Source organism: Cupressus sempervirens, chromosome 11, assembly GCF_028749045.1.
Source record: "Cupressus sempervirens isolate cs-2001-9-10 chromosome 11, ASM2874904v1, whole genome shotgun sequence".
In the NCBI taxonomy this organism is placed as follows: Eukaryota; Viridiplantae; Streptophyta; class Pinopsida; order Cupressales; family Cupressaceae; genus Cupressus; species Cupressus sempervirens.
In genome coordinates, this window is record NC_143128.1 from 476,836,276 (window position 1) to 476,908,364 (window position 72,089).

Genomic DNA, 72,089 nt, shown 5'->3' on the forward strand with positions numbered 1-72,089 from the left:
TGTATATATATATATATATATATATATATATATATATATATATATATATATATATAATGATGAGAGTAATTGTTCTCAAGGTGCCTATTTCATTTCTCAAAGTTATTTTACTTATAGTAAGGATTTATGAAAATAGGCACCTCCATAACAATTACTCTCGGCATTATATATAAATATATTTGATAAGATTAGTACCAAATTATTTATTTACTTTTAAATATAGTTGTATGAATTTACTATAAAATTGTAGTTGTGTAAACTTACTATAAAATAATTCTTCAACATTTTTTTTCCTGTATATGGTGTTTAATTTGCATCACTTTAATTCGTTTTTATTTTTTAAGGACATTGTTATGTAAAATGTTATATTTAGTAGTAGAGTTATGGTTAGGATTAGAGTTAAGGTTAGGGTTAGGGTTAGGGTTAGGGTTAGAGGTAGGGGTAGGGGTAGGGTTAGGGCTATTGTTAGGGTAAGGGTTACAACTAAAGCTAGAGTTAGGCTCAGGATTAGAGTTATAGTTAGAGTTAGGGTTAGGCTAAGGCTTAGAATTAGAGATAGGGTTAGGGTTAGGATTAGAATTAGGGTTACAAATATAGTTAGAGTTAGATATAGGGTTAGAGTTAGGATTAGGGTAAGGGTAAGAATTAGGGTTAGGGTTAGAATTAGAGTTAGGGTTAGAGTTAGAGTTAGAGTTATAATTAAAGTTAGAATAAGGGTTAGAGTTAGAGTTAAAGTTAGGGTTATAGTTAGGGTTAGAATTAGGGTTAGAGTTAGGCTTAGCATTAGGATTATGGTTAGAGTTAGGCTTACCATTAGAGTTAGGGTTACAGCTAGAGTTAGTGTTAGTGTCAGTGTTAGGATTAGAATTAGAGTTAGGATTAGAATTGGGGTTAGGGTTAGGGTTAGGATTAGAATTAGAGTTAGACTTAAGCTTCAATTTAGAATTAAAGTTAGAGATAGAGTTGGGGTTAGGGTTAGATTAAGGGTTAGGGTTAGGGTTAGAGTTAGAATTATATATAGTGTTAGCTTTAAGATTAGGGGTAGGGTTCGAGATAGGGTTAGTCTTAGGGTTAGGGTTATAATTAGAGTTAGTCAGGGTTAGAGTTAGATTTAGAGTTAGAGTTAGGGTTAGAATTAGGGGTAGGGTTAGAATTAGAGTTAGGGTTAAACCTAGAGTTAGAGTTAGATTTAGGGTTAGGGTTAGAATTAGCATTAGTGTTAGAGTTAGGGTTAGAATTAGTGTTTTGATTAAGTAAAAACATGGTTAGAATTAGTGTTAGCATTAGAGTTAGGGTAAGAATTAGAGTTAGAGTCAAGGTTAGAGTAAGAGTTAGGATTAGAGTTATAGTTAGGGTTAGAATTAGGTTGGGGTTAGGGATAGAATTAGGGTTAGTGTTCAAATTAGAATTAAAGTTAGGGTTATATAGGTTTAGGGTTAGGAGTAGAATTAGAGTTAGAGTTAGAGTTAGAATTGTTAGGGTTAGGGTTAGGGTTAGGGTTAGGGTTAGGGTTAGAATTTGAGTTAGGTTTTGAGTTAGTTAGAGTTAGAATTAGAGATAGAGTAAGGGTTAGAGTTAGAGTTAGAGTTATAGTTAGGGTAAGGGTTAGAATAAGGGTAAGAGTTATAATTAGGGTTAGAGTTAGGGTTAGCATTAGGGTTAGGGTTACAATTAGAGTTAGAGTTAGAGATAGATTTAGAGTTAGTGTTAGTGTTAGTGTTAGTGTTAGTGTTAGTGTTAGTGTTAGTGTTAGAGATAGAATTAGGGTTACGGTTACGGTTATGGTTACAGTTATGGCTATGGTTAGAGTTAGAATTAGAGTTTTAGAGTTAGAGTTAGAGTTAGGGTTCAAGTTAGAGTTGGAGATAGAGTTGGGGTCATGGTTAAATTTAGGGTTAGGGTTAGAATTAGGGTTAGAGTTAGAGTCAGGGTTAGAATTAGGGTTGGGGTTAGGATTAGAATTGGGGTTAGGGTTAGAGTGAGAGTTATATATAGTGTTAGGTTTAGGATTAAGGGTAGGGTTAGGGTTAGAATAAGGGTTAGTGTTAGGGTTAGGGTTATAATTAGAGTTAAGAGTTATAGTTATAGTTATAGTTAGGGTTAGAGTAAGAGTTAGAGTTAGAGTTAGAATAAGGGGTAGGATTAGGGTTAAGGTTAGAGAAAGTTAGAGTTAGAGTTAGGGTTAGAGTTAGGGTTAGAGTTAGCATTAGAATTAGGGTTAAAATCAGGGTTAGGGTTAGAACTAGTGTTAGTGTTAGAGTTCAAATTAGAGTTAGAGTTAGGGTTATAATTAGTGTTAGGGTTAGGGTTACAATTAGAGCTAGGGTTAGGGTTATAATTAGAGTTAGAGTTAGAGTAAGAGTTAGAGTTAGAGGTAAGGTTAGGGTAAGAATTAGAGATAGAGTTAGAGTTGGGGTTAGAGTTACAGTTATAGTTAGAATTAGGGTTAAATTTGGGGTTAGGGTTAGAATTATCATTAGAGTTAGAATTAGAAGTTAGAGTTAGGGTTAGAATTAGTATTAGGGTTAGGGTTAGGGTTAGGATGAGAATTAGAGTTAAAGATAGAGTAAGGATTAGAGTTAAGAGTTAGGGGTAGAATTGGGGTTAGGGTTAGAATTAGTATTAGAGTTAGGGTTATATAGGGTTAGGGTTAAGGTTAGGGGTAGAGTTAGAGTTAGAGTTAGAGTTAGAGATTAGGTTAGAGATAGGGTTAGTGTTAGGCTTAGGATTAGGGTTAGGGTTAGGGTTAGAGTTAGAGTTAGAGTTAGAGTTAGAGTTCAAGTTAGAATTAGGATTAGCATTAGAATTAGGGTTTGTGTTATTATTGTGAATAAGGTTTTTTTTGGGGTTACTACTCTTATTACAACTGATGTTAGTGTTATTATTACAATTTAGGTTAGTGTTAGGGTAGTTGTTAGGTTACTTTTTTTTTATGTGGGTCAGTCCTATTATAATGCCCATGATTAGTGCTATTGTGATACATGTTATTAATTTTTTTAATAATGTACTCCCTCCCCTCTCCCATCCCTTCCCACTCTCTCCAGAGATTTCCTTTAATCACTCCTCTCTCTCTCTCTCCCCCTCTCTCCCTCCATCCCTCTCCCTCCCTCTCCCTCTCCCTCTCCCTCTCTCTCTCTATCCCTTCCTATTCTCTAACTACACCCCATAATCTCTCTCCCTCCCCACTCTCTAAATACACCCTCTAATCTCTCTCTCTCTCTCTAGTCTCTAGATATGCCCCCTAATCTCTCTCTCTCTCTCTCTAGATACACCATCATATGACTATCTCTTTCCTTGTCTCTAATATCTCTCTCTCTACTGAAAATATCTCTCTATAAGAAACATAATGTGAGCCCTCTCTCTCTCTCTCTCTCTCTCTCTCTCTCTCTCTCTCTCTCTCTCTATATATATATATATATATATATATATATATATATATATATATATATATATATATATATCCCACTTATAAAAAAAATTATTATTTCTAGTTAGTAGTACATACAAGGTTAGGTTAAGGTATATAATTTACTAAATGCTTAGTACAATCACATATAGAGTTCGAGTTAGAGTTAGGATCCAAGGTTTACAATTTTATTTATATGACACTTAGTGTTATGGTTAGTGTTAATAAGTGGTTAAATGTCGCACTAAAATAAGGGACATGAAGTATGAGATTTTGGTGTAGTTTGGAGTATTTGCAGTAAAACTATGGTCAAAATTGGGATGTAGGTTTTAGAAATGACTTGAATAGTGGAAAAAAGTTAATTGTGTCTTGTTCATGAAAGGGAAATTATAAGTCCCAACACAACTATTTAGATGATGTAAAAAGTGTGAAAGAATATATAAGAATAAATTTTATGGAAAATATTTCTCCATGATGATGTGAGAACATTATATATTATTGAGTTTTTGATAATGCTAATGCAAGTTTTATTGCAATTATCAAGAATTGTAATAAATAAATGTGCCTATCATGAAGGACATATATTTAGACTTGTGATTTTCTATCTTAATTAACATATTTAGTAGCCACATCCATTAAAGAAATATTTTGTATAAAAAGAAATTTATTTTATCTCTTTCTCTTCTTCATGAAAGTTACATAGAACAATGGGGAAAAAAACTCCTAAAACAACTAATTAGAAGAAGTACAATTCTAAAACTATAGACAAGAATGAACTATATATAAATAAATTCTCTGTAATGGTGTAAATACATGTCACATTCTTCAATGATTAGGATCCTTTTGTGACCTTTAGAGTTAGAGTTAGATTTAGGGTTAGGGTTAGAATCAGTGTTAGCATTAGGGCTAGGGTGAGAATTAGAGTTAGAGTCAGGGTTAGAGTAAGAGTTATGATTAGAGTTATAGCTAGGGTTAGAATTAGGTTAGGGTTAGGGATAGAATTGGGGTTAGGGTTTGAATTAGAATTAGAGTCAGGGTTATATAGGTTTAGGGTTAGGGGTAGAATTAGAGTCAATTGGACAGTGAATTCAGTGGTCTTGCCCTAGAAGTTGTTTGAGTAGTGTGTCCTTCTGTCTTCTACAACTCCTAATAGAGTTGGAATCTTCTAACAAGGATTCAAAGTCTCCTAATAGGGACTCATACTTATAAATGTTGTAATAGACTCCTAACAAGGTCCATCCTCTAACAAGGAATATATATATTGGTACATCATCTTGTGGGCATCATTCCCACTAGGGTTTTCCCTCTGATCAAGAGTTTCCAGAGTTAACATATCTGGTGTAATTGTGTATGTGCATCTTATTATGGTTGTTGTTTACTTAAATGGTTGAATGCTTAAGACTATTTGGGTGGACAAATTTTTTAATTATTGGATAACTATTAGGATTAGGGCTAGAATCAAGGTTAGGGTTAGGGTTACAAATACATTTAGGATTAGAGTTAGAGTTAGGGTTAGGGTAAGGGTAAGAATTAGGGTTAGGGATAAAATTAGGGTTACAAATAAAGTTAGGGTTAGAATTAGTGTAGGGTTAGGGTTGGGGTTAGAATTTGAGTTAGGGTTTGAGTTAGTTAGAGTTAGAATTAGAGTTAGAGTAAGGGTTAGAGTTAGAGTTAGGGTTAGGGTTAGGGTTTGAATAAGGGTTAGGGTTTGAATTAGGGTTAGCATTAGGGTTAGGGTTAAAATTAGAGTTAGAGTTAGAGTTAGAGTTAGAGTTAGAGTTAGCGTTAGCATTAGCGTTAGTGTTAGTGTTAGTGTTAGTGTTAGAGTTAGAGTTAGAGTTAGAGATAGAATTATGGTTAGAATTAGGGTTACAGTTACGGTTATGGTTATGTTTATGGTTATGGTTAGAGTTAGAATTAGAGTTAGAGTTAGAGTTAGAGTTAGAGTTAGAGATATAGTTGGGGTCATGGTTAAATTTAGGGTTAGGGTTAGAGTTAGAGTTAGGGTTAGAATTAGGGTTGGGGTTAGGATTAGAATTAGGGTTAGGGTTAGAGTGAGAGTTATATATAGTGTTAGGGTTAGGATTAGGGGTAGGGTTAGGGTTAGAATTAGGGTTAGGGTTAGTGTTAGGGTTAGGGTTACAATTAGAGTTAAGAGTTATAGTTATAGTTATAGCTATAGTTAGGGTTAGAGTTAGAGTTAGAGTTAGGGTTAGAATTAGGGGTAGGGTTCGGGTTAGGGTTAGAGAAGGTTAGAGTTAGAGTTAGGGTTAAAGTTAGCATTAGAATCAGGGTTTAAATTAGGGTTAGGGTCAGAATTAGTGTTAGTGTTAGAGTTAGAATTAGAGTTAGAGTTAGAGTTAGGGTCATAATTAGTGTTAGGGTTAGGGTTACAATTAGAGTTAGGGTTAGGGTTATAATTAGAGTTAGAGTTAGAGGTAAGGTTAGTGTAAGAATTAGAGATGGAGTTAGGGTTAGGGTTAGAGTTACAGTTATAGTTAGAATAAGGGTTAAAATTAGAGTTAGGGTTAGAATTATCATTAGAGTTAGAATTAAAAGTTAGAGTTAGGGTTAGAATTAGTATTGGGGTTAGGGTTAGAGTTAGGGTTTGGGTGGGAATTAGAGTTAAAGTTAGAGTAAGGATTAGAGTTGAGAGTTAGGGGTAGAATTAGGGTTAGGGTTAGAATTAGTATTAGAGTTAGGGTTATATAGGGTTAAGGTTAGGGTTAAGGGTAGAATAAGAGTTAGAGTTAGAGTTAGAGTTAGAGTTAGAGTTAGAGATAGGGTTAGCATTAGGGCTAGGGTTAGGGTTAGTGTTAGGGTTAGGGTAAGGATTAGGGTTAGAGTTAGAGTTAGAATTAGAGTTCAAGTTAGACTTAGGATTAGCATTATAGTTAAGGTTTGTGTTATTATTGTGAATAAGGTTATTTTTTGGGGTTACTACTCTTATTACAATTGATGTTAGTGTTATTATTACAATTTAGGTTAGTGTTAGGGTAGTTGTCAGGTTACTTTTTTTATGTGGGTTAGTCTTATTATAATGCCCATGATTAGTGCTATTGTCATACATGTTATTAATTTTTTTAATAATGTACTCCCTGCCCTCTCCCATCCCTTCCCATTCTCTTCAGAAATTTCCTTTAATCTCTCTCTCTCTCTCTCTCTCTCTCTCTCTCTCTCTCTCTCTCTCTCTCTCTCTCTCTCTCTCTCTCTCGCTCTCCGTCCCTCTCCCTCTCCCTCTCTCTCTATCCCTTCCTATTCTCTAACTACACCCCATAATCTCTCTCCCTCCCCACTCTCTAATTAGAGTTAGAATTAGGGTTAGAATTAGTATTAGAGTTAGGGTTATATAGGGTTAAGGTTAGGGTTAGGGGTAGAATAAGAGTTAGAGTTAGAGTTAGAGTTAGAGTTAGAGATAGGTTTAGCATTAGGGCTAGGGTTAGGGTTAGTGTTAGGGTTAGGGTAAGGATTAGGGTTAGAGTTAGAGTTAGAATTAGAGTTCAAGTTAGACTTAGGATTAGCATTATAATTAAGGTTTGTGTTATTATTGTGAATAAGGTTATTTTTTGGGGTTACTACTCTTATTACAATTGATGTTAGTTTTATTATTACAATTTAGGTTAGTGTTAGGGTAGTTGTCAGGTTACTTTTTTTATGTGGGTTAGTCTTATTATAATGCCCATGATTAGTGCTATTGTCATACATGTTATTAATTTTTTTAATAATGTACTCCCTACCCTCTCCCATCCCTTCCCATTCTCTTCAGAAATTTCCTTTAATCACTCCTCTCTCTCTCTCTCTCTCTCTCTCTCTCTCTCTCTCTCTCTCTCTCTCTCCTCGCTCTTCGTCCCTCTCCCTCTCCCTCTCTCTCTATCCCTTCCTATTCTCTAACTACACCCCATAATCTCTCTCTCTCTCTCTCTCTCTCTCTCTCTATATATATATATATATATATATATATATATATATCCCACTTATAAAAAATATTATTATTATTTCTAGTTAATAGTACATACAGGGTTAGGTTAAGGTATATAATTTACTAAATGCTTAGTACAATCACATATAGAGTTGGAGTTAGAGTTAGGATCCAAGGTTTACAATTTTATTTATATGACACTTAATGTTATGGTTAGGGTTAATAAGTGGTTAAATACCACACTAAAATAAGGGACATGGTTAAGGAAGTATGAGATTTTAGTGTAGTTTGGAGTAGAACTATGGTCAAAATTGGGATATAGGGTTTTAAAATGACTTGAATAGTGGAAAAAAGTTAATTGTGTCTTGTTCATGAAAGGGAAATTATAAGTCCCAACACAACTATTTAGATGATGTAAAAAGCATGAAAGAATAGATAAGAATAAATTTTATGGAAAATATTTCTCCATGATGATGTGAGAACATTATATATTATTGAGTTTTTGATAATGCTAATGCAAGTTTTATTGCAATGATTAAGAATTGTAATAAATAAATGTGCCTATCATGAAGGACATCTATTTAGACTTGTGATTTTCTTTCTTAATTAACATATTTAGTAGCCACATCCATTGAAGAAATATTTTCTATAAAAAGAAATTTATTCTATCTTGTTCTCTTCTTCATGAAAGTTACATAGAACAATGGGGAAAAAAACTCCTAATACAACTAATTAGAAGAAGTAAAATTCCAAAACCAGAGACAAGAATGAACTATATATAAATAAATTCTTTGTAATGGTGTAAATACATGCTACATTCTTCAATGATTAGGATCCTTTTGCGACCGTAATTTGAATAAAGATTGTGAAAGACTTCTTTCATCATTGAGGGAAACTCATCCACTTTTGCAGACGTGTCAAACAGGAATTTTTTTGCATCTTTCATCTGCATTACTTCCATTTCCTCAACATAGTCAATTGGCAATATTGCATTCTCCACAATGTTACTTATAGTTGTACAAGACTCTTTAATTATTTGTAGGCATTTGTCAAACTCAGTCACAAAGAAATCATTTGAGGCCATTGATGTAGTCAAGCTAGTATCAATAATGTGTGATTCTTTGTTTAAGGAATCTGTAACTCAACTAGTAACCTACAAACTTATAAACAAACATCAACATATAGAAATAATTAGAATTAAAAAGTATTAATTATTAACATAAATTATTTCAAATGAATAATGTTCAAAATAAGATAAATAAAAATCAAAACTATTTCAAATGAAACATTTATATTGTAATGTTTGAAATATGGTGGCATTGCCTTCCACTTTTCAAACATTACAAATATAAACATTAACTTATATATATATATATATATATATATATATATATATATATATAATCTAATTAAATAATGACAAAATATAAACTAAATATATGATTTTTCTATTTTAAATCAATCATTAACTTTAATAAAATACAAATTTTATTGATATGGCAACCTTGTCATCCACATTAATGATAAAATTTAATTATGAAACATGAAAGCATAAATATTTTGAAATATGCAAATATAAAACTATTATGAAACTTACAAATCTAAAACATAACATGCAAACCAAAAGCATTTTGAAATATGCAAATCTAATACTAAATTGAAACATGCACATTAAAAATATGCAAATGAAAAGCATTATCAAATAAATAAATCAAATAGATTTTGAATGCAATTCTAATTCTAAATTTAAATCAAACATGCAAAACTAAACTATTACATGCAAATCTAAACAATTTTGAATGCAACTCTAAATTTGAAATGAAACTAATTGAAATTGAAATCTAAATCAAAGTAGAATATTATAACTAATTTTGAAACTAAATCTATATCTAAATCTAAATACACAACTAAATCTAAATTTAAATCTAAATACATAACTAAATCTAAATCTAAATGCAAAACTAAATTAGAAATTAAAATAGAAATTTCACTTGCAAAAAAATCACTCCAAAACTTTAATCTACTCCTCTTCAAAAACTCCAATCTACTCCAATAATCTCCACCTCTTCCCTAAAAAAATACAAAATGAAAATGAAATGGGGAGCATCTATTTTATAACCTATGAGAGGCTTCTCATATCCGCCAATAGATGTCTCTTGACATTCCACGAATTTGTTTCAAATTCCTCCATCCCACAAAAAATAAGCATGAATGTGTGTGCAAAAATATATTTAACAAAAATAAAATGTTTCATATTTAAAATTTTGATAAAAAAATTTCAGCCCTATTTTTTGGGGTCCTATTCTTTTTAGTCCTTTTTTTTTGCCCTGTTTTTTGGGCCCATTTTTCTAGCCCTATTTTTTGGGGTTCTATTTTTTCAAGCCCTATTATTTTGGCCAACTATTATTTTGGGGATGCTTTTTAATTTTATAACTTAATAATTTTATATTTAATTTAAAAAAAATTAACTGCTTCCTTTTCTTTTTTTGACAAGGAATCTATTTTGACATATTCCCATGTTGGGCATTTGTGCTACCATACAAATATAAAACTATTGTGAAACATACAAATCTAAAACATGCAAACCAAAAGCATTTTGAAATATGTAAATTTAAAACTCATATGAAACATGCAAATCTAATATTAAATTGAAACATGCACATTAAATATGCAAAAAGTATTATCAAATATATAAATCAAATAGATTTTGAATGTAATTCTAAATCTAAATCTAAATCAAATATGAAAACTAACACCATGTCCCCATGTTGCCGCTAAAATCAATTTTAAGCAGTAATGTGTTCTCATGAAAAATAAAAATTGTAGGAAAAGGAAAATTTAGAATCTTTTTCTACTTTTGTGGAGCAACTATTTTTAAAAAAATGAAAATAAGCTATGGGAAAGGGGGGGGGGGGAGTCACTACTTATTGATAAAAGCAACACGTCTTCGTCACTTTTTTTTTATCCCCTTTTTATTTTCCTATATTTTAGTTTTCAAAATTATTTGGAAAAAAATGATTAAAAAATCAATTTAAAAATAATTTTTATAACATTGCTTAAATTGTGTAGCAAATATTTTGATCCATGGGGCCACAAGCTCCACAAATTATGCCACAAAACAATGAGCAACAGCTGCTAGCAAAAATAAGCTAAGCAACTACATGGGGACATGCTCTAAACTATTACATGCAAATCTAAACAATTTTGAATGCAATTCTTAATCTAAAATGAATCTAATTGAAATTGAAATCTAAATCAAAGTAGAATATTATAACTATTTTCGAAACTAAATCTACATCTAAATCTAAATACATAACTAAATCTAAATGTAATTGCAAAATTAAATTAAAAATAAAAAATAAAAATAGAAATCTCACCTGCAAAAAATTTACTCTAGAACTTTAATCTACTCCTCTTCAAAAACTCCAGTCTACTCCAATAATCTCCATCTCTTCCTCCCTGCAAAAACACAAAACGAGGAATATTTGTTATAATCTGTGAGAGGCTCCTCATATCCCTCAATAGATGTCTCTTGACATTCCACAAATTTGTTTCAAATTCCCCCACTTCCCACAAAAAATAAGCATGAATGTGCATGCAAAAATATATTTAATAATAATAATAAAAATGTTTCATATTTAAATTTTTTATGAAATTATTTCAACCCTAATTTTTTGGGTATAATTTTTTCAGGGCTTATTTTTTCAGGTCTTATTTTTTGGGTGCTATTTTTTCTAACCCTTTTATTTCGGCCTCCATTTGGCTTCCTATTATTTTAGCCAGCTATTATTTTGAGAATTTTTAAAATTTTTTAATTTAATATTTAATTTAAAAGTTTGTAATTGCTCCCCTTTCTTTTTATTGACAAGAAATCTATTTTGACATATTACCATGTTGGGCATTTGTGCTCCCATTGCACAGAACACCTCTCGATGTAATAAGCAATAAATATTATTGAAAACAATTTGTAAATTAATTAAAACTATATTAAATATATATTTTAATTATAGTAATTATTATTTATTTTAATTTACTATATAATATAATGTAAATAATTAATTATTTTAATCTTAAGTAATAAATAAATATTGATGAAAATAATTCATAAATTAATTGAAACTATATTAAACATATATTATAATTATAGTAATTATTATTTATTTTAATTTATTATATAATATAATGTAAATAATTAATAATTTTTTAAATCTAAAATAATAAAATATCTTACTTAAATATATCTATTATATAAACTTGCTTATATATAATATTCTATTATATACTTAATGTATTGTAAACTATTAAAATAAATATTATGGTATTTTTCCTATTTTTCATATTAAATGGCAAAAGGTCCAGATCAGAAATGATACAACTACAACTATCTACTATTCTCCTCAATAAGTCATATGGATATATTTAGTATTCTATTGTTTTTCTTTTAACAACCATGACTATTTACAAGATAACTACTATTATATGCATATTATTTTGCATTTGTAGTTTGTGGAAGCTTTATTTCTTTAGGTTTTGTTGAAGTTACAATTGGGAAGACATCAAATACACTGGTATGACATGTGATGCCATGACTATTATTCGTCTACTGTGGTCATTTGTTAGGCAATGCCTTGTTGATTGTTGCATTCTCCAATTCCGATTTACCATAGGCATGCCACATAATTGTAACATAAAAGATGACTCCATAAGTTCACATGACCATTCAACTAATCTAAGTAATTTCTTTGTGCTATTGCATAAATTATTTTTATCACAGACATTTTCTTATCAAGAGTGTAATTTGTAAATACAAAGTACATCAAGCAGATGAATTATTTGGCAGAATTCTAGAGAAAGATGTCATCTCATAGACTACAATAATTGCAATATGCACCCAATACATGTGCAAAGAAGGCTTTAGAAACTTATAGGAAAATTCAATTGGTAGGTGTGTAAATCCATTTCTTTTGGTGTCAATGAATATAGTGGCTTGATTTGAGCACGTTAACATTTTGGTACTTGGACAAGTATGTTGAAATTTTTATTAAATTTTATGTCTTTTACTATTGGAGTGTGACCACATGATATATGGAGTATTATGATTAAATATTGGCAATTGGTTCTTTGCTTGAAATTTCAAGATTTCAAGGAAAAGTATTAGGATAGAAATGTCAAGTTTTTGTACCAAGCTACTCAAACAATGACGAGGTTAGTGATTTCATATTAATATCGTGGGTTTTTCTTGAGCAATATTGATATATTATAATGAAAATGATTGCTAATTTGGAGATGTTGGTTTGAATTCAAAATCTTGTCAACTTTGCCATCTCTTGATACTATTTCCTTTTTCTTTAAATATATTATTTTGTGCATGGGAACTTTTTTCTTTAGGATTGTAATCTATAATTATATACTTTGTATATATATGCATAAGTATCTTTGATTATTAAGTAATATAAATAAATAAAATATAAGGTTACAAATAAAAATTGTAATATCAAATTAATAAATTCTTTTGAATATATTAACTTAAAATATAATAAATGTTAGGGGATATGTTTATGTTGTGAAATCACTATATATGTAGAAATTCTATAATTTGGATCATTGAGAGTTTTCATGTATATCATTTTTTACCTATTCAAACAAGTTAAATATATAAGAAACAACTTTAAAATGTAAAAGATCAAGAAGTCATTAAGTTTGTCATTTGCATCATGTGTCAATTGTTTTCTAGTCATAGACGAGATAGAGCTAGAGAGTGGGAGAGTTGTTTAACATTTACATCCATACTAATTGTTTGCAATCAATTTAACAAAATTGTAGACATTTTCTAAAAGTGGTTATTATATAATTTTATTGATGATGTAATTTTTATTTTATTTATGAAAAAAAAAAAAAAAAACTATACTATTTCATTTGAGGTGTTGATAAGCCATCATTTTCTTACCTTTTTGGTTTAATAGATAGTCTATCTTGAATGCATGCATATATTTTGTGTATGAAGGTGGGATGCATGCAAAATATCACAAGGAGATATTTTAATATAATAATGAATGCGCCCCTACAGATCAATATTGTTGATGCCAATGGATGCTCTTTTAACTAACTAAACTTTAGATTTATGGATGGTTAAGTCTTATGCCATCTCAAGAAGACCATAGCAATGCTTAAGTGGCTTATTGAGATGATTTCACTTATAGATATTTACTGATACACTTTTGTTCAAAGATATATAGATTTTGTACATTTTGTGATATGTGAGGAACTAAATGGGCATTCTTAGATGCATTTTTGTTTTGTAGTGCCTACCCTAGTTCGCATTTTGCTATTGTGGCTGAACTCTTTTAAGATAGTTTTATGTTGATGATTATTACAGTGTTTGCAGTTATTAATGATGATTAGTAAGATGATTTATTATCATATGTGTTTTCTTATGAATACTTACCCCATACTTGCATGTGTATGGTGTCTGTGTGTGTTTTCTTTCTGTATAGTGTTTCTGTTGTGGTTAAGGAAGGGAGTCGTAGTCACCTGCTAGTCGGGATCTACACGATGCACCACTTCCTGCCATTGCATGTTTAGCTTAGTATATGTTGTGCTTGTACATGCATGGATTTTATGTAAGTTGCAGGTACCAGGTATCGACTTCCCTGAATTGCCAGGATGAGCATACCCTATCACATTATCTCAATGGTAAGAGAGGGGAGATAAATTCTCAAGTCTAAATCCCAACCCTTTAAGCCATTTGTCCTAATTGAAAATTAGGACAAGTATTTGAGTTGAGTACTCTTCAAATACGTCGGATGACGTAATTCGTGATATTATAACCCCTTAGTTTGATTTTGTATGTGTTTTGCTATGATGGGTTTTCGTATTTTATTTTATGAGTCTTTGGTTGTATTTTCTATTAATTAAGCCTAATTAAAAGATTTAATTAATGGTTTAATTTAATGAAAAATTAATATGATATTTTAATATTTATTTTATTTAATTAATTGAAAAATTAATTAAATAAAAAGAATAAATTTGAAGATAAAAGTTGGAATGTGATAATATTTATTTAATTTAATAATAATATATTTAGAGTTCATTTTTTAATAAATGTTAAATAATATTATTATTTAGGCTAATAAATATTTTATCAATTAAAATTTCGAAAATAAATTTAAAATTATTAAAAGATTCTAAATCGCATGATGCATGCATGTGATTAAAATATATTAAGATAAAACAAGTAGATTTATTAAAGTGAGTGCATGAGATATAAAAATTAATAAATTAAATTGGAAAGAGTAAAGTGAATATTAAATAAATTAGTGTGCATTATTTTAATATTCATTTACATAGGAGTATGCGAGCTCTTGGGAGCTGTCATGTTGACAACACAAGAGTTTGCACTCTAATTATGCACATGTTGTCTACACTTAGGAGTTAGCATATTATTTGAGCACATGGTGTCTACAACATTCTAAACACCTCATCATGTTTATCTTTTTATTGTGGAAGTTATGTACTTAGTTGTCATGCTTATCTCCTAGTTATTTCTAGACACATTCTAGATGTATCTTAAAGACCTTTATATAGAGGCTCTTCTAGTGTGTTTGGACAAGCTACATGCATTCGAGAAGCTCATATGCTTCTACATGCTCATATGCTTCTACAAGCACTTCTAGTCACTTGGGGGTTTCAGTTGGTTGATTCTTGGAGGAATGGTGAATGTTGGAGAAGGAAGGGATTTTTCTATGGACTTCTGAGGCATAGCAAATTAGCATCAGTATCCAAGTGCACTCGTGATTTTCGCATATTCCATTTGCACTCTTTCTCTTCCTGTCTTCATCGTGTCTGAATATACTCCATAAATGAATCTTCAATCTTGAAATTAGAATCTAGATATGTATGTTAATTTTTATTTGGTTGCGAAGAAAACATTAAGAAACCCTAGTTTTATTTATGAAGGAAATTCATCACAAACTGCCCTATCACTGTCCCTTACATAGACCTGAACTCAAAAATTCATAACTTTTTACCTCGACCAAAGTTATTTGATCGCTCTAGTCAGATTTGGTGCAACTTGGCCCTCTCCAACATATTTCAAATTCGGCCCAATCCAACAGTTCATTAGGGAGATATGGCCCCCGTACTGAGACTGTTTTATTCAATGATAGTCATTCCTCCATTTTCCATAACCAGGAGTTCTCTGTGCTTAAACTTCACAAAAAAAATCTATCAAAGCATGGAATGAATTAAAAACTAAACCAACATAGATCTAAGACATTTATAATCAAGATTTGGAAATTGATTTGGGTTTGGGTTCAAATAAAAGTAAAATCTTATTATTATGCATTAGTTTTATATGATTTATTAACTAATCTAATTAAATTAAATTAAATTAAGATTAGTTAATAGTAGAAGAAGTGTAATTAATTATTAGTCAATTTGAGTAAATAAATTTTTAAATAAGGGCAAATTAAAACAAAGAGATATTAATAAATGTTTAGTAGAATTAAATAATTGAATTATTAATGAGATTGATTTTACTTAAAATCAATAAAGATTATTTTAAATAAATGCTTGTCCTTGAAGTGTTTTAAGGAAATTGTAAACTAATTATTTGAAAGTTGATAAGTATTATTTTTATTATTTGAATAATGAGAGACGCTTCTTGGAATTATTAGTAACATTGATTTTTAGTGAAATAATGCAAATGATTTTATCTAAAAGTCAATGGGAACTAGTTCAATGATTTAAATAAGTAAATAATTATCTTATGATTATTTTAGAGAATTGTCTTCAAATAATGGAGGGATAATTATATGCTTTATTCAAAGAAATAAATGGGTTGACTTGGAGAAGAATCTTATACTCTTGAAATATACTTGAAACAAAATCAAAAACCTCATATTTGGCTTAATCATGTGATTGCAAAAGCAAACCAAAACATGTGTTTGTATCTTGTTTCTCTATGCTATATGTGTTTTGGGGTTTGTCCTAGCTTTGATCAATCTTAGGTTGTTACCAGAGGCTCGGGGGTTATGTGAATGTGATGGCATGTTGATCTCGATCTTTCTAAACCCAACCATGGTAATGTGATGGTATGTTCTATGAGATGTTTGTATTTACTGTTTGTTATTGCTTTCCAGTCTTTTTGTGTGAAGCTGAGGTGTATGTATTTGAGACACTTGACTTAACCATTTTTGAGTCATCGATCAGTTATACTTGGGTTACTTTCCAGTTACCTTAATAGGACTAAAGTGTTTGTTTTGATCTTGATGATGTCATGTTGTGACATGTTTTGACTTGACCATTTTTGGACTCTTCGATCAGTATTACTTTGAGATACTTTTTGGTTGCTTGTTGAGAACTAATGGATATTGTGATTATCAGTGATACCTTCAGTTGCTAATAGAGAACTATTGTGGTCATGATTATTAATGGATGCTTTTCAGTTGCTCATGGAGATTTGATGCTTTTATTGTGGATTATCTTTTGGTATTTTTTTAGTCGCTTGTATAGGATTGTGGTGATTTTGAGATTTATGATTCTATGAGCTTAAGGTAGGTTATCTACTTGTAGTGTCGGGAAGTGGCTTGCAATGGGGGCTGGGGCCTTAAGTGGCTGCCAGGGTAACTCATTGTAAGTTATTTAATAAGTGAAAATATTTACACTAAATGGGGATTAAATGAACCTAATAAGATAATTGTATGTTCTCGCCTATGCCTCGAGTGCTAGTACAGACTAGGATGGGAGTAAAGAGAATGCTTGGTTGCGACCTTGCATTCTGTAGTATGCCTCATCAGTATGAGAGGATACTAGTGGCCGCATAGGGATCACTAGGGGGTTGGGGTCTATTGAGAGACTACCAAGGTAACTCTAGCGCGATCCGTGTGATGACACTTTCTTAGCTTGCATAGTAGGTTTCCTACATGTCTTTGTTGTGCCTTTGGGATTAGATGTCGATTTTTGTTGGAACCCTTGGGTTAGTATACTTTTAGGATTCCTAGACTTAAAAGTATTTGTGTTATGTGTTTGATATGAATGGTTTATTTTCCATGTTTAAAAAAAAAAATTGTTTGGCAAACTTAGTAAAACTTTAAGTTAGTTCTTTTGGATCCTTTGGCGGGGTCTTACATGTTTAATATATAAAGTTTTTTTGACAAATGAATGATTGGTAAGGTGTTAAGCTATTACTCTCTTGTCTACACCAATTCACAATAATATCTAATAAGAATGATAATTTTGTAGCTCTAAAACTACTAGTAACATGATAAGTCCCACAATATTTTACCATTGTCAATCTCATTTTCTACATCCTCGTCATCACATGAAAATATTGTTGCCACTTTATATTTATATATATATATATATATATATATATATATATATATATATATATATATATATATATAGTATTTTTTTTTTAAAAAAAATTGATGGAGGCTTCAGACCTGCGAGGCACGAAGCCTATAAGGTACCAACTAGTGAAGGCTACCACATAGACTTTTTAGGGACTCGATATGGGCCCACTCGTGCCTAAAACCTCTTTGGCTTAGAGCTAAGGACTGAGGGGCATCCACACCATCAAAATCCCCTAGGGCATGATCCCAACCTTATCCCTTATGATGTTGGAGCCTTGCACTCAACAAAATTTGATCCCTAGTGGGCACTTTGTAAACCATTCAACTTCACCAATAGACCAAGGGCCCATTGACATTTTAAATATATTTCAAAGGCAAAAGAATAGTAAATTTTCAAAAAACCAAGATAAACAATCATAATCATTCAAATAAACATGATTAAAGGTGCAAGGATAGCAATGTCCCAAAAGCCAAGTGAGAAGCGAGTATTAAAATAGAAGCTTGATAGTTGTTGAATGTACAAGAAAGACCACTTTCGAATAAACAATCATAATCATTCACATACACATGGTCAAATTGTCTAGCTCATCATTATAGCACCCACCAACCAAATTCTAGCATTTTTGTATTTAATAAAACTTAAAAATGAAAACTAGGCCTAAACATCATTAATAAGAGATGCAATGCATCATAGTTCTTGCCTAATGCATAATGGTTGTAGAGGTGTAGATGAGTGAGAATCTAAATTAACATTACGAATGCATTAATTTTTGCCTAGAAAATGTACTTGTGATTTGATAGGATTGCTCATATTTTGTTGTTAAATTCTCGTCTTAGAAATGCAATTGTTATCTGATAGGATGACTCATATTTTGTTGTTAAGTTCTCTTGCTATATTATTATATCTTTGGGCATTTAAGCCCAAGAATAAAAGGCCAAAGTCCCCAATATGGCACTAAGTACTTAATATCATACTACAATCAATACATATGCTTTAGACAAATTTGCACCTTCTACATTGACAACTTAAATTATGTGCAATGAGTAAAGATATCCATACCAATATTTGAATTATAGAACTTGAAGAAGTGATGAAGCATTTGGAGTATCACATTATATGTTTAAGCATACCATGCATGCTACTAGACAACCATAAGTAGTTGGAATAACTCCCCCAACTATGTATTATTCTCATCTTGATTATCAAATGGAACTCACACTATTTTTAATCATTAGCACTAGACAAAAATTAGGATAGGGATATAGATAGAGATAAATAGCAGTATACAACAATAACAACATAAACATATATGTAGATGAAAAAAAGACATATAATATAGAGGAGGAAGAGGAAGAGAGATAAAATAGTAAGATAGAGTGATACCAACATAAGTTGTGTGTGTGTGTGTGAGAGAGAGAGAATTAAATATAATTATTTTTCTTAATAAAATAAATAATCAAAATAAAATCATGGTTATAATAAAGAATTAAAATATATTATATTTTAATTAATGAAACTAAAAATTTAATTTTTATATTAAAACTCACATTTCTATAAGAAAAAATAAAATGTATTGAAAATATAAAAATATTTTATAAGTAAAATTAATTGTTTAATTTTACACAATTAGAAAAGATTTACTATTTAATGTTTTGTATTTTCAAAATTTTCATAAAATTAAATAATTTTTAATTATGAAATAATATCTATATAATTTAATATGTACATTTGTAAACAATAAATAGATGTAATACATATAAATTTGATGTTGATGAATAAATATGATGTAATAAATAAGAAATTAAATATAACTATTTAATTTTAATACATAGTTTATAAAAACCTAATAATAATTTATATATCTTTCATAATCGAATTATTTCTATTTTGTGATTTTTTTTTAGTATGTTTTTTATATAAAATATAATTATTAATTTAATATTAAAATATATATTTAAATTTTAAATGTATTTAAATTAAATGATAAATTGGTTAAATAAAAAATATTAATAATAATAAATAATATAATTTAAAAATTGTAACACTTATCAATTATACGTATTACAAATACTATTATAAAATATAATTAAAAAATAATATTGTTCAATTTATTTTTACAAAAATAAAATAATAGTAATAATTTAACTACTTTTATTAAAAAAACAAAGTTTTAAAAAAATTAGAAATTCAAATATAAAGATATAACATATTGAAATTATATTAAAAAGACATATTTATTAGTTATACATATATAGAAGTATAATTTGAATTTATTTAGAAACAAGTTATCTCAAATAGTCAAAAATAAACATCAATGTAAAATTAATAATAAATATATTTAAAATTAAAAATTAAAAATATTTAATAGATTGTGATAATTAATATTGATTAGACATGTTGTGTGAGGTGAAAGATAAAATGATTGAAAAAATAAAATCTTATCAACTTGTCACAAATGTGGAAAAGATAAAGTTATAATTAATGCATTCATTAATGCAAGATGAAGTTACTAGAAAATATGTGTATTTTTTTGTTGAAGAAAATTAATTTTCTCTCCTACAAAAAAAAAAAGTCTAGACCAATAAAATAGATGAAAAATATGATTTATAAAATAATAAAAAATTAGGAAAAAATATTAACATTTGAAATTTCATATAATCTTTTAAATTCTTGGATTTGACTGATTAGTGTTAATGTCATATTTAGATTGACATGAATGAGTAAGTATTCCTGCCTTGGCGGAAACTAAAAATATCACCATAGTAGATATTATATATTAAAATGAGCTGCCGTACAAGATGACATGTGCCATCGCCTTTATTCATTTCCCACTCAACTGGCCAAATAAAATATCTAAAAACCGGTGAAGTTGCAGACTTTTGATCAGCAGTTGTATTATTATAATCTTTAACAATTAATAACTCTGGATATTATAATTATATCCACCCAGCCCTGTAGAAATAATTGCAGTATTTGGTAAAGTGCTCTCCCCACGATGGATTTTTTAACGGTGTTCCTCAATTGTTTTGTTAACCGCTTGACGAAATGGCAACTAGAAATACTCCACGGGAAAAGATGGCCAAAAATTATTACTTTGGACAATCAGGCATCTCGCGAATCGAATCTTCCCCTGATCCTCCGACCTGAAGAAAGATTGAGCAGTTGATGACCACCTAAAGCAACAGATTTTGACAGAAGGGTCTTGAACTAAAGCATGAGAAACACGAGTATGAACACGGCAGGGACATGATAATGCAAGCTAATGTGATAGGCTGAGAAGAGTCTTATCATAGCATGGTGGTGGTGGTGGTCTGGAAGTGCTCTGAGACAGACTGGCTGTTGGAGAAGGCGTTAATGTGCCAAGTTGGACGGTCATGAGCCCAAGTTGGTGGGTCATGAGATCTGACAGGCGCCATTAATGAAGGCAGGTAGAACAGATTAGCCTCTTGTCTGTTTTCTTTTTGGGTAAATACTTATCCAGGTACCGCGGGTTGGAAATGGGTCCCGGTTCTTGTTTTTTGAAAACCATGGATTTCCTAGACCTAATTTTGCAACTTGGAAGGAGATGCATTGAATTAAGTAATGTTAATTCGAGCTGTATCAGATTTGGAGTCATTAAATACTGAAAGAGACAGTAATTGCGGAAACCAAAATTAATTGGATGGAACATGGATTATAGATCGGACCATTGAAGTTGATGGAGCAGTGTCTTTGACAAATGCTTATGACCTGGACAATCACCCTTTAAGACGGTGCATTTATTCTGGATAATTCGTAACAAGGATTGACCTTGGCTAAAAATGTCCAATTCCTCAGCCGAGTCATACATGACGAAATCATGTTGAAGTCTTGATTTTATTAGCTATAAATCGGGGTTGGCATCCGACGATGGCCCAGACAAGATCAAAGTTTAGTTGGACTCACGGGGTTATAAATTATAAGCTGAAAATAAGGCTCGATGGTGGGAAAAACCCCATAGGTCAAAACTCTGTCCCAGATTTATATTTTTTAATTGCATTATACAATAAGTGTTAAAATGGTTGGCAGAAGTAATCCTTAAAAAGGGGTTTTTTAATATTTTGATTCAGCCAGGCCAAGTCAAACCCAGTTGGGACGATGGATTTCAAATTTTCTGCTAAAATAGGACTTGGTAATGGTGATGAATTGCCCATGATTCTGTCCAATTGTTATATCTTACATCGGCCTAGGCAGAAGTTTTTTGGAAAAGAATTGTAAATTGATGTTTAAATTTGCACGACAGATTGAAGAGTTTTGGTTTATGGCTCAGCAGGTTTTGGAACAGAGAGCTTGCTGTCTATCTCCAAACTTGGGTGCCGTCTTCTACTAGGGTAATATATCTTTGGACTAGATTAGCGGCTTCCTGGTTTAGATATCTTAAAGAAGGAGATTTTTGTGGAATAAAATAGTAACTTATTGGTTTGGGGATTTTAGTTGTAGCATGGTTTGGAAATTTTGAAGATGTCTGCTGAAGTCTCCTCACGGAGGAAATATCCTTTGCCACTAGATGGTAGTAATTCTGAAAGCCGAGTGAATTCTGTACTGATCCGTTAAGTACTCAAAAGCTTATATGAGGGTTTGATACTGTATTGGGACGTATTCAATGTATTGCAACTGTTGGGAATTGAATCACCATGCTTGGAATTAAGAGAGAAATATCTGCTAGAAAGTCTTGTATTGTAGAAACCATCAGCCTAAAATATCTGGTTAAGAAGGGTAAGGTTTGTTTTTATTTTCAACCTCCCTGCTGCTGGATCATATGACTATATCTCGAGCTTTACCACATCTCCAATGGCAACCTTTCAAAATGAACGTTGTATCGGTAGCAATTATTCTCTGGGTCGTTCAGAGATGTTATTCTGCAGCTCCACGTGTTGGGCCAGTGCAGCCTGTGTTTCTGGGAAATCAAATGAGTTGGATTGACTATGGTGGCAATGCGCTTTATTCAGCAAACAAGACATTTGTACTTGGAATATTCACACCAACACCAGATGCAGCGGCCTTCTTTCTGTCAATAAAGAATACAAATAGTGATTTGATTGTCTGGACTGCCAATAGGGACACCCCGATATCGTCTTCTGATCAGTTTCTGTTCTCAAAAGATGGCAACTCATCCTTGACAAAAGATGGTAATGTTATATGGTCGACCCAAACAGGAGGCAAGGGTGTTGGGGTAATGGAGTTGCAAGAATCTGGTAATTTGGTGTTGTTAGATAATTCCTCAAACATCAAATGGCAAAGTTTTGACCACCCAACAGATACTCTTCTCTCGAATCAGAGTCTCAAAGTTGGAATGAAGCTGGTGAGCAAATCTAGTGCACAGAATCTCTCTTCTGGTCATTATATTCTGGAAATGCAGGCAGGCAATCTGGTAATGTACGCCGATCATAATCCTCCTCAGATTTACTGGACGATGGAGGCTGACCCCCGGAAAACAATTGTGTTGGGTGGCTCCCCTGTGATGGCAACTTTAACCGATAGATATTTGGGTATGTATGATAATGAGCAAAATTTGCTAAGCCAATTCATCTTGTCAAGCTTTCCATTAGGAGCTGCATTTCGTGCAGCTGTGTTAGGTCAGGGGGGAACTTTAACATTTCAATTCATTCAAACATTAGGCCCAATCATTCCAGATCAGACAGTGATCCCGGCAGATAATTGTCAATTGCCTAGTGCATGTGCGTCTTACTTTGTCTGCCAAAATAATGGGCAATGTCAATGTCCTCATCTCTTGAATTCAATGTATGGTTCTTCATGTGTCCCAGCACCTTTGCCACTTTGTGGTAGCTCTAATGACCCTGTAAGTTTTTATAAACTAGGAGACGATCTAACTTACTTTGCAAATGAGTTTGTTAGTCCTTTAAAAATATCTCAGTTAGAGGGTTGCCAAAAAGCCTGCAACATGAACTGCTCTTGCAGTGTTCTTTTCTTTGAAAAAAATTCAGGTAACTGTTACCTTTTCAACCAAATAGGGAATCTTAAGACCTCCACGGATGATTCCACTGCATTTGTCGCATACTTGAAGGGTTTTAGCAACTCAACAAACAGCACAAATTCAGGATCAGGCAAAGGCAATTCAAACCATTCTATCTTCATTGTAATCATTGCAGTGGTTACCGTGATTGTACTTATTGGGATTGTCTATATTGGATACCGGTTTTTTAGGAAGAAGGAAGCACCTGATACTCTGAATGAATCTTCAGATGATGAGAGATTCTTGAACAACATACCTGGCCTGCCAACCAGGTTCTCGTATAGGCAGCTCCAAGATGCGACAAATAATTTTAGCATGAGGATCGGTAGAGGAGGTTTTGGGTCAGTTTATGAGGGTACACTACCAGATGGTAGCATAGTGGCAGTGAAAAAGTTAGAGGGTATTGGGCAAGGCAAGAAAGAATTCCATGCAGAGGTAGCTACCATTGGCAGCATACATCATGTTCACCTTGTTAGACTCAGAGGGTTCTGTGCAGAGGGCTTGCATCGGTTACTGGTCTATGAATTCATGGCCAATATGTCTCTTGACAGATTCTTATTCGGAAACAAGAAGCAAGGGGTCATCTTGGATTGGGACAGAAGATTCAATATTGCCCTTGGAACTGCAAAAGGATTAGCTTACTTGCACGAAGATTGTAGTGTTAGAATAATTCACTGTGACATAAAGCCAGAAAATATTCTGTTAGATGATAACTATGTTGCTAAGGTGTCAGACTTTGGGCTTGCAAAACTTATGACCAGAGAACAGAGCCATGTCTTTACGACCTTAAGGGGTACACGTGGCTATCTTGCTCCAGAGTGGCTAACCACCTATGCTATTTCAGAGAAGAGTGATGTATACAGCTTTGGCATGGTCCTACTAGAAATTATTGGTGGAAGGAAGAATTTTATTCACGAAGAAGCTTCTGAAAAAACTTATTTTCCAGCTTATGCTTTCAAGCAGATAGAAGAACAAAAACTGGAATGCTTACTAGATCCAGAGCTTGACTATGATCCTTCTGATGAAAGGCTTTCAAGGGCGGTCAAAGTTGCCTTGTGGTGTATTCAAGAAGATTTTTCTTTAAGGCCATCTATGGGAAAAGTGGTCCAAATGCTTGAGGGTCTCATGTATATATCACAACCACCAGTTTCTTACCAAACTGGTTTCCGCATACATAACAGTTTGTTGAAATCTACCAGTGAGGAGGGAACCTCATCCAATCCTTCAAATCCTTCTGATTATAACAGCGAGGACATGCTATCAGCAATCCGCCTCTCTGGACCGAGGTAAGTCTAGTCATTTTTAAGATTCTCAACAAGGATTTTGAAGTCTCTTTCCTAAAGAGTATGAAAGCAGATTGGCTGTAGCAGGACTAAGGGATTTTGAGATGATAAAAAACAAAGGCTGGGATGTTTTCCTTGTTATTATTTATTACTCCATCAATGCATGTGCACATGTATGGTCATGCATGGTCTGTAAATGATCTTCTGACCAATTTATAGAGCATGAGATGTATTAGAGAGAGTTGCAAACTTTATAGTTTATACCCATTTTTGCTTCTTTCACAATAGTCATAGTCAGAAGTTTGTCAGTGCTATAATTTGTATACAAGGAGAGTCTACTCAGATCCAATTGTCTCCTTATAGTCTGGTTGGTGTAAATGTGGAAATATGTTACAGAAATAAGCTATGATTTGCACAAACTAGATGATTTCATGCCTTAGTTGATGATGAGAAGACATTTAAGAATTAGCCATAACCTTTTTTATTGGATTATGTCTGGCTTTTAATTTTGGCTTTTATATGCATTCTAGTCTCGTTGGGTATGGATGTCTTCAAACTTACAATTCATTATCATTTATTGATGAAAACTCTTTACAAACTAAAATGAGTTCTCCAATGTGCAGAAAGAGTAGTATGGGAACTGCAGATGAATCTTTTATTAATGTGTGTTTAGATCTTACTGTGCTTCTAAAAGTCATGGCCATGTGCTTGAGGCTGAGCTTCTCCATGACTTTTGGGCCATAACAAATGTTTAGAGAGGATTGAATTTTGGCTTTGATGACATTTTTTTATCATCTGCCTTTGCTTTAACTTTTATAACATAACAAATCACATCATGGGGTTATTGCTATTTCAGTTTTTCTGAAATTATTACCTTCATTAAAATTTGATGGCACATTTATCAATGAAAATTCTTAAAGCGTGAACAACATCTTATCATATCATCACCCTATTCTATTGAGGTGTGTTCAGATGTATATAATGCCAAGGCCCAATATAGCATCACTCTTGTTTACTGCGGTGCTTGCAAATCTCAAAGAGACCAAAAGATTCTCCAAGACAAACTAGATTGAAACATAAAAAAAGTTTTATATTGAGTGCCATGGTTGAAGATGTTCATATCATATGTACTAAAATCCCTGTACTTTTGTCCAAGGCACCCTACAATCAACAAAAACTGAGTTAAAGAAACAAGATAACAACTCAAATGGGTATGGGCTTCTCAAGAAAGCAATTCTTTTCCAAAATCTTGAAAAAGGACTAAATGAATTTTAGTACTTCACACCTAGTATATGATATGGCTCGGAAAAGATCAGTAAGCAAATGCAAATAGTAAAAGTCACACGTTATGTTCTAGGACTACAGATTTGTGTCCAATGCAAATCAATAGGGTTGTAGAAAATCAAGCATGTGATAAATACAGAGGCATATGGCTTGAGTTGATTAATTATAAATATATTTGAATGGAAATTGGTGATCATTTTGATGGAAATTGCGTATGTTTTACTTTTCAGGGATGCTCTTGACATTTATCTAATCATCAATAGTGTATTAAACATAATGAAATGGTTTTGCAAGACACACAAGCTTAATAGGTTAAGTGACTAGTTGGATTAACTCATGCTCACATTCTTGTGGTTATAGAAGCGTTCCCAACTGTAAAGAGAAGAGTTTCCAAATAACAAATAAATCACTAGATGAATATCAATAAACAAACTCGTCACAGTTGAACATCAACACAAAATTAAGTTGAATTGAGCATGCATAAAGATTTGAACTTTATGTCAGAAGCAGTTATTTATGAATTTTTGTTTCACTGTGAAGTCGTCAATTTGTATGGATCTTTTGAACCAGCATCGACAATTGTTTCTAGGTTGATGAAAAACTTATCAAGAATCTTTGGAAAAGGTACTTATGCTATGAAGCCGAGTTTAACTTGCGTGACATCATGTCAATTATAGGAATACATGGATTTTGGATATATTTGCCGATAATCTATTTGTTGTGTATGGATTCTTTATAACTTGGTGCACATAAAGAAAGAGAGAGAAGGGTAACCTGCAATGACAACTAGGAGAAGAGAATGAGGTGATGTGGTATAATGGTAGAGAGTGTTTATATTTTTTATCTTAGATGCTGCAGCCTACTATGATTTTTCAAACTGTAAGACTGTCAAGTGTATCACTTTCGGTCATCAAAACAAAATTGTAGATGTAGATAAGAGGAAGCGTCTATTGAGCCAACTATAACTAAATTATACCGAGAAGACGCTCTTTTTCACACCAATAAGATAACTTTTTCTTTAAAAAAAATCTCTACTTTATGATCTAGGTTTTAGTTGGCTGGGTAGCCAAGGGTTAGATTGAAAGTAGTTTGGGGATTTCACTCGGCATGGAAGATGATGCATAAACGGTGTGTTTGGCATCTGAATCTCATGATCCTACTATGATCACCAACTTTCAGCGGTGGAGGATTCGGGTTTTGTATTACAAGGTGAGATGGAAACTAGGGTTTCAACAAAAGACTTACAGAGAATAACTTAAATAGTCTAATAAAGTTGGAATTTCAACTGTAGCCAAACAAAACTGACCCAAAAGGAGTATAAAATATCTGCAGGCGCATTTGCACAATGTTGAAGCGAAAGATAGGTCACGGGTTCAAATTGCGGCAGTGCAACAATCAACAGCAACTAATTATAACGAGTAAAGAAAAGGAATTTCCAACATTTTACATTCCAAATTTCTTCCCCAGTTCTTGTTACCTGCCTTAATTCTCTGATGCTTTTCTTCTTGTTCTCACGTATCTTTACCTCGTGATCCTGGAGGAGCGATTGGCAGCTACATTACTGGATAGGGTAGAACTGGTTCCAGCCTAAATGCCTGCTGATGTATTCATAACGGCAAGGCAACAGTTTAAATACGCACATAGTACTATCTGGTTAGAGCTGAGAAGGAACACATTATGCAATCAAATCTGGTTTTAATGGCGTAAAGGTAATTGGCCAGATCCTATACCCTACGATGCATCGTAATGGTGATTAACTGTCTCCCATATCAGACCAATAAGATTGTAAATATTGCTATGCTTTATTTTCAAAGAAAAATAAAATAAAAATGCTGTCCGTGGCTCCACTAAATAATTATAGAAAAGGAAAAATGTATATTTTATTTTTTTATTATTTTCATATATATTTTTATGTTCACTAGTGTTGAATTTGAGTTTAATATTTAGGGGTATTTGTATCTTTGAAGGGCGCAAGGGTTTTCTTTTGTTAAATTATGTCACATAATGTCATTGTATTTTTTATATAGAAAGTTTGGTCATAATTTGTTTGTATACGGTAAAATATTTGGTGGGAAGATTTCATCTTTATTGTTCTCTATGTGCAGAAATTATGTAAATTATGTTCATTTTGTCTAAGGAAAGAATATTTCAAACATGATATGAGTTTTAAGGATAGTTGAATAATGTAGATGTTTTTGCTGCTAAAACAATAATATTGCTAAATGCATGGGGTGGTTTTGGAGTTTCTTACCGGTCCTAGAATCAAATAGAATGTGGATATTCAAACTCACATTTGACATTCTTCTCAGTTTAGGGGTTTAAAATGCATGACAACGCAAAATATATGATTTTTTTAATAAATGCATTGTAACACAAAATAGGTGACATCCTTTTAAAAAGCATAATAGCACAAATTGATTATCCTCATGATTGAGCACAACGATTCCATAGAGTTTTTTGGTAGTCCCAAAATCAAATAGAATGGAGATATATCACTTGACTTTTGACATTCCGCTCTATATTAATCTTAAACTATTATTCTAGGAAACTAGGCTAAGAATCATAGTATCTATTGCATTAAGATCACTATTGTTTCTTCTCATATGTTTTTTCCTCCTTGCTACCCATAGAATACACCTTATTAGACTTCTCTTTCACTGAGGCTCATCCTTTCTTTTTAGAAGATTATCTTCTTTGCAAGTTTTACCATTATCTTTGCACCATATTTCATCCATAGCGAACTTTACAAGGTCTCAAGTTTGGATTGGCTTGTGCTTTTTGTCATGCCTCGCTCGGGAACCAAAGAGAAACTAACATATTATGTTACAGTGTTTGCTTAACCATTTTTATTTAAAAAAAAACATTTATGCAACATCATGATAACAATTTAGAAGCAATATAACACGTACACATAAGCATTACAATACATATTCCATTTCTCAATGGTTCCTTCACGTTGTGTCACATGTATGAAAGTTTTATTAATTAGATTTAATCTCAAGTGCAATGTCCACATCTATAAATGAGTAGCATATACATAACCTCATAGTGACTACATAAGTACAATTGATAAAAGGAAGTACATCCACTACACATGTCATAGAAGAATACAATACATCATCCTGTAGGATCTTAAGATTCAAAATACAAAAATACATAGATAGATAGATTGTAATGCCCCGCCAGGGAACCCAAAATAATATAACTTAAAATTTTACTAAGTTTGCCAAACTTTTTTTTGAAAAGATAATATACAACAACAGTTATAAAAAAAAGCAAAAACAATAACATACACTCGTGCATAAGCAGCACATAAATAGGTTACATCTCTTAAGGGTCTTATGACTTGGAATCACATTTAAGTTTAATTAATACTAAAACTAATATATAACACATCCACATTAAAGAATCACCAGAAGTACGAATCCATTTAAATAATATACAATTATCTCGAATGCCATTTGGCAATATTCAAAATGCACAATCATCCACTGTACATGTCATGGGGTATGAAAGACTGAAAGAATATATATCATAAAAATAGATTACATTATCTCATAAGATCAATGAAATCAAATACAATACAATAGGTATAATCATCCATCATAGTACACAAGAATAGAATGAAAGGAAATACTAAACAAGGAACTCTAGCCACGACATTGAACTGTTGGATCTCAATGGTAAAAGTAAAAAGCACTATCACCAGTCCTCATGGAACCTAAATGGTCCACTCCCACTGCACTGAGAAGATAGTCTCAAGTTTCATACAAGATAATAAACTCAAAAGTCAAAATCAACATCTAGGTCAAGAAAAACTTGAAAGCAAGCTAACTCAAGGTACCAAGACACAAAAGACATCTAAACCCAGAGGCAACAAAGGTACATAGGAAATCTACTATGTAAGTGGGCAAGTGTCATCGCATGAGCCAACTCTAAGGTTACTGCAGCAACTTGACCAGACTCTGGCTCCCTAGTGACTATGTGGCACTAGTATCCTTTTGTATTGACAAGGCATACTAACGAAGCAAGGTTGCAACCAAGCACCCTCTCTACTCCCATCCTAACCTGTACTAGCACTTGAGGCATGGGCAAGGAAAAACAATGACTCTTATTAATTCATTTTACTCTCATTTAATTTAGTTTTATCATTTATTAAAATAATCTACAATGGGTTACCCAAGCAGCCTCTTAGGGCTCCGGCCTCCATTGCAAGCCACTTCCAAACAAGACATACAGATAACCCACCCTAACCTCAGTAAAAGAAGGTGGTCTTATACAACCATAAATCACACATTAGTTCTTAAACAAGCAATTGAAAAGTACTAAAAATGTCACTGGTCAAAATCATAGATTTCATCAATACAATCATCCTAATAGGATTGATCCAAAATCAAGTACACATATACAACACCATGACATCACCTAAAAATAATAACTCATAATCACCTTGGTCCTATACAAGCAACTGGAAAGAAATCCAAAGATAATTAATCGAAGACTCAATGATTATATTACAAAAGTCACACCATTCACCTCAATTCCACCCAAGCACTTGAAAGCAATACCCACCAATAGATCAAACTCATCATAGAAACACGCTACACATCACCAATGTTGGGTATAAAAGAGCGTATACAAAACATCATCATGACATTACAGAACAAACTTCTCAAGCCTTTGGTAAACATCCTAATTTGGTTAAATAACTAAATCAACCCCAAACCCAATGCACAAGAAAACATACAACTAGCAATTTAGTTTCATAGTTTTTGTTTGGTTTTGAAAACACATAGTTTGAGTTAATAGTAAGGTTCAAATTTTCATTTCGTTTTCAAGCACAAGATTTGATATACAAGTAAGGTTTCAGTTTTCTTTTCCAAGTATTATTGTTTATAGAGTTTTCAATCTCAATCAGAGTTTATGTTTTTGTTTTCTCAAAGTATTATAATTACTAAGGTTTCTGAATCATAAAATTCCCCTGGTGTCAATTTGCTAATGTTTCCGAGTCCACATGAGTCTCAACACTCAACAAATCATAAAAAGTAATTTACACATTGATTCATAGTTCAATTTGTTATCAAAACATAAGATTCAATAAACAACTAGGTTACAGTTTTCATCTTTTTCAAGTATCAAGATTTCTAAGGTTTTCGAAATATAGAAAATATTTTTATATCTAAAATTAAACCACCAAGTAAAATCTGAGTTTACTAAACAATCAATTCACAATTTATGGTTCAAATACATTTTAATAATGAATAAATTAAAAACCTTAATTAAATATTATTAAAAATTAAATCAATAATCATAAATTTATTAATGATAATAATTATTTATTTTAAACTAATTTATTTTAAATTACTAATAAACAATTACTAATCTATTAATAAAATAATATTATTAATAACATTTAATATTTTAAAGTTATTAACATTTAATATATTAAAAATTATTAATATTTAATATATTAGATAACATTAAATAAAATTAATATTTGTTAGTGTAAATAATTAATTATTATTACACTTAAGTTTTATTAGGTTAAATGCATTATTCTATTATTTATCATATAGACACCTAGGAGTATGTGCAGTCATATGAGTTGTCTTCATGACAACATAGGAGTTTGCATATTCATCTGAGTTGTCATGTAGACAACACAGTTGTTTGCACTCTAATTAAGCACATGGTGTCTACAACATCTCTTTACGAGATACACCTATATAAGCTTATCCTCTCATCATCACACTAACTCCTGTGCTCAATGTAAGATAATCCACTCTTAGTGAACATGTGCTTAGTTGAGTTTTAATTTCTGGATTAGATTGTTTATAATTTTTTACAATCAACGTTTCAGATCATACTACATGATCCATCCTCAGGATGCAAGAGAACAAGAAGAACAAAAAAATTATTTTTTGTTCTTCCTGTTCTCTTGCATCCTGACGATGGATCATGTAGTATGATCTGAAGTGTTGATGGTAAAAAATTATACAAAATCTAATTCAGAAATTAAAACTCATTTTCATGGATTATGGAAATCTTATAGATCTGATGTTCTTAGTTGTGAGGCTTATACTTTCCTAACTCCTAGTTATTTTAGATGTCTTTATATACAAGCACTTCTAGTGTGTATGGACATATGATATTCTCATTGTTGTTATTTTGATCATCCATTATTGGTCCATATTGTGCTAGTGCTTGAGCTTCTTGATTTTGGTGTTATTTTGCCCTAAGCAAAATTCTTACATGGTATCAGAGATGAGGGTGCTTCTCTTTACATAGCCATTGGAGACCATTTTTGCTTCACCTCTTGGAGGACCTTAATTCAGATCTGGAGTATATGCAGTTAGTGGGAGTATCTAGAGACAAAGCAGACTTCACTATTGCATCTAGAGTGTCGATTCAATGAATTTTGACTATAAATTTGCCTACCCTAGGCCATAGTCAAATTTGAGGCAATTTTTTTTGCAAAATGGAACCTGAAGGCCCAATTTGCGAAATTGGTATGATCTTTTAGATTTGTGCAATTTATTTTCAGATTTGCATTTTTTATATACACATCTCTGCAATTTTTTTCTAGATCTACTATATTTTTTTTGGAATTTTTTAGCCTATTAGTCATGTAGAGAAGCAATTTTTAGTGTAGAAAATTGGGTGGTCAAATCCCAACACCCGCGGTGGAATATTCCATACAAATCTGATAACATATTCCTCATATTTGTTGATATTTACATCATAACTAATGAACCTAACATAATCAACAACATCCAACATTCCATGGCACACGAACTGGCAAACTTCCAATATAATTGACGGCCTCCAAGCCACTTCATTCACCATGGCCCTATGGTTTTTAGCACCAAAAGAGGGTTTATTGCAGTGAATGTGGGATTAATATCCCACACCACCATTGACCGTTGAACTCCTTCCCATTGGCAACTATTTCCCCAGCGTCCTCCGCTTCTGTCGACTTCTCTAAAACTCTAGCATTGTAGACAACCCCCATTGGTGATCTTCCATCAGCCACTAGCAAAGGACTGTTAGTGACCACCAATATTCTGCCAGCCACATAGGCGGCTCTGTACCATCCATGTAGAGAAAACTTTGAATATGTCATCTGCCACATCGACAGTGCCCATGTGTATCCCAATCAGCTGCCACACATACAATCCATACATTACTGATGTCATTTGACATGTTAGTCCATATGGCCATGTCATCCAACTGGCCTTTTTTTGTTGATGTCATCATAACCTCGAGCCTAAATTTGACCATCATTTGACCATCACTAGTAGGCTAAATTGCATTGTCATGAGGGCCATTTGGATGTCAATTTTAACATAGTGTTTTCCTCTACAAACCCCTCTCCATATGTAGTCTTGATTTGACAGTACAACTTTGGGAGGCCATATTTCAGTCATTCAGACCCCAAATCAGGTGCAATTTTTTTGATTTAGGCCAAAAATTTCTGAATTTTTTAGTGGTGCTATTATTTTCAAGTGTTATGTATGGATTTATTAGAAAATTCAATTTTTGGTAACTATACCTATCCAATCTTGCATTTTGCAACTTCAAATGCTTTGTATGAGCTCATCTGGACACATTTTCAAGTTCTATTTTTTTGAAAGTGCTTAATTTTTTGTCTACTTTCTAGATATGCAATCAAATTATATGCTTGTGTGGATAAAAATACCACCTTCAGAAATAGGTCCTTTTTTGCATTGTATTGCTTTGATTAAACTTTAAAATTGTTGTATATCTGAACTACATTGCTAAGTACCAATTTTGAACTTCAAGAGAAGGTTGTAAACATCAAAATCAGAAGTCCACTTTTATCCATTTTGACAAGTGCCCTATTGTAAATGCACTACATATAAAGTGCCCAAAGCATTCGTTTGTGGCATGGGGGGGGGGGGGGGGGGGTGTCTTGTGTTCTTGTGTCTCCTTAATATTGTGCTCTTTCTTTTGCATTATAGGTTCTTTCTCTAAGTTAACACCGCATAATTATGCTACTTGGAAAGAAAAGATAAAGGAACCATTAGTTGAAAAAAGTTTATTGGGTTATGTAACTAGTGCAACAAAGAAACCTGATGATGATGCAGATGAGTCTCGTAAAGAAGACTGGGCATCAAAATAAGAAATGGCCCTAGGAACCTTGTTAAAGAATATCTCAGATCTTGTCAAATATCACATTAGGAACCTTAATAATCCAATAGAAGTCTGGGATAAACTTGATGCATTTTATGGGTACTAGATGAAGATATGGCCTACACCATTGAGGACAATCTTCTCAAATTGGATCCTAGGATTTTTTACACCATCAATGACTATCTTACCCAAGTAGAAGGCACAACTTAGGATTGTGGTGAACCCATTAAGGATGGAATGTTGATCAAACATGTGATGAATGGAAGAATAGAACCCTTAAGGAAATGACCACTTGTATGCTTCAACATAAATCTCTAGATCATTTTTTTTTTTGGGCAGAAGGCATGAATTGTGAAAATTACATCCAAAATAGAAGTCCCTATAAGGCCTTAGATGGAATTACACCTTTTGAGGCTTGGTGTGGCAAAAAACCAAGTGTAAAACACTTTAAAGTTTTTGGTTATCCAACATGGGCAAGGATACCTCCACAAAAATGGAAGGCATTGGAACCTCAAAGAAAACCTTGTATATTTGTTGGATATCTTGACCACATTAAGGCATACAAACTCATGGATCCAGAGACACATGAAATATTCTTTGAGAGGAGTGTTCACTTTGAAGAAACTTATCCAAGCTTGACTTCTTCAACTCTTCCTTCTTCCTTCATGGAAAGTGATGATGGTGACTTGGAAGATGATATTCCTTCAACTTTGACTCACAAGACACCACCTTCGTAGAGTCAACAAATAGTTCAAGATATTCCTTCTTCTTCTTCCACTAGACCTCGTTGGGCACAACAAACACTTGATTCAATAGGTTCATTGGTGGGGAATCCCTTAGATACTAAGAGAACAAGGTCACAACACAAATCATTTCCACATGCTTATATTGCCATTTCTTTTGGTCCATAGTCATTTAAGGAAGCATTGAGTGTTCTTGAATGGGGCAAGGCCATGGACGAAGAATATAACTCTTTAATGAAAAACAACACTTGGGACTTAGTTCCTCTTCCTAAGGGAAGAAAGTTGGTTCAATGTAAGTGGATCTATCAAACCAAGTTTGCAATGGATGGAAGTGTGGATAAATGTAAGGCTAGACTTGTTGCCAAAAGTTTCTCACAGGTTTTTGGTATTGTTCATATATTGAGACCTTTGCACCGGTAGTTAAGATGAACTCCATTTGTTTGACACTAGCTATTGTTGTAGCTCATGGTTGGGTTGTTCATCAAATAGATGTGAAGAGTGCATTCTTGAATGGTGTTCTTCTTGAAGAAATTTACATGGAGCACCACAGGGTTTAATACAGGATTCTACTTTGGTTTGTAGATTGAAAAAGTCTATCTATGGTCTTAAGGAAGCTCCTCGGGCTTGGTATGCCAAGATGGATTCCTTCCTACTCTCAACAAGATTCAATAAGTGTCATTCAGATTCGAATGTCTACATTCTTCAGAGGGATGACTCACACTTAATACTTGTGCTTTATGTAGATGACTTGATCATTACAAGAAGTACTTCATCCATCATTTCCAATGTTAAGACTTCTTTTTAGGACAGATTTTCTATGACAGACTTGGGTTTACTTCATTATTTCCTTGGTATTGAGATCACACTGTCTTCAACTAGGATCACACTTTCTCAACCCAAGTATACTCTTGATTTACTTGTTCGCTTTTGCATGACTGATTGTAAGCTTGCTCCTACTCCCTTTCTTTCAGGTGTTAAGTTAGAGGCCAAGTGTTTCAATCCACTTGTTGATGTTACATTGTATAGACAGTTGGTTAGGAGTCTCATCTACTTGACACATGACATAGCTTTTGCAATTGGCATAGTTTCTTGCTTCATGCAAGAGCCACATGAGCTTCATTGGAAGGCTGCCAAATGCATCTTGCACTACATATAGGGTACACATACACATGGGATACACTATGCAATAGGTACTGGACTTCATTTGGTTGGATATACAAACTCAAACTATGTAGGGGATCTTGATTCTCACAAGTCTACTTCAGGTTACATGTTTCATCTTGGTTCTAGCCCCATTTGTTGGTAGAGTAAGAAGAAAAACACTATTGCTCTTTCTTCAACTGAGGTTGAGTATCGAGGAGTTGTCACTGTGGCTACAAAAGCTATTTGGTTACAACATATTTCAAAGGAGTTTGGATTTGACATACCTAAACCCATAGTCATTTATTGTGATAATTAGAGTGCTATTGAGATCTCAAAACATCCAGTTTAGCATCAGTAGACCAAACATATGGAGGTTCATTTGTACTATATCAGAGAGCTGATACATGAGGAGGTGATTGCATTGTAGTATTGTCCTACAATAGAGAAAATTGTAGATATCTTCACCAAATCCTTCACCGAGGTCAAGTATCTTCACTTGCAAGATCTCTTGGGGATGCAGGATATTTTAGAAAAGGGAGTTACTTGACTTCTCTCTCTTCTTCTTTATTGTACTTATCTCTCTTTTTGGGGGATGGTTTTTCCCATGCGGTTTTCCCTCTTTCTCCATTTTTAAAGAGATTGCATTGCATTGCATCACATTATATGTAGAGCATTGCATTTGTACATGGGTACCTAACATGGCCTAGTAGTAGGGACCCATCATGCATTTTCATCCTAGCTTTTGTGAGCTTAAGTGCATTCCCCTAAGATGCACTTAAGGGGGGGTGTTAGTGTAAATAATTAATTACTATTAAACTTTACTTAAGTTTACTTAGGTTAAATGCATTATTTTATTATTTATCATATAGACACCTAGGAGTATGTGTAGTCATATGAGTTGTCTTAATGACAACACAAGAGTTTGCATATTCATCTGAGTTGTCATGTAGACAACACAATTGTCCTCACTCTAATTAAGCACATGGTGTCTACAACATCTCTTTACGAGATACACCTATGTAAGCTTATCCTCTCATCATCGCACTAACTCCTGTGCTTAATGGAGGATAATCCACTCTTAGTGGACATGTGCTTAGTTGTGAGGCTTATCATTTTGCTAATTCCTAGTCATTCAAGATGCCTTTATATATAGGCACTTCTAGTGTGTATAGACGTACGATATTCTCATTATTGTTATTCTAATCATCCATTATTGGTCCATATTGTGTTAGTGCTTGAGCTTCTTAATCTTGGTGTTATTTTTCCCTAAGGAAAATTCTTACAATATTCATTAAAATAATAATAAAAACCAAAATTTACAAACTATTAAAAAATCCCACTAATCTATTTACGTTTTAAAGCCCGTCAACTATTAATGTACTGCCACAACAGTCTATTGTAGCCACAACAAGGTATTGTTGTGACAAGAGTACTTGTTGTTGCTGTAGCAGTACTACTGCTTGACCAAAAATAAAACACCACTAATGATGAAGGAAAACAAAGGAGAAGCGGGGTGGGGATGTGGTGGCCATGCCCACCCAAATTATATTTTAAATTTTATTATTATTATATTAAAATAAAAATAAATGCCCCCAATTCATTTTTAATATTTAATAATGTAATGTAATTACAAGTTACTATGTAATTATATATCTAAGAGATCTCTCCATTAGATGTGATAGGGCAACTACATTTAACAAATCAAATTTTCTATATAAAATTCCTAATTTTCTTCTCTAAACCCTACCCAAAAAACATAGATTTCTTAAACAATTCAATTTATGAATTACCAAATTTAAACAAACAAGGGTTTTAGATACTATAGATAACACCATAACAGACATCAATTTCTTCTCAAGAAGGGTTTCAACCCAAACTTAAAACTCAAAATATAGATTTATCCAGACATGAAGAAGACATGAATTTGAAGAGCAGAAAACTACTGTACAAATAAACCCACAAGATCCTACCTGGATCTGATGCTAAGATGAATTATGCACGGAGTATGCAAACAATTCCCTCTCTTTGAAACCCTTCTTCTCCAAAATTGCTCCTCCAAAACCCAGTTATGGAGAAATGAACTCTAAATTTCTAATAAAGAGTTTTTCCACAAATTTAGGGCTTTAATTGTGCAATTATGTGAAAAGCTCTTTACCTATATTATTTAGTTATATCTTAATTTTCATGCACAATCAATTTTCCATTTAATTAAAATATCTATATTATTCCCTCTTTAATTAATTCTCGAGACGTTTTTGATAAAAATATTTATTAACTTAAGTAATAATAATATTTAGCATTTATTTAAAAATGAACTCCTAAATATATTATTATTAAATTAAATAAATACTATTATGTCCAGAATTAGACTTTAACTATATCTTTAAATTTAAATCTTTTATTTAATTAATTTCTCAATTAATTACATATAACTAAATATCAATTTTTTTCTCATAATATTTCTATTAAATTAAGTAATTAATTATTATTTTAAATTGATTTAATTATAATAGAAAAACACTAAAGACCCACAAGACTAAAAATGAAAACCCATTATAAAGCATAAAAAACTAGATCAAACTCAAGGGTTATAATCACAAATTTACATCACTTGATGAATTTGGAAGGATAGACAACTTAGGCACTTGTCCTACTTTCTAGGACAATTGTCTTAAGGATAGGATTCAAACTCAAGAGTTATCTTCCCTCTTTTACCATTGAGATATTGCGATAGGGTACACTCATCCTAGCAATTCAAGAAAGTTGATACCTAGTACTTGCAATTTGCATAAAATTCATGCATGTACATACACATATATTCTAAACTAAATAGACAATGGTAGGAAGTGCTACATTGTGTAGATATCGACACAACTCCCTCCCTCAACCATATTAGAAACATCATACATTAAATAAAACATAGGTACACCATACGCATGCAAGTATGAGGTGAGTATCCATACAAAATACATATAAATAATCCATCTAACTATCATCATGAAATAATTGGAATCACTATATACAATCATCTTTGTAGAATAATCATGCATACATGGAACAACTAGTACCAAGTAACTCATCATATAATCAACTGAGTATGAAACAATATCCAATAATTTGGAAATCAAGTACCACTAATCATCAAACATAATCATAAAGTTGGCCTAAAATAGTTCGACAATAATAATTGAAAATCAAACTAGGGGTAGGCATTACATAAAATAGTTGAATAGAAAGTCTCCAAGAGATACAAATAAGAATGCTACAACTACATCAAAGGAACATCCAACATCACTATCAATCTGTGGGGTAAACCCAAATGATAAGAAGTCACTACCTCTCCACCTCATGGTAACTTAGTTAGGTTCACTCCTACCATGTAGGGGAGATACTATAAGATCTACACACATATATCAAATCATAAAAATCAAATCTTAGGTAAGAAACCCTAAAATCTATCTACCTCAAGGGTACCACAAACTACTAATAAGGAAAAGATAACTAATCTTGAAATGACTCAACTAATTGTTGGAAATATAAGAGGAGTAACTAAGATGGGAGGGTTGAATTAGTTACCACTAAAATAAATCCTAGATCCGTTAGATGTCAATTCAAAACATAAACTCTGCTAGAATTAGTGTTACTCGATTAACACATAATCTCTCGGTTAACTCTAACAATATTTTGTAACTCGACAAGCACTATAATAACAATTGTTACTCAGAAAATACTAAACATGTAGCACTTAAGATATTATATATGATTAACCTTAATTAACTTAATTGCATACACATAAAATAAATAGCATGAACACAAGTGAAACCAAAATTTAACATCAATTTGGGAAAAACTACCAATTGCAACTAGTTACTAATTTTCACTCTTTTGAAGTGAGCCCTATTAGGAGCCAACCCTATTAAAAGTTACAAAACATACTATTAGGTGTGGTCCTATTAGAGGATTTAATCACCTTGTTAGGAGTGGCCTTGTTAGAGGTCTTTAGGATTTGGAAAATAGTTGCTAAGCTAACTCGGTTAGGAGATTTCATACAATACTACAATGGTTAGAGAGTAACAATGATATGACTTATTTTCTGATGTAACTGTATTTTTTATTTCAAATCTCAATTTTGGCTCGAATACTTGATCCTTTGTAATTGAATGTATCTTTGCAACTCCTCAAGGATATTCTTCTTATCCTTCCAATTCACTTCCTCTAAGCATCTTCTTATCTTCCACACTCTCTTACACATTCAATCCTTAACTTGACCTTATACTGATATCTTATACATTGTCAAGTCAGCTTAAATACAACTTAGAATAATTAGTGTTCATCTCCCCAGTTAGCTAGAACCAACAAACAAATCCATTTAACTCAACATGTCAAAACAAGAAAATTCTTTGTTAGCCTACCCTACTTGATAGACATTATCACAAAAAGATTTTCCTATGTTAACCAAGTGAACTTAGTTAATGTAATGGGCACTTTTAAAATGCCCAAAAACTGAACCAACTATACTGATACAGATTTTAATGTCTTTGCATAGATTTGAAATCACATAACATGAACAAGAAGGAATTTATGAAAACTAAAGAATGAACTACTGCTGAAATAATATTAGTTTTCAAACTAATAAAATCAAATACATATAAATTTTTTTAACTCACTAATTACTCAAGCATTATAACATGTAAAATGTGATGTCCCCATTTTGGCCATTAATTTAAATAATAAATACATATTGTATAAAGTAATATTAATATTACATTACAAGTAATATTATATAATAATCATATTATATATATTTTGTATTATAATAGTAGTATAAAAATATGAATGAAATAATAAATAATTGAGATATATTTTAATATAGGAATACTATTATAATATAATATAATATATCTTATGATATTAATTAATATAATCAAAGTTTATTAATATATAAATATATAAATATAAAAATATAATTAATATAATTATTTAATTATTTGACTTTATTGAAAGGGCACGTCTCTATGAAATACCATATATATATATATCAAATATCAACTTTGAGAAGATATCATATGAAATAAATATATAATGTCAAATGGAATGCAAATGGAAGGCAAAATAAATAATGTCCCAAAAGGAGACATTACGAGTGAATTTAGAGTTGATTTTTCATATTTTTCAAAAATTTTGTTAAAAGGTAATTTGTGATAATAATAAACATCTTGCATATTCAATGAAGGAATAGATCTCATCGTAGAGTAAGGCAGAACGTAAGCAAGTATTTCACCCTACGACAAAAATCCACTGGACAATTCTACTTCATTCCCTTGACAATCTAAGCTCGGAGCAGTACTGCATTTTGCCCTAAATAGCCTGGTTATGGTTAACTCAGTTTTCTAAATTCTATCTTTAGAAAAGTACTACTAGTCTTACCAAATATAATTATAAAGCAAATATAAACATATAAGATCTTATGGGCGGTATTACAAATAAAACATGGAAGAAAGGAAGTATAAGACTACTAAAATCAAGTGTGATGTGGACAAAGTTATATCATGTCTACGACGAAGAGTTTACATTGAGAAAGTTCTTTGGGAGGTATTTTGTTTACCAGCGAGGACCATTTTGTGTGTAGTTATCCATCCTTTACGCATCTTCATTTTGGAAGGATTTTACTTCTGCACATTACAGTTAGTAATCTCATGGCAATATAAGGAAGGAAGAGGAATCGAGGTGATCTGAAGATGGGTTCTCATGACCATTTTCCAACAGAAAATGTGTGATTAGTGGTAGACGGGAGTCGCCAAACTGGGTGCAGCTAAGAACCTTGCATTCTTTTCAGTTGGACGTTGTGGGAAATTAGCGCAAGTCAATCTTAATAGAGTATTTTTGGCCATGAAAAGTAGAAGATTGAGTTTTACAGATTGTAGGAAGAAGAAAAATGCCTTGTGTTTGGTAAAAAGCTGATTGGGAGAAGTCCAAAGGAGAGGGTGTTGAATTTCCATAACAATTGAAGCCATAAGCCCACAAGGTCTTTCGGGAATCGTACAGGATCTAATATTTTCACTGCGAAGAGAGATGGGCCATTATGGAATAGGATGGTGTTCATCTATTTGTAATACGTAATACCCTTAAATATTCAGCCCCAAATTGATGCAAACCTATTTGCTAAAAAGTAAATAAAATACCAAGACCCTCGATTCAAATTGAAGAGCATTCGTGTTATCAATGAATGAAAGTAAAAGAATGAAGAATGTCATCCAATCATTATGAATAGTGATATTACTAGTGGCATCATTGATGGAAAAAGGTATGTAAGGCACATAATTAAATGTAAATATTCATGTTATACTTATTTTTTTCTATAGATAAATACTAAATGGAATGATATAATTGCATAGATGTGTATCTTAGCAATCAATAATGATTTGTCTACTATTAAGTTCAACAATTGTGATATTAAATCTTAAATTGAAACTAGTTTCCAAATCATTTTTGCGTATAACTATTATGCCAAAATATACTCGTAAGTGGGAAACAAGTATTATTATTATTTTTTTTTTTCCATGAATATTGAATATCTATTATCAATACCTATAATTGATTAGTGATTGAATCCCTAAGACGATAAGGTTATAATTAAATAATTATCAAATAAAATGATTAAAATTAAGTAATGATTGAGTAGAATTAAGTTTCCAAATTCTAATGTTGAATTCTAAGTGAGATTAGTTTTTTCAATTATTGTCAGGAAGAATGTTGTTAAATAAAATAAAATAATCTAAGATCATCATCTCCAAGTTGCGATAAGGCCTGTGGTGGAATGGGCTGGGTGACATCACGCGAGGTACTGGATAAAGCCTATAGGTACCGGGTAAGGCCTTGGTGATGGGACATCTCAGGGTACATCATACAAGGGCACCTTCTTGGAAATAATGGTCAGAGAGAGGTAATGATAATGAGGGAGAATGTTGAGGCCCACTGATTGGGTAACAGGGCATCCCATTATGGTTTCTCCTCCTATAATTGAGTGATAAGTTTATCTATCTGATATTTCAAAGATTATGCTTTAAAAGACTTCTTATTTGGAAAATAGTTGATAGAATCACCTTAAGATCATAATTCTCCAAGTCGAGATAAGGCCTGCGGTGGAATGGACTTGGGGACATCACGTGAGGTATCGGATAAAGCCTACGGGTATCGGGTAAGGCCTCGGTGATGGGACATCTCAGGGTACATCATACAAAGGCACCTTCTTGGAAATGATGATCGGAGGAAGGTAACAATAATGAGGGAGAATGGTGAGGCCCACTGGTTGGGCAACAGGGCAGCCTATTATGGTTCCTCCTCCCATATTTAGAAAATGATGAGTTAATAAATAGATTGAGACTATAAACACCCTATCAGGAGATTGATTTATATATAATGTATACTAATGATTTTTTGGTTGCAGGTTTACAATTAAGGAAATGCATAATGTGTGTCTTATGTGTTTGCATCGTGTTTGCTCTGTGTCTTCATCTGTCTGCATCATGTCTGCTTTGTGTTTTCATGATCTATCTACATCATGTATGCTTCATGTTTTCATTCAATGTATATTTCATAAATCTTTCTAATCTTTTGAATGCAAATATTTTTTATGTCTATGACAAAGTTCGCGTATGAATGATTTTGCTTGAGGACAAGCAAATTCGAGAGGGGAGGACTGTGATGTCCCCATTTTGGCCATTAATTTAAATAATAAATACATATTTTATAAAGTAATATTAATATTACATTACAAGTAATATTATATAATAATCATATTATATATATTTTGTATTATAATAATAGTATAAAAATACGAATGAAATAATAAATAACTGAGATATATTTTAATATAGCAATACTATTATAATATAATATAATATATCTTATGATATTAATTAATATAATCAAATTTTATTAATATATAAATATATAAATATAAATATATAATTAATATAATTAATATAATTAATATAATTATTTAATTATTTGACTTTATTGAAAGGGCACGTCTCTATGAAATACCATCTATATATATCAAATATCAACTTTGAGAAGATATCATATGAAATATAATAAATTTTACAAAACTCAAGAGGAAATTATGGAATGTCCTAAAACAAGACATTACAAGTGGTATCAGAGCATCCTTCCTGCCATCCTGTGGACAAATTGAACAACATAGAAAAAGAAAAAGACAGACCTTGGGATCAACAAGAAAACCACCAACAATGTCAATTCAATTAAAGGCGTATTCCCAGGCATTTGGGATTGGATTTCTGCTTTAGATTCATAAATTAATGACAAATTCTTCAAACTCTGCAACGTCTCTGAGGCTTTGCTACCCTTTCATTCGGAACAAAAATTCAGAAGATTTACAAAATACACTACAATTCTATATCTCAAGAGGCATTTTTGAGGATGCCAAGATGAAGAAAATATAGTGCTTGTAGAATATTATTGAGGTCTCTCAATCAAAGGAAGAAGTTGTGTTTTTTTTCTGTTGTGAAACTTGGAGCATCATCGTCATTGGCAACATTATTATCTGCACACTTGGGGACCATTTCCTCACATGCATACTGCTCTGAATGTTCTTTATCTTCTAAGACGTGATGGTGAATCTGAGGCCGAATCATCAACAGATACAGACAATAAACTTGTATTGCTTGTAAGAACCCCAAATAGGCTCTACGCTGATCACTGTTTGTTTCCCTGGGTGTAATAATTGTTTTTGGTTTGTTTTTGAATGTTTTAAGCTGTTTTTGGGTTTTTTAGTTGATGAAAAGAAAAGAAAAATATTGAAAACTAATCTACCTCAAATTATAACTCAAATATGATTATAATGCTAATCAAATTCACTTATTCAGATGGCTCCTAATGTTTGTACAATACTTATTGCTGGAAGCATACATTAAAAACATCATCATTAATAGTTGAAAAAAAACTTGATTTTTGTCTCCGATACGCAACCACGTTGCTGGTTACTTCCTCCTTGGGCAGCGCCTATCAATATTAAATCTCTGATTTTTAATTCACTGTAGCGCTATACTGTTCACAACATTGTAGCTTCTGTTATAACCCCTTCCAACCTGTAACAGATTCATCCAATTCTTTCCTATTAAACACAATATTGACTCCAGAATGAAGTCAACTCACAGGCAAAATTCAAGTGATATTTCACACCCTCAAATTGCATCAACTCTGAAGATACTACGTCCTCCACAGTTTGAATTCTTCTCAAACTTGTAGAAACCCTTGTTGCCACAACTTCAAGAAATTTCACAAGGCAAAGTTTTTAAGCACTTCTCATAACCTGCTCTTGAAGGAAGACAAGGTTTGTTTATAAGGACTCCTCGACTCCAGAATGAGTCTCCACGCTCAATGTGGGATAAAAGATATAATAATAACATAAAAAATGTCATTACATTAAAACTTAGAAAATCCCTTTTAATTTTTCCATAAGCTTGGACCCACAATTAATTGAAACAATGGCCCCTTTTATAATATCATGACCCTCACTTAAGTTATATATTATAACTTAACAATATAGGCTCAAAACCAATAATGTTTATTTTAACTAAATAAACATTAATATCTCCATTATTACTCAACATTTTTTGAATGTCATTTGGATTGGGAGCTAACATGATAAAACTGCATATGACCATACCCCTTTTCTAAAAATAGCAGGGATCTATCTTTATAACTCCAAAACTGCTAAAAATAGCCTGACCAAGCCAAACTCAAAGGAAAACTCATCATAAACAAACTCTGGCAACCCAGAAGAGTACTCTGCTTTGGTCCTTGGAGAATCTCCACACCAAGGTGACCCTCTATCCAATCTTATTAGCCTACGAGGGTCTCTGATAGGCTAATCACTAGCTAAAGTGATGTCTCTAGCTAGAAGGGGACATCACATTGCTCTCTTCTCCCATTGCATTCATGGTTTTGTTTGATGAAGATACCATTGTTGATAGCAGCTACTGGGTAGATGGAGAAATATGGGCACATGTAAATGGTGAAGGTTAAAGGACTAGATCTTCGTGTTTAACTATAAATTTGGACAAACCTGTAGGCAATGAATTGAAGGACCAGTCAATTGAGTTTGTAAGGAGGTTGCGAATGAATTTTTTTTTATAAAAAGGATGTGATAAATAATTTCCATCACAGATGGTGGAGGATTTGCAACAGCGAGATCAACATTTACCTATGGTTTGGCATCACAGAGTATAGTGGAAGAGCCCTGCGCAAAAGGACTGCCATGGGTACTGTCCCTGTATGCAAGCCATTTCATTATTAGGTTTTGGAAGAGAAAGATGAAACATGGATGGAACATAAGGAGAATACTATATTGAAACTAGAAATCTTTGATCAAAGCGATCGCTCCTTGCAGATTCATATGGCAATATCAATTATTACATGCAGGATTCTGATAATTATGAAAAGTTGATTGCTACATTAATCAATGTCATGTCCCCAATTTTTGGTGACATTTCGATTTAATTAATTTAATTAATGGTTGTCCAAGGACGACTAATTAGTTATTTTAATTAAATAAATAAATATTAAAAGATGACCTTGTATTTAATAAAGTGACTTGGAAAATATTTAATAAAGTCACTAGAGGGATAAGATCAAAAAGGTTCTAGAAGTCTTTGGAGAGGATGGAGGGAAAAGAATAAATAGGCACCCCGAGGCTCCATTCGAATTAGGCAGTTGATTATCTCTCTTTGTGTTTCAGATTGTGATTCAATCACGGGTGCATTGTGGAACCTAGGGTTTCTACAATTGTCACAGTTGGCCATTGAGAACGATAACTCTCAATTGGTACGCGATTTTGAGGGTGTGAAATATCATCCGAATTATTGCAGATTGGAGGTGACGCTGCAGTCATTTCATCAGGAACAAAATCTGTGGCCTAAGGCCAAATCTTGCGATTCATTGATCATTGGAGGTTTAGTTAGGAAGGGATTAACTAATTGCAGAACTGGAGAGATTCGAAGGGAAGTTAGAAGCACATTTTCCCATATCTGGTTGAATTTGCACGAGAATGGCCGCATAGTTTTCCCTATACCTAGACGGCTCAATCTACATCAGTTGTGACATAGCAACAGAAGGTTTGGATTTTCATTTAAAAGATCGCTGTAGACGGAAGAAGAGTTGAATTAGAAACAACTCCCGAATTCCGGCCAAGCAGCGGCAATTTGTGAACAAAGGAAACGGCCCTAGCAGATTGTGAAGTCAAATTCATTACCCAATCCTATGTGTGCTCTGCGGCTTAATCCAGGTCAGGAGCGGCATCTCAGCAAAAGGTGCAAATTTGTAGAAGATCGCAAACCAAAGGGGATCTGATCGAGGGCAGACTGTGAATCCATCAACCGGAGATTTTGGGCAAAGAGTTATAAACTCGAACTGGGATTCCAGTCGAAAGATTGGCGATTTCTACCAACAAATAAGAACGCATCTGATCTCCATTTGATCCACTCTGGACCAGCATCATTGATTTGAGCACAGTGGATGTCGGCTATGTGTTTAGCTTGATCCTAGGAGAAGAAAATGCCCTAGACGATACGCAACGAATGATGCAATTGAGTGGAGGATTTGGGGTTGATCCATCCAAGGCTCTTGGCGGTCTACTTCAACAGGAGCATTTTCAAAAAACCGGCTACCACAGAGATTTGGAGCAATTGTCATAATCAGCAGAACAGAGAGCGGAAGCAATTTTAAGAAACCTTGCAAACTAGCCACACCTTAGACACCTGCGGAACCAGCAGATCCACGGTACGGGTGCAGCTGCAGAGGCATTTGGGCAGTGGGCCCCAAACAGCCATTATGATAAGTTGACGGCATCGGCATTCCTTCCAAAGTCTGGGAAGTACAGATTTTCGAGATTGTTGTCTTCTTTGGGCTGTGATTACTGTGGTTGGGAGGCAACATTGATTGCTGAAGCTGATCGTCTTATATTAGCAACTGAGGGTATTGCATACTGAGTGCAATTGGCTATAAGGGCATTCTTCTTGGTTGGCTGTGGAGACTTTCTTCTCAGATTGTGATCTCCTAAGTTTCGAAGCTAAAGAGGATTGATAGAGACGTGGTCTGCTGCAAACTTTTGGAATCAGGTTCTTTGCATTTGAAACTGTAATTTGTTGTGCATTTAATAAAGGAATTAGAGTTTTCGATTGAAGTTTTATTGTAGATAACTCATAATAGAATGATGATCTCTTATTGTAAATTGGCCATCAAGAGAAATTTATTGCAGCCTGATTCATTTAATCTCAGTATTTGGCATATCAGTTGTGGCTTGCCTATTTGCATCTAACATTGTTCAAAAACTATAAAAACTTGCACAAAGCAATACTTTCATTCGGGTTGAGTTTGTTTGCCAAGTGCTCAACAAAATGTCAACAATTGAATGGTGAAGAAATCAGTGTTTGTCAAAGTTATAACCAGATCGGGGATATTTCAGTGGTATCAGAGCCTGTTTGCAAACTATTTGACGAATTGCCACAGTACATTGTTGGGATTTAGTGACTTTTATTAGCTAGGGTCATTACAGTGGTATCAGAGCCTGTTTGCAAACTATTTGACGAATTGCCACAGTACATTGTTGGGATTTAGTGACCTTTATTAGCTAGGGTCATTACAGTGGTATCAGAGCGGTTTTCTTGCCATCCTGTGGGGTGAGAACTGACTTACATGAGTGATCAGCACTCTACTTCAACCAAGATGGACATGTACAACACAAAGTCTCCAAGGACACAATCTCGGACAAGTAATAGACGCAGTATTCAGAGTCGGAATTGTGGAAAGGAGGACTATTCAGACATTCAGGATGAGCTCAGAATAATCAAACATAACATGTCTGAACTGTTGGTTAAACACCACCGTATGCTTGACAGGCTGTCCGTCCCAGCTAAGGTGAATAAATCAACTGGATTTCATTTTGGCAAATCTTCTCACGAAGAGTTGACAGATACAATGAGAGATGTTACGAGGAACCTTAATGAGGAGTTCGAGAAACAAGTGTGCAACCAGTCAGAGGCTTCAGTTCGGTCACAGGAAGAAGCGGTGAAGGACATTACTCTGATGGATAGTAACTGTCAACTTGACACTCAAGTTGAGACAGTTGAATACGAGTTTCCCGAAGGTGATGTCTCATGTACTCAAGGTAGTTTGGTTCCGACAAGCAATGATTATAGTGAAGTGAGTTCAGATGATGATGAAGATGTCATTGTTCATGATAATGAGATACCTGGTGGAAATGAGCAGACATTAAGCATTTATTTTGCTGACAGAGAGTACCAGGCTCAGTTAGATGCTTCGTCACATGAGGATGAGAATGGAAGTACTTCACAAGATTTGTCTAGCCAGCTGAAGGCAAGCAAAGATAGTATTGTGGCTTCTTTATCTCATCATGACAAGATGCGAGAGATGTTAGAAGAACACATCCAGATGATTCAGTTACGAGGAAGATATAAGGGAGTTCAGGCAAATTCTTCCTGCTGTGACTTACATGCAATTGGTGAAGGAATGGGGACGACGAAGCTGAGCTATTTGCATCTTCTATCAGACCGTGATCATCTTCTTAGCCTTACCAAAGACTATTCAGATGCCTTGAGGAGGAAGGAGGAGGAAGTTGTCAAGCTTTCTTGCGAGCTTGAGGACACTCGAGAAACTTTGGCATTACAGGACTGGGAGAGACATGAGAATGAGCATGGCATGGAGCTAAGTTTAATTTCATCTGGTACGTCTAACACTCAGCTTTCTACATTTGACGAATCATATATGGTAGCTGATAATGCTACGAGTTCATCTTGCATTCACATCCAGGATACAAGGACAATGGCAGACAGGTATGTGAAGTTAGCTGGTATTGGTCACATTACTCAGGTAAGTAGTTTTCTTGAGTTACCAGTTGTTTCTTGCATATGGATTCGGGAATGTTTCAGCAGCATTTGGGATTCAGTCAACCGAAGATCTTTAGCACTTTATGATAGCCATGATTGTTTGAGTACTATCATGGATTTGATTAGCAGAATATACGGTGTTATCTTTCCTTGTGCCAGCAGAACATCCGATGTTGGTATTAGTTTTTATGCACCGTTGTTGGGTTTGGTTCATATTTCCAGTCGACCATCCTTGCTGGAAAGTGTTGAAGGTTTTTCATATTTGGAAGCATGTACAGATGAGTCCCAGGATCGTTTTGACCTTGATGACATCCAGGAGAATGAGATGGATAGTTTTGAAGACATAGCTTCTTTGACAATTTCTTTGGGTACAGAGGCGTTAGACAGCAGGACTACAGATTTTGACACTCTGGATGTTGATATGAGTTTTGAAGTTGATTCGAAAAATATAGATGGTAATAATCCAGAGACCAATATCTTTGAAGACATTCCTCCAGACAATGTGTCAGAGGGAGTTTATAGAGGACAATCTAGCCAGAGCCATCATGTGGTTAGCCAGTTGAAAGTTAGTGAGCGAGACATTACTATCGCTTGTGAGCATTTTGATACTGCTCGTCATTTGTTGGCCGTTACTGGTTGGGGTTCTTCTATGACAGATGAGTCCAGTCATGGTTACTTTTCTTTGGCAGAGATTCATGCCTTGCGTGAAGCTGTTCGGATTTTAAAGCAGGATTATTTACGATTGGTAGCCGACCGTGATCACTTGGTTAAGTGGGGAAGTACAGCCTATGAGGCACTCTTGGATCGTGAAGAGGAGGTGAGTGAGCTTTCCCAAGAGCTCATAGCGACTACTGAAGCATTAGAGGACACACAGCGAGATCTACAGAAGTCGCAGTTTCAGTTGAAGGAGGTGACCGTGGAGTTGGAGCATTTGCGGTCAAAACCAGCCACAGACCCAGTTCATTTGACTACTGAGGTAGATGACGGTAAGTTCACTCCTACAGTTGCTTTTGAGGAGCTTATTGTTGAGACTGACACACATATTCAGGGTTTGGAAGAAGTTGGTCTTAATGAGTTTGGGATACCGGTAGAGTCAAGTCTCCAGGTTGATTCTACTCAGATAGTTGATAGTGTGGTACAATTGAGTACGCCATCCTTACAGGAGGACCAGTTGTGGTGTAAAGGGGAGTATGTTAATGCTTCCTCATATAATTTTTACTGCACTGAACCGTTCATGGAGTATTTGCTGGATAGTGCATGTGTTCATTTGGACTCGCATAAGGTGACAGAGGGTGTTCTCATCCAAGATACTAGTGTTATTTGCAGATTGGTTGAGAAGATTATAGGGGTCCTTTCTACTATGCTACCTCACAGGGATCTTGAGGAGGGGTTTGTTGAGCAGAATGCACGGGATCCTAGCCAGCCTACAGTCACTTGGAGTCAGAAAATGGAGCCATCTGTTGATTCCCAATTCAGTGATGATGAGCCAGTAGCAGAGTTTGGAGGTTCTTACCGGCATTATACGGTAGGGTACGCTCATCATTTCTCTTTTGACACAGAGGTAGAAGATTTTATTTCACGCAGATGTAGATTGGCTCCAGTTTCTTACCATCCATTAGGGGATAGATTGGCACCATTTTTTGAAAATAAAATTGGTAATAGCAAGTTACTCAGCCTGCAGCATCGACACACCCGGAGCAGTTTTTTAGAGATTGGATTTAATGGCAGTGATTCAGATACCTATGGCTGTTGTCATATCTACAATGCAGTTGGGTGCAAGTGTCATTCTGACGAGGGCTTGAGTTTTGATAGAGTTGATGTTTCAGTTGGCTTGAGTTCCGCAAAATGGTTTCTTCTACTGGCATCTACAGTTGGTTTTTAGATGATTTCATCAGAAGTGTCAGTTGTTTGGATGTTGAGTATAGTTTCTCAGTTACTGGTATTGATGATTTCTCCACGGGAGTATGATGCGGATTGGGATGATACACAAATTTATGTTTGGGATCCAGGCAGACTGATTGGGTCATGGTTCAACCATTGCTTGGGGACAAGCAATTTCAGGAAGGGCGGACTGTCATGTCCCCAATTTTTGGTGACAGTTCGATTTAATTAATTTAATTAATGGTTGTCCAAGGACGACTAATTAGTTATTTTAATTAAATAAATAAATATTAAAAGATGACCTTGTATTTAATAAAGTGACTTGGAAAATATTTAATAAAGTCACTAGAGGGATAAGATCAAAAAGGTTCTAGAAGTCTCTGGAGAGGATGGAGGGAAAAGAATAAATAGGCACCCCGGGGCTCCATTCGAATCAGGCAGTTGATTATCTCTCTTTGTGTTTCAGATTGTGATTCAATCACGGGTGCATTGTGGAACCTAGGGTTTCTACAATTGTCACAGTTGGCCATTGAGAACGATAACTCTCAATTGGTACGCGATTTTGAGGGTGTGAAATATCATCCGAATTATTGCAGATTGGAGGTGACGCTGCAGTCATTTCATCAGGAACAAAATCTGTGGCCTAAGGCCAAATCTTGCAATTCATTGATCATTGGAGGTTTAGTTAGGAAGGGATTAACTAATTGCAGAACTGGAGAGATTCGAAGGGAAGTTAGAAGCACATTTTCCCATATCTGGTTGAATTTGCACGAGAATGGCCGCATAGTTTTCCCTGTACCTAGACGGATCAATCTACATCAGTTGTGACATAGAAACAGAAGGTTTGGATTTTCATTTAAAAGATCGCTGTAGACGGAAGCAGAGTTGAATTAGAAACAACTCCCGAATTCTGGCCAAGCAGCGGCAGTTTGTGAACAAAGGAAACGGCCCTAGCAGATTGTGAAGTCAAATTCATTACCCAATCCTATGTGTGCTCTGCGGCTTAATCCAGGTCAGGAGTGGCATCTCAGCAAAAGGTGCAAATTTGTAGAAGATCGCAGACCAAAGGGGATCTGATCGAGGGTAGACTGTGAATCCATCAACCGGAGATTTTGGGCAAAGAGTTATAAACTCAAACTGGGATTCCAGTCGAAAGATTGGCGATTTCTACCAACAAATAAGAACGCATCTGATCTCCATTCGATCCAGTCTGGACCAACATCATTGATTTGAGCACAGTGGATGTCGGCTATGTGTTTAGCTTGATCCTAGGAGAAGAAAATACCCTAGACGATACGCAACGAATGATGCAATTGAGTGGAGGATTTGGGGTTGATCCATCCAAGGCTCTTGGCGGTCTACTTCAACAGGAGCATTTTCAAAAAACCGGCTACCACAGAGATTTGGAGCAATTGTCATAATTAGCAGAACAGAGAGCGGAAGCAATTTTAAGAAACCTTGCAAACTAGCCACACCTTAGACACCTGCGGAACCAGCAGATCCACGGTACGGGTGCAGCTGCAGAGGCATTTGGGCAGTGGGCCCCAAACAGCCATTATGATAAGTTGACGGCATCGACATTCCTTCCAAAGTCTGGGAAGTACAGATTTTCGAGATTGTTGTCTTCTTTGGGCTGTGATTACTATGGTTGGGAGGCAACATTGATTGCTGAAGCTGATCGTCTTATATTAGCAACTGAGGGTATTGCATACTGGGTGCAATTGGCTATAAGGGAATTCTTCTTGGTTGGCTGTGGAGACTTTCTTCTCAGACTGTGATCTCCTAAGTTTCGAAGCTAAAGAGGATTGATAGAGACGTGGTCTGCTGCAAACTTTTGGAATCAGGTTCTTTGCATTTGAAACTGTAATTTGTTGTGTATTTAATAAAGGAATTAGAGTTGTCGATTGAAGTTTTATTGTAGATAACTCATAATAGAATGATGATCTCTTATTGTAAATTGGCCATCAAGAGCAATTTATTGCAGCCTGATTCATTTAATCTCAGTATTTGGCATATCAGTTGTGGCTTGCCTATTTGCATCTAACATTGTTCAAAAACTATAAAAACTTGCACAAAGCAATACTTTCATTCGGGTTAGTTTGTTTGCCAAGTGCTCAACAAAATGTCAAAGTTATAACCAGATCGGGGATATTTCAGTGGTGATATTTCAGTGGTATCAGAGCTTGTTTGCAAACTATTTGACGAATTGCCACAGTACATTGTTGGGATTTAGTGACCTTTATTAGCTAGGGTCATTACAGTGGTATCAGAGCCTGTTTGCAAACTATTTGACGAATTGCCACAGTACATTGTTGGGATTTAGTGACCTTTATTAGCTAGGGTCATTACAATCAAAGACAACAAATCTATGATAGAATGGTCATATAAACATTATTGGTCATAATGATTAGCGATGAGAAACTGTGAGTAGATGGAATACTAGAATAGATAATCACAGGAAGATGTTGTGATAATCCAAACCATTATGTATGATATTTGAACCATCAAAGTTGACTGGAAGGAATAATGAAACCTCGTCCATATGCTGGAAACATACATAGGCTTAGTACAAATGTACCCTTTATTGGGTGTATTGTCCACAAGATAGAAAGGACAAATAAAATGATTCTTAATTAAAGAAGTAGAAGATGTGTAAGATAAAATGTAAGAAGGGCACTACGATCCTACAATAGTGTGATAGATGAGCATATGTAAAAGAGCTCGAACATCAGTTAGAGTAGATGAATATAAAAGAAAGATAACAAAGAGGGAGAATGTTCATAAGGAAACCTAAAGAATGGCAATTTGAGAGAAAACTATCGCAACCTTTCCTATGCCATGTTATTTAATGGGACCCACTATAGGTGAACGAATTCATAAGTACGGGAGAAGATAAAAGAGATACTATTTAATGGTACGGTGAGACCCTTTGCTCATAGAGCAAGGGATAAATGAGGTAAACTTAAAAGAGATTCATATAGCATATAGAAACATAAGAAATATTATCAAATTATAAAATAAGAATGTTAAATCTGAAGATGCCCCAAAAACATAACATTACATAAAATCATCCCTTCACAATGGCATAAGTATCAGACAAGGAGTGAGAATGATATGAGAAAACACCCAATCTGCTTGTAGCTATAAGTGTGCCCAAGTTGTCTGTTAATGAAGCTGATAGCAATGAATTCCAAAGGCCAAACCCCAAGGGAATGATGTCTAGAATGTCACAAGAGAGGATAGATGTCCTCTAATGCCAATAACAAATTTGTAACTCACACATCCATTTTCTTCTCATATTCAACCTACCTAATAATAGCCACAAGCTCTCCTTTTACTTATACTTCATAGGGTCGAACACTTTTCACAAGTAATGTGGGATAAATAAAAGAAAAGAAAAGGCTAACGGTCACACAATTGGACAACTACTAAAGTGAGGTCATTATAGTCCACCCCCCTCGAAATTGCTTGTCCTCAAGCAATCTCAGTCCTGTTTGTTGTAACAATTGCTCACTCTCCCAAGTAGCATCTTCCTTTGGCAGGTCTCTCCATCTGACTAAATATTCTTTAATCACCATGTTCTATAGAGTCTTTTCCTTGGTATCTAGAATAGCCTCAGGAATCAATACAAGCTTCCCCTCCTCATCTAATGGTGGAAAATTTGTGGAAGGCACAACTCTTTGACTGATGGCTTTCTTAAGCCTCAACACATGAAACACATTATGCACTTGACTACCCTCTGGAAGCTCAATCTCATAGGCAACCTCACCCACCTTGCGAATTACTGTTTAGGGACCATAAAACCTAGGCTTCAACTTCTTTGCTCCACCCTTCTTGAGTGATGACTGTCTGTATGGTTGTAGCCTCAAGTAAACCATATCCCCAACCTCAAAATTGTGCTCTATCTGATTCTAATCAACATACAATTTTTGTTAATTTTGGGCCTATTGTATATTCTCCCTGAGCACCTTCAAAATATCCTAACTATTCTATAAGAAGTTTTTGGTTTTGGACACTCTACTATCCCCGAAAAATAGATCCATGGATCTAGGTGCTTCATAACCATATAGTGCCATGAATATAGTCATCTTGATGGACATATGATAAGTGGTGTTATAATAGTACTCTCCCATATGTAGCCATTTGACCTAAGCTCTCTATTGTGTAGTCACATAGTTTCGTAGATATTCTTTCACCCATTTATTCACAATCTTTGTCTGCCCATTTGTTTGTGGATGATAATTGTTGGGCATTCATTTTGCACGAGGTTAATGATAGGAATCCATAGTGTAATTCCTCTCTTGAAAAGCAAATCTTTTTAAGGACTCACTCCAAGGTTCAGTGTTTGTCTTGCGATGTACCAAAATCTGCTCAGTAGAAGATAAATGTGAATGTTCACGAGGAGGCCTTTGCTGGTTCCAAAAACTCTTTTACCTTGGAATCAATTAAAATCTGTTCGCTATCTCAAAATATCACACCAAATGAACAATATATTTGTATTTTCTATTTTTCAATGAATGCAACTCTAACAATGCAGCTACTATGAGGTCCTATTCTAATAGGGGGGTTAGCAAAGCAAATAACAAAACTAAAAGCAAATAACATGAAATCAAATAACTTGAAATTGAAATTCCTAAATGGACATAAGCTACAGAACACAACACGCTATGAGTTAAACCTTTGAAGAAATCAGTAGGAAACCAATGAAAATAGGAGCAACACTTCCTAGAATCCACTGATGCAATCGTCGGTGAGAATCTATAACAAATCGAATGATGTTTCACTCTTCATCAAATCACAAGGCCATGAAAACTGCGCTCATGTGAGACAAAAAGCTATGTAGACACAATTAGGTGATCTCTTCTCAAGCTCGTTATGTCAACAGAATTCATATATCTGTAGCAAACACTAGAACTAAAAGATCGCACAACCAAAAACAACGCAATAAACCTTTGGCTCAATCACAATCTCATGAATAAAATCCACAAAATAATGACACATTTAGGCAAGAATAACAACACTCCAAATGCTAGCACCAAAAGCATAATTTTATTGCATAAGAACGGCGGCCGTCTTTACATTTTACAATGGGGTATTTATAAGAAATCGTCTCCTCAATTTGTGTTGAGAGTGAGAGATATCTTAATGCAATAAAATGTTTTTTAAAACATTAAAACAAACTAAATATATACAAACTGGTAATCTAACTGGTGCTTAGAGGGACTCCATCCATATTTTATTCATTAATTAGATGCATGAGCCCTTTACATGTTGAAAACAATGAAAGCATGAGAGAGAAAGTAGGAGGAAGCCATCAGTCGAAGTAGAAGTGCATGGTGACACCAAAAATAGAAACTAGCCCTTCACTTGATGTGGGTTAGAGTTAACTTGCCATTAGAATGTGCTCCCAATGCATGGAAAGTGTTATTTTTGGAACTGGCAGTTAACTGTCGGTACACCTCTAAATTGTGGAGCTACATGAAAATGCGGAGCTCAATTCGCCAAAAAATCAAAGTTCTCAATTTTGAAAATGATTTTTGGGTTTTTCTCAAATGAGGTTTTAGATCACTTTTTGTATACGCTCCATGCCCCTTTGCGGGCACGAGGCGCGAGGCTCGCGTGCGCATGAGTGTGCAGGCGCATAGCGCGCGGGTTGCACAAGCGCATGGCACTTTTTTTTTCAGCTCTCTTTTTTTTTTTTTGTGATTTTTCAATTTTTTCTTTTTATATTATTATTATTTATTTTTATTTTTATTTTTTTTGTGATTTTCAATTTTTTTTTTTGTGTTTTTCAATTTTTGATTTTTAAAAAATTTTTGGACTCAACTTTTAAACAAAAATTCTTCTCCTGACTCGAATTGTGAGTCCGGGAGTCGAAAAAAGTAGGGGGTCCCCATTCCTAGTGAGGAATGGGGTGTGTGTTGTGGACACCACAACAATAACTAGTGCTAGGTGTAAGATTTGTACCACACAACCCAAACAATTCCTGCTAAAAAGCACTCATAAATTTACTATCTTGATCACTGACAATGGAACTAGGTAGCCCATGTAACCTAAATATCTCTTTGAAGAAAATATCAACCACCTGTGTTGCTGTGTAAGTGGATGGAATAACAAATAAGTGAGCAAACTTCATTAGGCAGTCAACTACCACATAGATGTAATATCTCCCATGTGCTCATGGTAACCTGGTGATGAAGTCCATAGAAATACTTTCCCATTTCCTATCTAAAATGGGAAAAGGTTGTAACAACCCTAAAGGATATTTGTTCTCTCCCTTATTCTACTGACAAATTGCACACTCCCTAACATGCTTTTGAATATCATCCTTGAGCCCTTTCCATGTGAACCACTCATGAATCTACCTATAGGTCTTAAAGACCCTTGGATGTCTAGCTATAGGTGCATCATGAAGTGCCTTTAGTATTACCTTCCTAAACTATGATGAAGGAATCAAATGTATCCTACCCTGGAACTTGATCAATTCATCCATCACCACATAATGATCATCTTGTATGATGCATCAAGTCACTCCAAAAGCCCAAGTGTCTCTCACATACTTTGCTATAATCTTATTTCTTCAATCTCCTATAATCTCAGTTGGAGCACAAATATGAGGTCTCTTGGATAAAGTATCTTCCACCACATTCTTCTTCCCTTTGAAAAACTCAATGTCAAAGTCATAAACCTACAACTTTGTAATCCACTTCTATTTTCTATCATTCAAATCTCATTGACTCATGTAGTATTTGATGTTGTTGTGATCAATCTTGATAACAAACTTCCCCCCAACTAGGCAGAATTGAAACATGGTCAATACATGCATAATAGCCAACATTCCAATCATGGATTGAATAGCTCCTCTCCACTCCACAGAGCTTCCTACTCTAAAAAGCAATGGGATGCTTCTCTTACATCAAGACTGCTCTAATCCCATCACTTGATGCATCACAATGAATCTTAAATGGCTTCGTGAAGTCTGGTAGAGCTAATACTAGACATGATGACATCACCTTCTTGAAATGATCGAAGCACCTCTGAGCTGCCCCTATCCATGTAAAGGCCCCTTTCCTCATAAGATCAGTCAAGGGTGCAATGATTTGCGAAAATCCCTTAATAAATCTCCTATAAAACCCACAAAAGCCAAAAAACCCCTTAAGCTATGTAAGGTTTGTAGGAGTAGGCCAATCAATAATAGCTCTAATCTTTTTGGGATCTACTTGAACTCCATCTACGCTGATGATATGCCCAAGGTATAGTAACTCAGTCAACCCAAACTTGTACTTAGATTCCTTGGCATATAGTGACTCTTTCTCCAAAATGGATAACACCATCTCAAGATGTTGTAAATGCTCCTCTCAAGTCTTACTAAAGACCAAAATGTCATTAAAAAATTTAAGAAAAATCTCCTAAGCTGCTGTGATGTCCCCATTTTGGAACATTCACATATTTTCCCATTTTCATCCATATTACTTTGATAATCTTTCGATATGATCCTTCTTCTCCAAAGTTGATTCAATATATATATAATTTTACCATAAGAGTCACGTCTTTTCATTATAATAATAATAATATAGTTACATTATATTAATTATATATTTATATTAATAAATTTTTGATTAATTAATTAATATAACTATATTAATTTATATATATTTTTATAAGATATAAGTATTAAATATGTTATATAACATTGTATGTTTATACTAACATATTCAAATATATGTTGTTATAAATATAATATCATATTGTAGTATTGTTTATATTAATTCTTGTATTATTAATATATATTATATTGATCAGTCTATTAATCAATTTATTATTTTTATCATTAGTTATTAATATTATATATATTCAAATGTGAATACATTATAATGTTCTTTGGTTTCATAATGTAATTATAATATTTATTATTATCTATTTATTGTTATTCTTAATTATTATCATTATATAATATGTTTATTCAAATATTCATATATCTTTGGGGTCATGACAAGTCCGCCCCTCTCAAATTTGCTTGTCCTCAAGCAATAATCATTTTCATATTTGTTTCAGCTTATATAACAAATTGACTACTAGATCCCATTCAAATTTTTACTTATAAGATTACTTTATTCTATTCTATAAAGAGTCACACATGTAGTATGCATTTGAATGCAAAGTATACATATGAATGTATGAAGATACGAAGAAAACACGAAGCATACACATTGATGCATGAAGACACGAAGTAGACACGATGTAGACACATCATACATAACCTTGATTAGATACTAAAATTAATAATGCACAATGATTATACTTCTTCATTAGACTTATAACCTTGCAACCACAAATTAAGCATCAGTATATGCATATATATAAACTTCAAAGAAATTTGAATGATATAAGTTAATCCAAGCCAAATCCATGCTAAGCCCAAGAGCGGAACATTGGCCCCCTTGGCCCCGATGGTAGGTGTAGGCATCCACACGAGGTGGTCTACTTAGTGGATTGCTTGTTTCGCTAGAAAAGTTCTTGTGACAAGGAATCATCACTATATTTCCCTTAACTAGCACTACAATAGGGTGTCCTAACCACTCTCCCTTGATTGCAAACTCCATAGGAAAGTTGATAGAGTGCCCTTACTATCTTCCCCTTAACTAGTACTACAATAGGGTGTTCTCCCCTAATTGTAGACTCCATAGGAAAGTGGTGGGATTCCCTTACTATCTTCCCCTTAACTAGTAATGCAATAGGGTATCATAGCAGCTCTTCCCTGATTGTAGACTCCATAGGAAGGATAGATGTCCTTATAGTCTTTCCCTTAACTGATACTACAATAAGGTGTCTTAACAGACCTCCCTTAATTGCAGACCCCATAGGAAAGTTAAATATGGCCTTTCCCTTAACTGATACTACAATAAGGTGTCTTAACAGACCTCCCTTAATTGCAGACCCCATAGGAAAGTTAAATATGGCCTTTCCCTTAACTGATACTACAATAAGGTGTCTTAACAGACCTCCCTTAATTGCAGACCCCATAGGAAAGTTAAATATGGCCTTTCCCTTAACTGATACTACAATAAGGTGTCTTAACAGACCTCCTTAATTGCAGACCCCATAGGAAAGTTAAATATGGCCTTTCCCTTAACTAATACTTCAATAAGGTGTCTTAACAGAACTCCCTTAATTGCAGACCCCATAGGAAAGTTAAACATGGTCTTTCCCTTAACTGATACTACAATAAAGTGTCTTAACAGACCTCCTTTAATTGCAGACCCCATAGGAAAGTTAAATATGATCTTTCCCTTAACTGATTCTACAATAAGGTGTCTTAACAAACCTCCCTTAATTGTAGACCCCATAGGAAAGTTATATACAAAAGGGTTTCTATATAGGCTTTCCCTTAACTAGTACTACAATAAGGCGTCTTATAGACCTTCCTTGTTTGTAGACTCCATAGGAAAGCTACTTGAAATCCCTAAATCATTTCTCAAATAATCAATTTTACACCTTTATGATTACGTTAATTAAAAAAACTTACAATTTCATATTTTTCATTTATATTTCATTTTTCATATAATCTGATTTCATTTCTTTGTAATTAGAATCATTGATAGACCATTCAATATTTTTCACAATAACAAAATGTATCAATAAGAAAGACAGTAACAATTTATTTCATAAAGCATAAAATATATAACTTACCTCATTACCTCTATCTATTGAAGTAGTGATTTAGGAATACAAAGTAATCTTCATATCCACTTAAGGTCTTCCTCTTTATACCTAATATTCTTCAATTATCCAAACCGCTCATGTACCCTTCAAAGGAATATACTATTTTTTTAAAACCTTCTTAATGGAAGGACATGATGTCACTGCCCAATATGTTATTTTTGGTAATATCTTTCTCATAAACTACCATATATATATTTGTATGTATAGATCATATATTTTATAATAAACTTAAATAGTCTATAATAAAACTGATATTTCATCATAATGTAAAAGAAAACTTTAAACAATACAAAATATATATTTACCTTAACTCTTACCTTTAAAGGAATCAGTACCCTAACTCTTACCATTCCTCCTAAAAGTGGATTCAGTAGAGCCCTCTGTTGTACTGTAGATAGTACTAGGCATCTCGTCCATTTATGCAGAGATTGTGGGTACCTAATTGTACCCTTTGACCAATAATCTTAAGCAGTGAAGTCTAATAGCCCTTTAAATCCAATGGAATATCCCAAATTCAAAAGATTCTGCATGTTCCACATTAAATTCCAAACACAGAAAGGTGTAGATCGCTACTTGAAAAGAATACGCAGTGAGCTATAATTTAATCAATAAATACAATAAAAAATGATAATGAAAGAAAGGTTGAAATACACATATCAACCCTGATATGAGGTGGATGAAGAAATTTTCCCAAAGCGACTTTGAAACCTTGAGCTTGAAGCTTAAATGTTATCTTAAATGAGTATTGATTCATGGAGGTTTGGGTCCTACCATTCATTACCAATTTGATAGAATTAATTGTGTGCACCTGCTACCTTTGATGGCATCCATGTAATGATCTTATTTTTCATTTACTATTGAAGGAATCCATGTATAACTGGTGGTCCTGTAGTCATTTTTGAGGTTGTTCTTCACCTAACCTTCTTTGATTTACATTGATCTTTCCACGGTGGCAGAAGTAGAAAATGCTAGCTATGCTAAATGAGGTGTTCATCCCTTCATTTCTATTCGGTGTTAATGCTTAATACTTGGAGGCAATGTACTGCCTAGTTTCATCGAAGTGATTCTGACATCCCTATTTTCTCTTATATATAATAATGGTTTAGCATGAATCTAAATAGGGTCGATGGTTACTAATCATCACGTATAATTTGGGCATGTCACTGTAATATGATTCATCAACCTTTTTTCTTTTTTTTTTCTTTTTTAACCTGTATGAAATGTCTTAAGTTTTTCACAAGTCTGGTGGTCATCCAAGGGATTTTCAAAATTTTGTTTCCCATAATTTGATAAGGATAGAAGTTCATTTGGAAGGCACCAATTTACGTTACAGAGATCCATTCATCTTAGACATCTTCCTATTATGATTCAATTCAGGTTGGTATTAAGCCCAATTTCTATTTTTAGATGAAATAATCATGAGGATATAGTTTATGGTTGTGATTTTGATAGATCAGGCATATTAACTTAGCATCCACAACTTGAAATCATTGATATGAAATGTTATCATCTAAATTACAATCGGTAACTACCCCATTGCAATTTTTGATTTCTTGTTGAGAGTTTAACAAAGTTCTTCTATTCCACTTGTTGGATTGACGTTAGGGTTGAATCACCCGCTATTCTCCTTTTAATAACAATATTGTTTGCTTTTGAATATTTGTGGGATAACAAACCCATGGCTCCTCCGGGACAAGCTCAGAATGAAGAGAACATTTCCACTTCCTTATCTAATGGTAATTGTTCAATACTTTTATTATTTGCTTATCTACATTAACAACTCTATCTGCCAGGTTGCTTAATGAAGACTGAGTCGCATTTAATTCCATATGCTGAAGAGAAATGTTGTCTACATCCAAATTTTCCATGGCTCCACTGAAAACTTGAATATTTCTTAATGAGATAGGTCTTACCCTTCTCGACCAAATTATACAAATGAAACTTCTCACCTTTGCAAAAACATGCCTTCTAACAGAATTTTATGAGCAATGAAGCCCTATTTGAATTCTTTAACTAATTTTTTTATCCAATATTTCTTAAATAATCTATCTTTGAAGTATATGTATCTTCTATCTTCTGTGATCATTTACTATTTTTCACAGGATGGCAAGATCATGGCTCTGATACCATTTGTGATGTCCCCATTTTGGAACATTCACATATTTTCCCATTTTCATCCGTATTACTTTGATAATCTTTCGATATGATCCTTCTTCTCCAAAGTTGATTCAATATATATATAATTTTACTATAAGAGTCACATCTTTTCATTATAATAATAATAATATAGTTACATTATATTAATTATATATTTATATTAATAAATTTTTGATTAATTAATTAATATAACTATATTAATTTATATATATTTTTATAAGATATAAGTATTAAATATGTTATATAACATTGTATGTTTATACTAACATATTCAAATATATGTTGTTATAAATATAATATCATATTGTATTATTGTTTATATTAATTCTTGTATTATTAATATATATTATATTGATCAGTCTATTAATCAATTTATTATTTTTATCATTAGTTATTAATATTATATATATTCAAATGTGAATACATTATAATGTTCTTTGGTTTCATAATGTAATTATAATATTTATTATTATCTATTTATTGTTATTCTTAATTATTATCATTATATAATATGTTTATTCAAATATTCATATATCCTTAAATTTGGGGTCATGATAGCTGCCCCTTGAATACCTGATTCATGCAACTCTGAATCGTAGTAGGGGTATTGGATAGCCTAAATGGCATAACCAAAAATTCAAAGTGGCCATAGTGACACCAAAAATTTGTCTTCTTAATGTCCTCCACCCTGATCCTAATCTGATGATACCCTAACTATAAATCAATCTTCATAAAAAAATGCACCATGCAGCTAATCAATCAACTCATCTATTTGTGGGATGTGATATCTATTCTTAATGGTCTTCTTATTTAATGCCCTATAACCAATGAACATGTGCACCATCCCATCCTTCTTCTTTACCAATACTACTACTGAAGCAAAGGGGCTCTAACTAGGCTTGATATGCCCCATCTCCAATAAATCCTTAATCACCTTTTCTATCTCATCCTTGTGTTTCTTAGGATGATGATGGGGAGTAATCATAACTAGTTTGGCTCCCTCCTCGAGTTCAATAACAAGCTCCATTTCTCTATCAGGAGGAACTCCATGTAGAATCTCACCAAAAACTTTAGCATGCCTATCAAGTATCTCTTGGATATCTACTAGATGCCTCTTCACCTATGGTTGCTGTGAGGCTGGCATACTCAAAACATTCTGTCACCCACTCTACATCATCATGCCAAAACAGTCTCTGCATTCTCCTCAAGGAGATTACTCTATAGCTCCCACCTAAAAGTCCTCTAAGTACAATAGTTCTACCCTAATGCTAAAACCTCATCTCTAATTTTACTAGGTTGAGTGTGAACTCGACTAGTGAAGCCATCCATGTCATACCGAGGATAACATTATAGTTGTTGGTGTAAATAAGTATTTACTTATTACACTTACTTAAGTTTACTTAGGTTAATGCATTATTTAATTATTTTGCATTATTTTATTTGTGAGACACTTAGGAGTTTGTGCACTCTTGTGAGTTGTCTTGACATCACAAGGGTCTGCACCTCTTTTAAGCACATATTGTCTACAACATAGGAATCTTCTACACACATATGACACTTTGTCATTCTTATCCATTCATCTAGAATGTTGGATAAGGTGCTTAGTTGTCTTATCTTTTGGTTGTTTCTAGAGACATTCTAGGTGCTTCTGAGAGGCCTTTATATACAGGCACTCCTAGTATGTTTCAACATCACATTCTGAATAGAGCAATGTATTCAGACATACTTTGATTAATTGATCATATCTATTTTTGGTCTACTATGTGCTTGTGTTTGAGTTCTTAGTTCCTAGGTGAATTTTTCCCTTGGGCAAATTCTTACATGGTATCAGAGAAACTTGGAGATTTTCTCATCAAATAGTCGTTCGAGACCATCATCTTGCTTCCTCACCGTAGCCTGACTCTGGAGTATCACAGAAATTGGGAGTGTCCAACATCAGATTTGACCTCGCCATTACATCTAAAATGTTGAACAGGTGAAAATCGGCTACAAAGCTGCCTACCTGAGGCCAAAGTTGATTATGAGGCAAATTTTTTTTGCAAACTGGCACTCAAAGGACCAATTCACAAAATTGGTATGATCATTTCAGATCTGTATATTTAATTTTTAGATCTACATTTTTTTCATCTGCATCTCTGCTATTTTTTTAGATTTGCATTATTTTGTGGAATTTTTTCGGCCATAGGGCCATAGGATAGATTTTTTCAGGTGAAGATTGGTGCTTGCTGGTGCAAATCTGATATTTGAATCACATTTAGAAGGTCCAAAAACCCCTAGATCAGATTTTGTTTCATCCAAATCGAACATCTGAGGCAAAATCTAGATCCATTTGTTTTTTGGAGGCACGGTGGTGATTAAGAAAAAATAACAACAGCAGCTATTTTCAAATAGCGATATCTTCCTCATACGGACTCCTTTTTGTGAGCAATTATTTTTGTTTTGGGGTAAGATCTCGTGATCTACACATTGGTGCAGGTGGTTTGAGATCTCTATTTTTGAATTTTTCTACAACTCCAAAATCTCAAATTTTGCCACTTAAAATGCTTGGTACGGGCTCATCTGGACTCCAAATTAGGTTCCATTTTTTTTGAAAGTGCATATTTTTTTGGTCTACTTTCCATATTTGCAATCACATTAGAGGTTTTGTAGATAGAAATACTACTTTCATAAGTAGGCCCTAAATTGGCAAGTGGCTTTCAAGTGCCAACAACATCTTTTTCAGGGGGGGTTCTTTGATTTTTTTGGAGGATTCTTTGATTGGTCCATCATGGAAGAGTCAGATTTGATCTACTTGACACCAGACAACTATCATAAATGGAGTCAACTTATGGTCAGATATCTATCTCAACACAATGCACTGCCATATGTGCCAAATCTTGAGCATACTGTTGATCAAGTTGACCTCCTTATTCCTACTCTTTATCACTATATGGAGTATAAAGTTCTAAAAAAGACCTTCAAAATTAAGTCATCTGATCCATATGTTTTATGGATGTATCTTTGGGAGCATTATGGAGATCCAACTATTCCTCCATTCTTAGAAGATCTTCTTTTACCAGTTGTAGCTGACTCCTCTTCAGATGAGATCACACCTCCAACTCCTGTTGCTCCTACTGATCCTATTTCAGCCATAGATGCTTCTGAATCAGTGTAGTAGGATACTTTATGTCTTCCTACTCTACCTTCATGCAAAGACTTCCTTTCAGACATTGCACAGTTGTTTGTGGAGTCTCACATTGAAGATGTGGGAGATATTCTTGATGACATTCATCTTCTATTTGAGGTGGATACTTCATCATTTGCTGCAGTGACAGATTCATGTACTTCAGCACTGTAGGGTACTCATGGTCTTCCAGGTGATGATTTCTTGCTAGACATTTTAGTTCTATTCTTGGAGTCACACACAGTAGACATGGGAGACTTTTATGATGATTTCTCGCTTCTCTTTGCCCAGGAGTCTTCTACAGTTGTTGCGAGGGCCCACTCTTATCCTCAACTCCATGCTCTGCATGATCAATCCTTCCAGATTGGCATGATTGTGGATTCTTCTTTACAACATCTATAGGAGGTCTCTTCATTAGTTGAGAAGATTGTTGATTTCCTGAGATAGGTTCTACCTCCTTCCTTGTTCGATCTACTCTTCTCTTCAGTAGGTTTGGAGGAAGCCATCATCAGTATCCACATAGGGACTTTTGAACAAGTTTTAGAGATACCAATCATCATAGAGATTCCTTCTCCATCTAGGGGATGCATCTCATAAGTACCTTTGCCTTTGTTTCTTCCAAAGGGGAGGAACATCATATAGAGGTCATGGATCAACTTCTACATAGGAGCATTCTTCACTGACCGACACACTACTTTTAAGCTGAGGGGGACTACCTTGTCTCCTTCTTCTCCTTTTTGGGGGGGGACTTTTTCCTCATAGGAGGTTTTTTCCTTCTCCATTCTTTCTTGTATATATATGGATGTATGTCATAATGGGGGGGTCTTGATTACTCCATCCATCGATGCATCCTTATTTATCTCTTTTTTTGGGGGATGGTTTTTCCCATGAGGTTTTCCCTCTTTCCTCGCTTTATGAGAGATTTCATTTTCATTATGTACATGGGTACCTAACATGGTCTAGTAGCTACACTAGTACATTTTACTCAAATTTTTGACCAAAATTTCGACCATCTGATAATTTGGGGTCAATTTGGTCGAATTGTGATGGGTTTGGGTTAAAGATGAACCCGTGTTGGTCAAAATTTTGACCAACACGAGTTCATCTTTAACCAAAAATTGAAATAAGTTATGTTTGCCACCCTAATCTTATTGTATTGTGCCGAGAAGACTCGTGCATGCACTGAACCATTTTCTACCACTGCGATTTGTGGCCAAGAGTATGCGGCAAAAGGGTTTAACAGTGTGAGCACCAGTAGGGTTTGACATCTTAGGTTCTTTGGTGGTTGATTGTAGCAGAGGAGAGCTCATGAATGCTTCCAAGTTGATCCATTGAAAGAGATTTCAACAAGAAGGTGGCATGAAAGGATCAAATAATAGCTGGAAATGTTGAAGAGTCTCCTTCCCAGTGTTACAAAGGCCAGTTGAAGTTTTGTTTTATAGATTGACATTTCTTGCCTTGTTTTGAATATATTTATATGCACCCTATATAATGTTTGCCCTTTTTTGGAGTAGACATTTCTCATTTGCTTTGTTCCCTAACTGGAGTTTTCAAACTAGTGCTTATAACAACCTCCTAAGATATTCATAAATACCAGTAATCCAAAAGCAAGGCAAAAAAATTTGATGAGTCAAAAAATAGAACACAAAACTATCAAAATCTAATCAATGGACTCCTGCAGTTCAATCCCTAACACAATCCAAATTAATTTCTTGAAGTTCAATCCACTCCTGCAATGTCCAAGCACATTTCTCTATCAACATTAGCCAGGTTGCTCTAGGGATCAACACTCTCATTACTTGTTATTTCAAGTTTGGCAGAGAAAAGTGAGTTAATCAAATATTACATTACATACTTGAAAGGAACATACCTCCTGATATGTGCACTTACAACTCATTTCAAGTCATTGTAGAGCTGGCAGGCTAGAAGAAGTAGTCAGACTCTTAAACCAACTAATTCTAAATGGTCTGGCTCCAAATTTTTTTACGTATAATATCATTATTGTTGGACACTGCAGGGTTGCCTGCACAAGTGTTGCATTCAAAATATTTGATAATATGGTAAAGAGTGGTATTTTGCCTCATGTGATTACTTATACTACTCTTACAATTGGGTTATGCAAGGAAGGTAATATACAGGAGGCACATTTGCTTTTGAGGGAAATGTTTGGAGAAGGTTTGATTTGTGACAAAACTGTACACAGTGTATTGATTGATGAACATCTCAAGAATGGTAATGTAGAACAAGCTTTTAAACTATGGGAACAAATGGACAAGAAAGAAATTCCACCTGATGTTATTGCTTACACTCCTTTTATGAACGGGATTTGCAAGATAAGCTACATAAAGAAGGCACATAGATTCCTTACGGAAATGGTAAATCGACACATTTTTCCTGACAATTTCACTTATAGCTCATTGATTGATGGACATTGGGCTAGAAAAGGAAATGATTAAAAATTGGGCTTGCACCTAATGTTGTTATTTTTAATACTCTCATTAATGGATTTTGTAAACAAGAAATGATAAGTACAACAAATCAGCTTTGTACCCTCATGCCAAGCAATGGCTTGTCCCCTGATATTTTTACCTACAATATTTTAATTAATGCTCATTGTAAGGCAGCTGATATGAAGCGAGCTTTGGAGATCATGAACATGATATCATGTAGTGGTTGTGCTCCTGATGTTATTACCTACAATACTTTGATAAATGGTCTTTGCATTACAAAAATGACTCAGCTAGCTTTTAATCTCCTTGAGAGAATTGTTCCCACAGGATTTTCTCCAGACACATTCACTTTCAATATAATTTGGGATGGGCTCTGCAAGGATTCCCTTGGTCTGGTTCTTACTTTGTTAGAAAAACTTTTTAAAATGGGTTTTGTCCCAGATACGGTGTCCTATAGTACACTGCTTAATCATTTTTGTAGCCTTGGAATGCTGAATCAGGCTATGATGTGGCTAGGTAAACTTATGAAAATATTTTTTATTCACAATGCTGTTACATATGAGATACTGGACAATGTTCACTTTGGTGGGAAATGGTCTACCAATAATCCAAAAAATGTCACTAGAGAAGGATATCTTTTGCATTGTGTAATGTAGTCAATGAGTAATAGATCAAAGAGGCAAGAAGGCACTCAAATGCCATTTGTAAGTCTTAATGAGAATCTGGACAGTGTAATGAGCATAACTGATATTTATTCTAAGGCTATACAAGACAGATGATAAGGGGCATCAACATGTTTTAAAGAGTGATGACTGGGATGATTCGACTTGTAACAGGCTGATGGTAAGCTGTAGAAGTGGTCTCTTTTGCAAAGAAAAATCAGAGGTAGATGAATTCTTCAATAGTTGGTCAGCTATAAAATAGAAAACATTAGAGCCCCATGAAACAGTTAAAATTAATGATCAAACTTGCTCTTTGCTCACAGATTGAAGATATAGATATAATCTTGAACAGATGATGAAGCATAGTGCCAAAATTATGGGTAAGTCCTCTCAGTCTGTTGGTCAAAAGTTAAATTTTAGAGTCCAGACAAAACCTTGTCTTCCTTTAAGAAAGTTCTAATTTCAGCTCCACAATTTTATGCTTATTTTAGCGCACTATTCTATACAAAAATTTACGACAAAGATATACCAAATTAAATAATGTCAAAAAGTGTTAAGGTCAAGAAGAAAGTATCCCTTCTTAAACAATAGGCTGTTGGTAAATTTTTTCCTAAAACAAGAACACTGTTGTTTCCTCTAGAACCATAAGTTGAGCAATGCACAAAGGCGAGTTTAAAAAAATAATTATTCATCTCTTCTAAATCCATTAAGTTGGATACTTGTGAAGGAATATTTATATGTTTCAGCATTACATGCATATGGGGCACTAGTGTCTCTTAGGTGATCAGATAACCTGATAATTGAAGTGAACCAATATTAAACCACATATAGTAGGACATGCTTCAGAATTATGTTAATCTATCCTTATAGCACTGGAATGCCTATGTATTCCCATGAGATCATTGCAGCATGTTTATCCAGTCTTTCATGCCTTCAAAAGAAGTCTTTCCCCGCTGTTTATATCTAAATGAGCCTTTTAGACAATTTAGAAGCATTTTTTTATGTTTAGTTTATCCTCATCCTCTTTTTATTAGTATTGTTGCATTTATTTTATGCATCTTCATTAATCTTAGCACTTGTGCAAGTAGCCATTATGAATGACAAATGATTGATCTACATTTAAGTCTCTTAAATGAATTGTTAGTAAACATAAAAATTAAAACTATCCTATCAAATGAATCATAGTTTTGTCCAATTATATATTATTTCCAAGTTTAGCAACCCATAATTATTAAATGCCATGCACTTTTTTGTAGTGGTACAAGCCATCCTCATAAATCAGATATGATCTTACCCAAGCATTCAACAAAAATATGCATGATCTTCATCATTAGCTTTCTCAGGGCTCCGAACATCTACCAACCAAATTGTGAAAGTTGTCTCACAAAATATATCACCAAGGGATATAGTTGTTACCTTTGTTCTTTTGGAGATCGAGTCAAAATTGACTATTATATTTGATGCTATTCATTCAAAACATTGACATGTGAAGTCACAACTAAGCTGAACTGTTTCAACTTTCATAATGGTTTTCTAGCCTCTATCTAGTGTGTGTTTGTGTAAGCTATCTAAGAATTAATGTGACTAGAAGAAAGATATTCATGTCTTTCTCAAGATTGCTACATACAAAATTCATAGTTTTTGAGATCTGTGTGTGTGTGTGTGTGTGTAAATAATAGCTATCCCAGAGCTGATATGGCCAAAGATATTCATGTCTTTCTCAAGAGTGCCATGTACAAAACACCAACTTTTGAGATTTCATGTTCATTCTAATGTCTTTTCCCTTTGACACTATCTGTTTAATTGTAAACAATTCATCCCTATATGGCTTGTTTAGATTCTCTC

The 72,089-nt window shown here is 33.8% G+C and overlaps 1 protein-coding gene, 1 long non-coding RNA gene and 1 pseudogene across 2 annotated transcripts; 2 read left to right on the plus strand and 1 right to left on the minus strand.

Annotated features, from left to right (window-relative positions):
- The first annotated feature begins 20,719 nt into the window (after window positions 1-20,719).
- SD2-5 (S-domain-2 5) lies at window positions 20,720-25,448 on the plus strand. Its single transcript, XM_089809130.1, has one exon. The coding sequence runs from the start codon at window positions 22,459-22,461 to the stop codon at window positions 24,961-24,963; it is 2,505 nt and encodes an 834-aa protein (XP_089665256.1). The 5' UTR covers window positions 20,720-22,458; the 3' UTR covers window positions 24,964-25,448.
- A 364-nt stretch (window positions 25,449-25,812) lies between these two features.
- LOC149530445 (uncharacterized) lies at window positions 25,813-28,053 on the minus strand. Its single transcript, XR_016358531.1, has 2 exons — window positions 27,718-28,053; window positions 25,813-26,117 (listed from the first exon to the last, which is right to left on the minus strand). It is a non-coding gene; the product is annotated as an uncharacterized LOC149530445 (long non-coding RNA).
- An 18,190-nt stretch (window positions 28,054-46,243) lies between these two features.
- On the plus strand, window positions 46,244-70,361 carry LOC149530446 (uncharacterized; annotated as a pseudogene).
- Window positions 70,362-72,089: the final 1,728 nt, after the last annotated feature.

Excerpts from the sequence above, each read along its gene's own strand:
- SD2-5 (XM_089809130.1), top strand. The coding sequence starts at position 22,459 with ATGACTATATCTCGAGCTTTACCACATCTCCAATGGCAACCTTTCAAA.